The sequence below is a fragment of the Clarias gariepinus genome, chromosome 2, assembly GCF_024256425.1.
Source record: "Clarias gariepinus isolate MV-2021 ecotype Netherlands chromosome 2, CGAR_prim_01v2, whole genome shotgun sequence".
NCBI lineage: Eukaryota > Metazoa > Chordata > Actinopteri > Siluriformes > Clariidae > Clarias > Clarias gariepinus.
Window position 1 is genome coordinate 21,999,389 of NC_071101.1, and position 72,089 is coordinate 22,071,477.

The following is a 72,089-nucleotide window of genomic DNA, read 5'->3' on the forward strand; positions in this document are numbered from 1 at the left end:
CTAATATTAGACAGTAACTCCTAAAAGTCCTTTGAAAATCATATTTCCAATTTCACAAAAACAGCCTTTTTCCATATTAGAAATATTGCCAAACTTAGGAGCATCTTATCCGTATCTGATGCAGAAAAGCTAGTTCATGCATTCATGCCCTCCAGACTGGACTATTGTAATGCATTACTAGGTGGTTGTGCTGCATCCTCAATAAACAAGCTTTAGTAAGCCCAAAATGCAGCTGCCAGTGTTCTCACCAGATCCAGAAAATATAATCATATAACCCCAATATTTTCATCTCTGCACTGGCTACCTGTTCAGTTTAGAATTAATTACAAAATAGTATTACTTACATACAAGGCTTTAAATGGTTTAGCTCCCACACACCTAACCAGTCTTCTGATACGCTATAATCCACCACACTCCTTAAGATCACAAAACTCCGGACTTCTTGTAATTCCCAGAATTTCAAAATCTACAAAAGGGGGCAGGGCTTTTTCATATTTAGCTCCAAAACTTTGGAATAGCCTTCCAGACAGTGTTCGGGGCTCAGACACAGTTTCCCAGTTTAAAAGTAGACTCAAGAAGCATCTATTTAATCTGGCATACGCGTAACTCATCCCATAACTTCATACTCCAGTACATCTATCCTGAATGGCAACTACACTAATTCTCTCCATCTGTTCTGTACTTTTCTTTCCATCCCGAGGCATCCGGAGTTAGTACTAGCTTCAGTAGACAAAGGCCAACCCTGCGAGGATCCTGAGGCATCCAGAGAAGGACCAGCTCCAGCTGGATTCTGCTTTATGATAGTTGGAGCTACACATGCTGCTCCTGTGCTCCCAGTGATCCAGACCCCATTTGCCCTCTGCACCTACTGACTCATCCCTATGCTGAACTGGACTTCATGTTCATTTAAAGAATTTCTGTTATATTGTACTTTCTGCTGTATAACACACATGGTGTTATATCATCTCTATCTGTTATCACCCAAATGAGGATGAGTTCCCTGTTGAGCCTGGTTCCTCTCAAGGTTTCTTCCTATTGCCATCTCAGGGAGTTTTTCCTTGCCACTGTTGCCATCACCCTTGGCTTGCTCATCAGAGACATTTCATTCATTCATCTCATTATTATCTAGACACATTTTTCTCACACATACACCATTTATTATATATTTTTTTATTATTATTTTTTTTATGAATTTCTTTCATTTTTGTGAAGCTGCTTTGAGACAATGACCATTGTTAAAAGCGCTATATAAATAAAATTGAATTGAATTGACTTAACTTGCTGAGCTACAATACCACTGCCCCAGTCAGGCCAGGACTGGCCATAGCGAGCACCAGGAGGATTCCCGGTGGCCTGCTAACTGATCTTGCCTTTGTTTTTGTTTTGTCTTAATGCTATTTAAAGCATTAACACAATTTCTTTAAAAAATATTCCCATTTTGTTTTATTTAAGTTATTAAAGCTCTGCAAATACTGCATGATCTTGAGTTATTTTGATGTGTTGTGAACAAAACTGTTCATCTCACTAACACATGCACTTGTAAGTAAAACAACATAAGAAACTGTTAATTTTTTTTATTATTTTAAAAAAATATTTTTTCCAGAGCTGTATTAAAGGAAAAAATTATACTGTATGTGTTTTTTAAATTTATTTGGGTGTATAGAATGGCCTGGATTGGTGTGGGATTTCCCGGTCTGAAATTTTGTCCGAGTCCTACCCTTACCCCAGGATTAATAAAAGCTGGTTCCAACTTTGCAGAAGAATTGTGGCCAGAAAGAAAAGCATATGGAGATCACTTACTTGGTGAAGTCACATCATAAATAAAATCTACAGTAGTTTATTTATGCTTAATAATGACCTACTAAAAAAACTAACAGGAAAATCAGGATAATTAAAAAAACAAATTATGTCCTGGGGTTGCTTCAGTTGGTCAGGTCTAGCCTTAGCAATGTTATGTGGCAATAAAATAAAGTCAGTTGACTACCTGAATACTGAAAGACCAGATTATAACAATTAATTTTTTTCTTCCCTGATGACGTTCCAGGACGATAAGGCCAAGATTCAAATTAGGAAAGAGTGGTTCTGGGATCATGAGCAATCATTTTCACACAAAAAGTGTTCACCACATACTGTAGTATTAATCTTGACTGAATGTGTGGAAAAGGTATTATGAAGTGGTTTGACTCTTAATCAACATAAATGTAAGATCTTGGCCAAAATATCATGCAACTCTGGATAAAAAATTATATTTGTAATACTGATAAATGGGTTCTCGGAAAAACTGCAGACAAAAAGAGACAAATTTCCATTTATCAGTCTTTTCCATCCTAATTGTGTTGATTTCAGCTAAATGATTTCTATTGGAGCAAGTATTTCACATGTAGCTTTGACTTATTTTTAAAAAAGGGGGGTTAAGACGCAGCTCTGTGATTACAGTGTGTACGTGTATACGTTTGTGGCTTGAGAAAATTGTATAGCCTTTATACTTTAAATCCCCTGTGCAGTTACTCCCTGCAAATCACTGGGTCAACTTTAAGCTCTTAACCAATCAGGTGAATGAGAAGTTAGCTTCTGCCCAGTCGCTAATGATGCCCTATGAGTTAATGGAGCGTGAGAAGGAGCAACGTTTCAATGGTAGTGAAAAAGCTTTCTCTCACTTCGGCCTGGCATGTTTAAAGATTCTGTACAATTGACTATAAAGTAAAGAACTACCACAACAAGAGGTCATTTACACCAAGGCACAGGGCACACAGGCTCCCATGTGAAATCACCTCCAGTAGCAAATCTTTCGCACAAGTCTTTATTGTGGACGAATGGGAAAAAAGATTTGATCCAAATGCCCATGAGGACTTTGCCTCAGTATCAAACGGAGCATTGGACATGCTTAGACAAACAGTAAATCTTGAGAATCATACGTCACCGTGCATGTGTGCACTCTTCTGCTTGTAAATGGGGGAAGGGTGTGTGAAGAAAAGAAACAAAGGAATCCATCTTTCTCTCTCTCTCTCTCTCTCTCTCTCTCTCCCTTACTTACACACACACACACACCGTATTCACAGCATCAGCTCATGGTGGGAGCTTTCATCTCTGTGTGCATCTTTCTGGAAAGGGTGTTCAGTGCAGATAAATTTAATCCTGTACCACCTGAGTGTGTGTGTGTGTGTGTGTGTGTGTGTGTGTGTGTGTGTGTGTGTGTGTGTGTGTACACGTTTGTGTGGATAGCCATGTGGAATATGCTTTTTTATGATTTAATAGGTCAGTTGTCCAGAATTCTTTGACTGTTTTATGTGAGAAGGTGTATGTTGATGGTTTGCCTCTGCAAATTCTGCATAACCTCATACTAATAGATTTAAATAGTAAAAGGGCTGTATTTTGAAAAGGGAAACAGAATGTGTTCTATTTCACAAATATTTCATGTTTTTTTTTTCTTTTTTTAAGATCATTTGTTGTCATGGGTGCAACAATTCTTTAATAGATTATTTTCATTTTTATGGGTGTTTAAAGTGGTAAATAATGTACAGATATAATGTATGTTGGTACAGTACAGTGAGTAGTATTGCATTTGGATGCCAATTTTTATGAACCCCCACTTGTTACCAGCCACCAAACAGGTCTGCCTGGGCAAAAAAAAAAAAAGGCACACACTAATATTTCTTTGGATCACCTTTTGTTTTGATTATGGCATCCATTCATTGTGGCATCATTCAATAAGCTGATTCTGGCCAATGCTGTGAAAATGATGTCTCATGCTTCCTGAACCACTCTTTCACAATTTGAATCCGATGAATCCAGGCATTGTCATCTTTGAATATGCCTGTGCCATCAAGGAAGAAAAAAAAAAATTGGTGGAAAAAAAAAATCTGGTCATTTATTATATTCAGGTAGTAGACCTTATTTATTTTTTTTTAGCACAAAATGTTGCTGAACCCAAACCTGGCCAATTGAAACAACTCCAGATCATAATAATGCACCACAAGCTGGTATGGTAGACACTAGGCATGATTTCATTCATTTCAGATCCAACCATATACAGTAGTTTCAGCAATCTCCTTATTTGTTTTCTTTGCATGACGTTTGCCAATAATTGAATCCTCCTGAAACAGAGTTACATCTTTGCCATAACCACAGGATGTGTATTCTGATGTGGCTGATTAAATGAGAAGTTACTCACCGCATACGTTCTGGTTAAATAACTTGTTGCCAGCTAGACCATATTAATAATTGTAGTATTTATCCAAAATGGAAGACTCTTAAGTATTTGTTTATTTAAATCTAGGTGGTGACTCTTCATCTGTTCATCTACATAGGTTGTTAGCAATTAGTGACAATTGGGTAAATCATTTTTAGTACTGTAGTGACAGTAAGTGTGTTGCTCTTTTAGAGCTGTGTCACGTACAGCAGTGTAGTGTGGATTTTTCAAAGCACCTCAGACACATTGCATCACACACACACACTGTGTCTGGAAAAAAAAATGACATGTACACCTACTGTACAGAACAAGGTGGACCAGAACAGTATTATTTTTAATACTGCTTAGCTTAGCTGTAACACTGATAAGAGCACAGACATACCACCGCTTGTTATGTTTTTCTAAAACAAACTTTACACATTATGGCCATCTAGTGGTCGTGCTCCATTATTTATTTCTTTTTTGGTAATAATAAGTAGAGCTTCACCAGCTTAGCACTTTATTTAATATTGTACAAAGGAAAAAGACTCTTCATATGTCCTCTGACAAATGTGTAGATTTGTGTAATTAAAGACAAGCAGTCTTGGGTGTTGTTTAGAGATTTCTCACGATTGTGAAAATGAAATGCTTTTAATGACCTAAAACTTCTTCTCTATTTATAACACTTGACCGAATCATTTGGGTTTATTGTATTCTCCTTCCTTTATGGTTTATGTTGGTTCAAGTTTTGTTTGTCGTTAAAGTGGTTCCTTCAGGTACTCCGGTTTCCTCTCACAGTTCAAAGACATGCAGATAAGGCTAATTGACATTCCCAAATTGCCTGTAGTGTACTGTATGAATGTTAAATGGAGGTCCCACCACACTAGTAAAATACAATAGTAATCACCGTTAGCCTCCTCTACAGAGGTTCCTAGAGGGAAGTTTTGTTCGGACATGCATGCCACCCACAAACCATTGCATTTTAAATATTTTAAATGGTAAATTTTAATATAAATACTTTTCTTTTAATGTTTTGTTACAAGAAGAATGAAGGGTAAGCCAGTACTACCCAGTAATATTGCATATAGCTTTTGGGGTTTAGTCTGGTGCAACAAGATGTTTATTACATACCTCCATGTTGATTTTTGTTTAAAAAAAAAAAATTAAATAAAAAATGACAATAAAAATGTACATTTTTATTTATTTATTTATTAGACCACAAAGACACAACCCAATCCAATATTTCTTTACAGCATAACCACCATATTATTTTATTTAGGCAATAAGTTCACAATAATTCTATACAAAATATACATACTTTCTGTGTCATGTTTACAGTTGTTGAATAAAACATTATATGTACATAATCAATATTCAGAAAATCAAATGTCACTGGCATAAAATATATCAGGAGATTTGTTTCTCTGGTCAATCTTACAGCACCCAATTACCTGAGGACCTGCTTGTGGTTAAGCAAAAGGTCAGTGTTGTTAAAGTTTCTTTTTGATGATAGTGTAAGGTGAGTTTTATGGTCACTTTGGCTATTTATTTAAGCAAAAGATGAAGCGAGGTGAAACTGGTCCTAGCTCAGCCTAGATTAAATGCCCTTTCTAACTCCTGCTGTCTTCTCAGAGCAGCATAGTCCAGTGTTAGTTCAGCCTTAATATCAAGCTACATATGAAAGGATTATTAGGGCAGAATAGATGAGGCAGTGGTTGAAAGTGAAAGTAAATTACAAATGTTTTTATTACTTCATATTGCTCTCAAAAAAGTCAAGGAAGTTAGAGATGTGTGTGTAGACAGTATAAAGTTCCGGATTGCAGTCTAGTGAGTCATACCCAAAACTGACCAATCCCAGGAGCTTCCACTCCTGAGTGGGGTTTGGTAACAGTGAAGAGGCGAGGTCGTGTGAGGAAGTGGGTGGAGCAATCAGGACCCCTCCAGTCTCAGCTGGACAGATGTTAGAAGGACTGACACCAGGACCCAAGCGTCCACACAGCATGTTCTCGGAGACACTGATGGGAAGGCCATACTGAGCATATTGTTGCTCACAGTGCACCACGTCACCCAGCGTTACTGTGCCCACGCGAGCCCTCTCGCTCTCCCCAACACTGGCATCAGGAGTGAGGGACCAGCCCGTCACTATGGCACCTCTGGGAAGAGCCTCTATTTCTGCATCATGGGCTGTTGGAAGGCAGATGGGAAGGATATGTTCGCCGATACGAGCTTTATCCAGCAGTTTGAGGAAAGCCAGGTCAGAGTCTAGTACCAGAGGGTCATAATTAGGGTGAACAGTGATGGAAGATACCTAGAAGATTAAAGAAGAGTTAATTGATTGCTTGGAACAAAAATCTTAAACAACAGTACAACAGACCTTTTTTTAATCCTCATGAGTTTTTTGCTACATACCACTGATCTAGACTTTTTTTTACAGCAATATTTTTAATATTTATTTTACTATTAATTCCTTCGTTTTTCATTTTTATTTTCATCTTAATCATAAGCAATATGCACAAAATTGATTAAAAACAGACACTAAAGCCCCTTTACATGCTTGGCACAGTGCAAGCCAGAACTCTTGTAGCACTTTGTTTCAAGGTCAGTCACAGTACTGAGCACTCCTTTCCACCCCTTCCCCCAAAATTGCTGATGCCTTTCTCACCCTGAGGTGTTGCAAGCTTTTAGTCTGGCGCAGGTCACTGCGATAATGTTTTCCCAACACCACCCGTATTTTAGACACGTCCAGTGGGTAGACTTTTCCAAGATCAGTGACGCAGTGGGCAGCCACCACCACACTACGCTGGTTGAGCAGAGCTCCACTACAAACTAGCTGCCAGTTTTCTAAAGACATATCATCTTCCTCATACATCAGATCCATGTCCTTTCCCGGGCTAGTTGCTTTCCCCAGCTTTTCTCCTGAATCTTGGGCAGATCGTCGGTAGATAGCAACCAGCCATGGCCAATGAGTGGCTGCTGGATTCTGTGGGTCAAAGTTCGGCAGCTTGCCACATACTGGCACACAGAGAGTATAAATAAAAGAAACATTTGGTCAGAACAAAATAACAACTGAATAAATCTTAAGTGATTTGTAGTAACAATACAATAAAAGTTTTTTTAGATGAGCTAACATGCTCTTTGCCTAAAGGTCTCTGGCTGATTCTCTTTTCCTGTGTTTTCCCATAGGTGTGGGCTACACTGAAGGGATGGGTGTGTGTCATGTTTTTCTTCAGTATGACGTTCTTTCACAGGATTCTACATCCTGTAAGATGTCCTACTTCAAAAAATGTTTCCAATCCCAATTTATTTTGCTAAATTTATTCAACTTTTTCCCAACTCCTCATGTGAGCTTTTATTCAATAGCACATGCATTTAATTTAAATTTGGATATATCTATATAAGGAGTCGTGTGTGTGTGTATTATATTGTATCCGGCTCCCTCACCTGGTGAGCAGGAGACATGGCGGCCACTCCACTTGCCAGTCTTGAGGCATGTTCTACGTGTGCTTCCACTGTGATGGTAGTAGGGTGAGGTGCACCCATACTCAATGTGTGTGTAAAGATGGTGGAAACCCTCAGAGAGTGGAGGCAAAGACGGGGGTCCTTTAGTTGGACTGACTGGGGTGAAGAGTTTTGCCAAGCCAGAGGCAGAGTAAAACTTGTGCACAGGTGTTTGCCTGTAAAAAAAAAAAAAAAAAGTCAATGGGAATAGAAATTATTTTTTAACCAAAGTTCTCTGGCTGGTTCTCTTTTCCTGTATTTTCTCATAGGTGTGAGCTACACTGAAAGGATGGGCTAGGGTTAGGGTAAATAAGTTTAGGTAGAGGAGAGAGTGTTTCTGCTTTTTTGCATACATATCTAATAATATAGTTTTTTTCATAACTGATATGCATAACGAAATGGTCTCTATGAAAGAAATGTTAACATATTGAGCATCACTCAAAAAATTCATCAGGTAGGGTCACTAGCTGCATTTAGGTAAAAAATGACCTAAATGCTGGGTACAAATTAAAGACTGAGGGAATTCAACAATTCAACAAAATAAAGTCTCTTAATAAGGTATTAGGCCACCATGCAGACTAACAACTGTAACATATGGATTATATTATTTTCATATTTATCTAGCCATTCAGTGAGCACTCATATCCTTTGGATAGGATAGAGTCATCTTGGATAGTACCATTTCCATCGGACTTTATAATACTTTCTTAGGCTTCATAATAGGTTAAATGTAAACAGTCAGGGCGGCATGGTGACTTAGTGGTTAGCATTGACCTAAATACTCCTAATTACTTGCACCTCCATACTCCAGGTTTAATTTCCTCATCAGGTTTGTGTGCATGGAGTTTGCATGTTCTCCCAGTACTAACTATTTGGTGTGTTTCCTCTGGCTACTCTGGTTTCTTTCCACAAGACACACTGACTAAATGGCATTTCAAAATCTCCCATAGTGTGTGAATGTCTCGTGCCCTAAGTCGCTATGAATAGGCTCCAGACCCCTCGTGACAGGATAAACAATGAGTGAGTGAGTGAATGAATAATCAGAAGAACTTTTCATTAATTTTCAAAGATATAGAATAACGGAACACAGTTTTTTCATCAATTCATCATCCACATGTAAGGTCTTAAGAGTGAGAGAATGTCTGAGTATATCTACCTGAATGAGACATGTGGCGGCAGGACTTTTTGTCTCACCAGAACCGACACTTTGGGCTCCCGACAGGCTGCACATACAAACACATTATTATGTTATATTATCCTACCTAAGCCGACTGATATAGTGCACAAAAGTGCTTTGAATTTGCATCAGCAACAGACAAAGTTATCTCCTCAAATCTAAGTGGGCCAAGTTACTTTCTGGATTGAAGCCACTAATCCAGCTCATACCTCGCACACAGATGGGCTGAGAATCGCTCCAGGTGCCATTAGGCTGGCAGATCCTGCGAGCAGCGCCACTCAGAGCATATGAGTGGTTGCAGGAGAACTCCACTATCTCTGGATCTGTGCCAGGTAACCACTCGTAGAAACCATGGTATAGTCGAGGGGGTGGAGGACATTTCCTGCCCTCAGCCTCTGAAAGAAAAAAGGAAAAATGTGACATGAGTGGACACCTTATGTCATTTGGATGTTGTTTATAACTCTAAGTGCTTCAACATGAAACATTACCGATAATGCTGAGGTTTTCCACTGCTTTTTCAGCGTGTTGGTTCTCCATTTCGTCTCTTGTACTCATATCAGTCTTTTCTTTGACTGAACTTTCTGAGTCCGGTACTGTCTTTTTTCCCTGGGGCACACCTTGCTGTGACTCCCCAGCTGTAACACTCTCAGTGGTAGGATACTGTGTTGGGACAATGGCACTCTCTGTGCTGTTATCTGTATGGGCTTCTGGTTGAATCTTTGGTGTTTCTTTAGGGAGCAGTGTCTGCAGGTTTTCCTCTATATCATTGCTATCCACAGACTCAGTGGTGTTAGTTGTGCTTGAAAAGTCTATTTTATAGGGGATATTCACATCTTTCTCATCTTTTCTCAGGCTAACTATTGTGTACAGTGGTATTTCAGTCGCTGTTTCTTTGTTATCTTTTTCAGTAGCCTTGTGTATGCTGGTCTCTTTATTGGTGCTTTTGTCATCAATTAGTACAACATCTACAATGTTCGTGTCCAGTTCATTAGTTGTGTCTATTACAACTTTTTCTGCACTGTCCAAATCGCCATCTTTGTCCAAGTAGTGAACAATTTTTCCATTATCTGAGTCTTTTTTACGGACAGTGTTCATGATATCTTCAGACTCCTTACCAATGATTTTGTCCTTGCGTCCAACTGTAGGTTTTTCCTTTACAAAGTCTTTGCCTTTCTCCACCTCTTGGCTTTTATTAATGTCTGTGTCTAATCCAATCTTGTCTTTCCCACTTATCGGAATTTCAAGACTAACTGTTTTGTCTGGAGTCTTCTCTTTCTCTACTTCACTCTTATCTGTGAAGTCAGTTTGTTTGTCTTTTCCAATGTCTGAACCTTTTAATATGTCCTTTTCATTATCTGGAACTGGGATGATGCCCTCTGAAAGAGAGTTAATTTTATTTCAAAAAGGATAAACTTGAGAATAATTTGTCTCATTAACAAGATAGAAATCCAAACAAACAAACAAAGAGCCGTATTCAGCATTTAATCCCATGTAGTGTGGATTTAATACATGGCACACATTGGTATTCAGGCCTCAGATATAACAGACAGCTTTTCTATTCTAAAGCAAAGGCTTGTGTCAGTTAATGTCAAATGCAAGCCTATTTGTCTTTAGGATTGAGTAAGAAGCAGTATTATGTCCGAGCCATTACCTGATGTAGCATTAAAGGCCAATAATAAGTACAGTACAGTACATAAGTATGACCATAATAATCAATGTTTTATATCATCCCATTACGGGCCCTTTTTCCACACAGAGGACTTTGGTGGTGACAAAATTGTAACTGCAGCTATTGCTTATCACCGAAACTGCTTTTTAATTGATTAAATATGCTTATATAAAAAGAGCTGCAGGTGTCATTCATAAGTGCTTGGTCAGCTTATTTTTCTAGTACTGCAATTCTAAAAAAAAAAAAAAAACGCGGGTATAGCTCAACAAATCTAAATAATGAATCGAAATTTAGGATTTTCAGGATCTTGTATCTCTGCATTCATTTGTACCCACAATTACCAGTAGATGCAAATTAATTAAATGTGCTGTATCAAGGAGGAAACCATATTGTTTAAATAAACCAGATTGTGCAGTAATTAATCTAATTATTATAACTAGGACTATTAATGCAGCAATATTTGAGTCAGTTATGTAAGGTTTGCCATTGTGTTATTCTTATATCATTATATATACAGTATATGTATACAGTATATGTATACATATATATATTGGACTGAGGCCACAAGGTCTTAGGACATAATTGGTCAACTCCAAACACAGTTCTTAATGAACAATGAGATCATAAAATGAGCATCATGTGTTTGCTGCATGCTTTTAAAATACTGCCCTTACCTTAGAACAAGAGTTATAAGGTTAACTAAGCACTCAGATAATTAACCCATGTTATAAATGCACCACATGTTAGGGCAAATTTCCCCCCATTATGCTAAGCTGTGATGAAACTGTACCTTTGACACAGGTGGGTGCTGTTCCGCTCCATGTGTTGTTGCCCAGGCAGGTTCTTTGAGGATTTCCAAAAAGAGTGTATGGTCTATAACACAGATACTGTAATGCAATGAGCACATCGTTTGGACCATATACCAGGAAATGGTCTCCATGTGATGGCTTCGGAGGGATGCCACAGTTCTTTTCAGGTACTGAAGAGACAGAAAATATACAGTACAGTCTGATTCTTAAAAAGAATGAGTGCATGTGTATGAAAGAGATCAAGAAAAATAATATTTTTAATAAAAAGTTTCTCTATCTGTATAAAAAAAAAGTATACAAGTTACATGGCAATGGACAGATATATTTTCTGTTGCTTCTTGTGCAATGAAGCAACTGGATCCTACTTGTCTATGTATTGGACCATATACTTTAAATTGTAGAGAATTATATTTATTACCCATTAGACATTATTATTACGTTGTGCCTAACCAGCTGCTTACCACAGTATGGAATTGATCTGCTCCATGAGCCATCCAGCAAACAAGTGGCCATGTGAAAGCCTTTTAGGGTGAAACCTGGATCACAGACAAATACAGCCTGACCGCCAACCCTTACATCCAAACTTGACACTGCCCCATGGTCCGGTGCCATAGGCCTCTTACATTCCAACACTGTGGGATGACACATTTAGCTTCAGTCACTTTTACATATTACTTACATTTTTCCTTCCTAAAAAGCTTTCAAACAACAAGTTCTAATGCAACATGCTAGGAAAGTGTGTCTAAACGTGTGGGGAAAAAAAACAACAAAGTCATATTTAAAACCACATATCTTTTACAGTTGATGAAAAACTTTTAACCCTGATATGCTCCACTATGGTAGGAGTTTAACTAGAACTATTTCTCTAAAACCTCCTTGGCAAAACAGATTGATTCTGATTTACTTAAACAACAGGAGTCATGTGATGTAAATAAGAAGGAAAGTGTGATGGATTTAGGTATGAAGTTAAATAACAAGAAGATCCCAAAATATCAAGACTTAAGGTCACAGAAAATGTACAAAATGTCTATTTGGGTTTGTTTAAAACGTGTGTGAACCCCTGAATGAAAACATCCTGTTTTTCTGGAAACTGTAAGCAATGCTACTACTGCAGTTTTTGGTATGGTCATACTTTCACAATGTTCATATACCTTTCATTTTGGATGTAAAATTTTGTTTTTGGTATTTACCCTTTTCCAGTCCTGATAAAGCAATTACATAACAAATGACCATATGACTTTTTTGGCACACCATTACTCAGCATAACTCTTTCTGATTAATACATTTTAATGTGCAGTAGAGCAGCTTGGTTGTGTCTCTTGCCTAATCGGTCCATGCTTATGACCTGCACATGGCATGTGCTGCAAGAACAACACACACTGGATTTCCTGTTGTCTGTTCAGCTTTCAGCCTGTTCGGAATGTTCTCTGGTGAGTTTCTCCAAAGCTTAACAACATTCATTATAATGCACTCCCCCTGTCATTCTGTAATTAGCCAGTGTGTGTGTGTGTGTGAGAGAGAGAGAGAGAGAGAGATTTTAAATGCTTATAAATCACACCTTGCACACTGTAAGGGTAACAGCCCGAGGCTCCTATAAGCTTTTCACAGCTCACAAAAATTACAAAACCACAATTAGATTACTGAATATTTAAAGCATCATAGTTCAACTGAGTCAACTGAGCAAAGACATGATGGATACTAAATTTCATGGTAATGACAGAAAAAAAATTCTTGGAAACAAATAAGAAGTTGTGGAGAATGAGGACCACAACAGCTGTATCCTGGAGGGAAAAAAGCAGTCTTTATTATGTGGTCATTGTGTTTTTATTGAGAATGAGACTTAACGATGGAATTGACTTGGGTAATTCCTACAACAATGCTAGAACATCTAAACGAACATAGACTGCAGAGAGTACAATACTGGCTCCTCATCAAGGAAAAATATTGCCATGCTGTTGTGTATTAAACCACGACAATCCTAATGCATGTTCCAGATTAATTCTTTACAGTACATTCCAATCTTCACAGCATAAAAGGAGTCCTGCCTTAGTTTAGCTCACTCTCTCTATGATTTTCTGTTTCCTTCTTCTCATCCCTCGAATTGGGGAAAAATGCAATTGGATATCCAATTTGGAAAGTGTGTAGGCCAAGCCAGCCGGAGAATAACCCGCCCTGTTAAAATACTCAGCAAAGCTGTTCTTGTGGTGGAGTGATAAAATGAAAATCATCCCGACCACAGCACATAAAGTCCAAATCCAAACCCAAACCCAGCCACGACCCTAAGCATAAGCCTCAGGCCTTCCTTCACCTCCAAACAATGCAGGCACTGATTGTAAAGAATGTTTATGTTATATATTTGATTCTTTTTTTTTATTTATTACTTCCACAAACTATTTACTGACATAGCACAAGTAAAGACTGATTGTATCTACAGTCATGTACAAAAGTTAGTACCCCCTCTTAATTCTGTGTTTTATTATTTAGGAATTTTTCTCTATTCTTCATATGCAACATTACTTCTGTTCTTAGAAGATTTTGGGCATTTGCTTAAGCACAGCTCTCTTGAGGTCCTGCCATAGCATTTTAATTAAGTTAAGGTCTGGACTTTGACTAGGCCATTCCAAAACCTTGATTATTTTAGTTTTCAGCCATTTTGATGTAGATTTCCATGGTGTACTTTGGATCATTCTTTTGACCTAGCTTTAGCTGTCTGACAGATGGCCTCACATTTGCCTCTAGAATGCTCTGGTATACAGAGAAGTTCATAGTCAACTCAATGACCACATAGTGGCCAGTTCCTGTGGCTCCAACACAAGTCCAAGTCATCACCTGTCTACTGTCATGCTTAATAGTGGATATAAGTTTCTACTTAAAAGCTGTGTTTAGATTTTCTCAAACACAGTGTTGGGCATTAAGGCCAAACAACTCCACTTTGGTCACATCTGTCCATGGGTGAGTGTTCCATAAGTCTTGTCATTTGTTCAGATGCAGTCCTGCAAACCTCACTTGTGGTTCCATGATCTTTTTGAAAAGAAGAGATTTTCTCCTGGTAACCCTTTTAAACAAACCATACTTGTTTAATTTTATACAAATTGTGCTGTCAAGGACTTGTCACGACTGCACAACTGTCCACCACAGCAACACTGTCTCAAATTCAATGACGACTCTACAATAGTTGGGCTCATTTCTGGGCGGTGGATCTGTCTGTCTACAGAATCTGTCTACCGGTATGAGGTGGAGCTGCTAATAACCTGGTGTGGAGAAAATAATCTACTTCTTAAAAACTCTAAGACCAAGGAGATCGTAATCAATTTTAGAAGGTATTAAACAGTCATTCTACCGCTGAAGAGAAATTGGAGAAGCTTCCATACTTTTGCGTCTTGGGAGTACACATTAAAGAGGATCTGAACTGGGGCATAAACACCTCTGAGCTGCTGAAAAAGACCCAGCAGAGACAGCACTTGGTAAGAGTGCTCAGGACAATTCACACCCAGGACATCAACTCTTTGATCTACTGACATAGGGCATTTTCCAGACTGATGTGCAGCTACAATAGCTTCTCTAAGACCATTGCTTATGTCTTTTCCTCTTGGCATTGTGTTAACACATGTAAATGCTCCAGACCAGCAAACTGCCAAAAGCTCTGCTTTTATAGAGGTCTTCATAGCGCAGATCAATTAGTCTAGGTCTGATGATTAGCAGCACCTGGCAGGAGCTTACCCCTTTTAAATCCTGTTGGAGCAGTAAGGTGGTACTTACCCACCTGTTTTTTTTATATATATAAATAATGTCACAGTGAAAAAAGTTACATGTTGGTATTTGTCTGGGAATGTATTTACCTAATACTAACTATGTTTTTAGAGGGGGTGCTAGAATTAATACATAGCTGTACCATAGAAATGTACAGCCATACATACTGTAATGTCACAAGTGGAATTTACATTTAGGCATTTGGCAGACGCTCTTATCCAGAGCGACTTACATTTTTATCTCATTACACATTTGAGCAGTTGAGGGTTAAGGGCCTTGCTCAAGGGCCCAACAGTGGCAACTTGGTGGTTGTGGGGTTTGAACCTGGGACCTTCCGAACCGTAGTCCAATGCCTTAACCACTGAGCTACCCCTGGTCACCACAATTTATAACTGTTACATTCTTTTTGTGGATCATGAAGTCCTCCTCCTGTATAAGTGCAGGTAAAAAAAAAAAAACAGTGATTATTTAAAATGGTTTCTAATGGGAACCAGGGATATACAGTATGTAGTCACAGCGTGGTATGTAATTCTTCCTACACTTTTTATAGGCATGGAAAAAGTTGGCTCATATTAAAAGGGAGGGTTTATTCCACTTTTAGCTTTATAGCACCACATTTAGCCATGAAAATGAAACCATCAGACCCAAATTATAAGAAAAACTAAAAAGCAGAAACATTTTCATTGGTCAGTCAGTGTTCACAGTAGCTGTGGGTATTGTAATGACAAGGAAATGGAAACTTGTGGAAGCATTCAAACATGTGCGAGAGAAAAACTGATATGTCTGGAAACCTCATAGTGGCTTTTTATTGCCACTATGTTCACACATTGTATATTGACACAAATGCAATTTACATGTGAACTTTAATTTTCCACTGCATCACTACATATACTGTGTAAAACATCAAATAATATACTATACTGCCAGTTAAAGGTGGTTGACCGCATTACGTTTCCTTATGTTTTATTTATTGCAGTATAATCAGTATTATTAACACAGAGCAGACAAAATAATAGGACATAACAATAAAATTGTTTCTTTACATGAGAAAACCTATATCTTTATGGCCCTTATTACAGCTAATTACTTTCAGATCCAAATGAGTCTCTAAATGAATGTTTCATTAAAGGAACGTGCATTTGGATGATAAAGGCACTACAAAACCATATGGATAAAAGACTTATAGGCAGTGCTAAAACTTGTGGTGTGCCACAAGTACCTAATTAGAGTGCTAAAAATTGGCACTATAAAAATTATTAAACATTTCGAATAATAAACATTTCTTGTTTTACTTATACCTATTTAGACTGACATTTAAAATTTGGGAGATCAATTATAAACCAGTAAACTTTATTGTGTATATTTCCATGTAGATTATATGTCTGTATATTCAGTGGGTTGTGTCATACTGTAATAAGAGAACGTTTTTTAAAAATGGTTTAGGAAGACAAGCTAAACTCCATTACTCATTCATCAACATGGAAAATATTAAAGAATACCCATATGAAATGAGACAAATTTGTGTTTTTCTTTATAAATCAGGTAATATAAGTCCACCCTGAAAATGACAATTTACAGTTATGTAATAACTATAAGGTTTAAATGACCTAGAGCTGTACTAAGCCTTCCTTAAAGATAATGCAAGTTTTTTCCCCTTACATACAGTGAAAAAGAGGACCATTGTTGATGATTTGCAGAAGTTTGTATCATTTTGGGGTCAATAAGTGAATGCTGCCTTGATGCATACCATGCAAACCTATTTGGAAAGCATGCCAGAAGACAGCACAAACATAAGTGCTTGGGATTTGCTAGACACTACTGGAAGCAGATTCTGTGGTTTTGGCAATACTTTAGGAAGTTAGGGCATAAAAATAGGGATTCTACTTTTAAACATAGTAGAAGATCTGTAATATTATGGGCTGTCTTTGGCACAAAGCTCCAACAGACTTCCAGCAGGGCAATGCATCAAAATGTCTAAATTCACAGACAAATGCTCAAATAATCACAGAATAAAGCTTGTGCAAAATGTTGTAAACCCCACTAAAAATCTACAAGGTCCATCCCAGCTCTCGTCTATCATACCACAGTTACTACAGTAATTTGCTTAGCATCCACTTTACTTAAGATACGCACAAATATCTTTTTTTTTTAAACATTTTTTATAATAGATAATAAGGATAAAAGAAAAATAAGAAAATATAAAAGATATAGAAAGAATAGAGCTTTTCTTTAAGCCTTCCAGATTTGTGTGCAGTGCTTAATTACTCCCTTCCCTAATGACACCACTAGTCGTATCTTAAAGTAGATTGAACTGTAATGATAGCACACTAAAATTATTTTAAAAAGTAAAGATGCATAATTTTTTTTTTTTCGTATTTAGGGTGCTTAGATTAAATTTTAATTTTGTTTTTGTTTTAGCACTGCTCAAAAAGGTCTTAAACCGCCTATGGGCTATACTTTCCTTAGCTTCAGTCAAATACTGCAAAACATATAAGTGTGTGTGTGTGTGTGTGTGTGTGTGTGTGTGTGTGTGTGTGTGTGTGTGTGTGTGTGTGTGTGTGTAGGTGTGTGTGTGTGTGTGTGTGTGTGTGTGTGTGTGTGTGTGTGTGTGTGTGTGTGTGTTTATAAAAACCCCTTAAATTAAAGCTGAAGGTCTTGACCTATATCTTGAGTGTTTTGTCTTAAATTCAGTGTGGTGATGTACAGAGGCCAAATGGCAAAAAATATATAATTGTCTCAAAATTGATGGTCCTGATTGTACATTTACTTATTCATACATGTACATGTATGTGTGTGAGAGAGAGAGAGAGAGAGAGGATTTATATAGAGCTGATGGATTACTCACCATATTCACATCTCTTGCCTGTGTAACCGGCCAGACATGCACAGTGAAAGGAGTGAGAAGTGTCCAATATACACGTACCATCATGCAGACAGGGGGAGGAGGTGCATGCTGCATGGGTTTAAATCATAAAAGAAAGTTAAACAACATTGCTATTGTTTAGTTAATAATTATTATCAATACAAATATCTGAATGGTATAAACAAAAAAATGAAAAAAATGGAAAAAAATTTTTATTACTGTTGTAAATTGGGTTGTTATCTGATACACATACTGTATGTGTAGGTATTTAGATGCTAAACACTCTGTACGTTTTATCGTTGTTGTTTTTGTAAATAGCTCATATTAAGAACATTTCTATGCAACATGTGTACTTCTAGAGCATTTTCACACTGTCTTACCCGAGTTCTCCTGAAAGATGGCAAACAAACCATCAAAGTTCTTGTAGCCATCAGAAACAAAGAGTATGTGCAAGGAATTGCCAGTGCTATGGATCGGAGGGGGGCGTTCATTTCCACAGAATCGACCAATCACTTGAGAGTTTATACTGTCACCATCTCTGACTTCCACATAGTCATAGCGACAGCTATGGTCAAATTCCAGGCTTAGCATCATAAACCTGTCTCAGTGCAAGAGAGAGAAAAAGAGAGAGAGTCTGAGGTTGAGAGTCTGAGAGTGTTTAATAACAGGACATTTAACTGCATGCCATTTGGGTTCTCATAATTCCACTTCTGTAATTCATCCACAAAATGTCCCCTTTTTTAGCAACCTTTTAATTAAAATAAATTGATAATTTGCTGGGTCATTTCACTTGACTCAGAGAACCCAAGAAGTTCCTGCAAGTCATTATCCCATATTAGCTCATTTCAGTTCCATGGAAATTCCTACTAAAAGACATCAAGCATATAGCGCAATGTTAAGTGCAGAGCACTTACACTCCCTTTCTTACTTTTGTCACTCTCTTGTGTTTACTTACTGCGATATAAAGGCTTATTCTGAGTGTCCATGCTAGTTGTAGCTAATGTGTTAACTGCACCAAGAGCAATTGCTTGTATTTTTCCAGTCCAGTATTTTATGAGAGTTGAGAATGGTGGATTTTTATTTCCATTCTTTCATAAACACTCTCCCAAAGTCAGACATTCAGCATTCTTAAAGTCTTGCATTTATGTGGTTTTTTATTACTTCTACCTTGTTTACAGGAGACATTAAAGAGAGGAAAGAGCTATTAAATAATGATGCATGGCTGTGCTGAAATCCTTTAATTTCAGTAAAGTCAGGCAACAAGGCTGCAGTTGTTTCTGTGTGCTGCTAATGTGACAATTGGCCATACACAATACAAGAGTAGGACAGGACCAATCCTGGGAATAAACAATAAGAAATGATACAAGAGCTTTAATTCAGACATGAACCGTTTAACCTGTTGCGACACTGGAAATTCTCAGTCAGCGTATTGTGTGGTAATGAGCACAAATATACATTCTCTTGTATTTATACTAAATAACTAAGAGGGTCACACGCTCAAGAAAGTGTGGAATTGATATCACACTATGCTTAAGAAAAACGGCTCAGCTTTTTTACTTGATGCCAGCTGGAGATGGTGTGATGGGAAAACCACTCTTCTGTGATGTAGTTAAAAATATCAGATGCTGACAAGGTTCCCAGCCCTATATCGGTTTCACAGATGAATCATGCACGATATGACTAGGGACCTGCAGTAGCATTATGTCTAATAGTCTTTTGTGCTTTCACCATACTGTAGGATTTGCACAGTGGTCTGGCAAACCCATTAGGTCACTGTGTCTGAATTCTACCAAATAATTAAAATTCTTAAGGAATCATAATTATGCTTCATCAATTCTTATATATCATGACTGTGCTATCTTTTTAATAAGATCATTGATTAAGAAGTGTTGTTTAACCAACATGGTGACAAAGACTGTCAGTCTGCCTTAAATTTACTTAAACCTTGCTAGTTAAGCGTGATTTTCCCTGACAGTAAAAAAAAAAGCTTTAATCAAATTGTTGTGTCACAGAGAAATGAGAATAAGTCTAAATTGATTCAGTTTATATAGAATTCAGCTTATATATTCAGCTTGCAGACTCTCAAATGAGATGCACCTTTGTCTTAGCTGATTGTCGCTTTTTCTAGTCTTTTACTTTTGTAGATATGTGCAGAAGAGAAACATATTTACTTTCATGAAGCTTGTAGTTTTTAGAACTACATTTAATAGACAATATTTCTCAATGTGCCACACATTTAATATACTCTTTTGTACAAGAGTTAAATAGTAACACGTCTCTCAGATCAATCTACAAACAGTACACATCTAAGTGTGATTCAAATGCACTGACCTCCTGACAAATTACATCTGTTAAGTCTGTTTCCACTCAGTGCTACTAATTTTTTCATCCAATGTTTGGGAGAAGTAAACAAGTTGTTAGATGCTGAATGCTGTTTTAAATCTTTAATTGCTTTCTAGGCAAACAGTACTTCACACTGACCATACAGAAAAAGTCCCATACAAAGGGAGACATGTCCATTTGACCATGTTTTTGTTCTAATTGGGATTTTCAATGCATACAGCTCATTAAAGGATGTGGTCACACACTTTTAGTCAAGCACTCACTCTATGTATTTAGAGCATTTCAGACATGGATTAAAATAACATATGAATGTTATTTCACATACCATTCTGATGTTTTTCTATACATCAATCAGCCATAATTTTAACAAAGTTTTAGGGTCACCTTGTGTTACCAGGGCAGCTCTGGCCCCTCAGCTCTGGCCCCCACTTCTTGGCTCCTCAAGGCCTCTGTGGGTGTGCTGGTGTGTCTGACATCTGGACACTGGCAGAGGATCCATTGAGTGCTGTGTGTTATAGTTTGGGGCCTTCGTGGATTGGACATATTTGTAAAGTATATCCCATGGGTGCTCAATCCCAATCTGATCGGGATATACTGGACATGTTTATTGTTGTTCACCTGGCAGTGTTGTTAATATTAGGGATAATCAGTGTATAGTTCTCCTTTTTCTTGTCATACTTCAAAAAATGATTGAATTTTACATATAAAATCACATTAAAGTACAAATGTTGAAGTATAAATATAAAAACGTCTTATATTATAGCACATTAAACATGGAACTGGTAATGATCGGTCTTGGTAGCAGACAGCCTGAAATGACCCCATGCTCTAAACTGTCTACTTGGTTAAAGAAAAACACAGCTGGAATAATGAGACAACTATGACAGAACATATGGGCTTTAGCGGACACTTTTGCAGATGGAGTAGTACTTAAATGCCCAGACACATTTTGTTACTCATTAGTCATTATCATTGTAGAGATCCGACACAGCCAGTCGCGGTAAACGCTTGGAGTGCCCAGCCAGCAAGGCTTAGTCTGAGCATGCCAGTAGTCATAACTTTCCATTAGCCAGAATTTTCAGTCTGCCAGAATGAAGTAATGTAGATAAAAGAAAAGACCATTATTTCATTTACAGGCTGCATTTGCAACTGTTGTAAAAATCCATCACTGTTTGCTTTATGGCTGCATTGCTTCATAAAGAAAAGCAGTTGTAATTTGTCCACATAGAAAATAAAAATTAAGCACTTTTTAGGTTGACTTGTTAGGGGTGGTATGTGAAAGCCTTTTGGCAGGTACTGTACATGAGTAAAAATTATTGCATCCTCGAAATTCTTGGTTCATATGGGAGTATTATGGCATATAATACTGATACAGTATCAGGAGTACTGTACGTACTGATTGATTGCTGGGCACTGAAGAATAGAACTAGTTTTATTAGACCTGAGTTTAGTCAAACGGTAAAATTTGGGCTAAAAGATATGGGGCAAATTAATATTTCAATAAATCAGTCAAATCTCAAATAAAGCACTGCAATATTGATGATTGATTAATGTTTGTTAAAAAAAAACAATCAGAGTTTAGTGTAAGAATATCCAGCATCAGCTTTTTCTTTTGTCTTTTTGGTAAAATAATAAATAGTAGTTATTTTAACATAATTGTTTTCTTTTCAGTGGCTGATTATACGTATAGTGGTTTGTAGTAAACGTAAACAACTAAAATAATAGGAAACAATAGGAAAGCATTGGCTTCATTCTTTTATTTGTCTGTCTGTCTTTTTATGTGGTTGCATATAATGAATGCCCTCTCGTAAAAGACAAGTGGGGTCTGGTCCTCTGTGACAAACCACAGGCTGTTAAATTGACATGCGGCGCACACCAATAAGTTAATAAGAAATATGTAAAAGCTGATCCTTAGACACGGATTGATATTTTAAATCAGTCCAATCCATTTAAAAAGGGTTTAGAGACCTTGGGCATGCTCTCAAGATCTTTCATAGTTCTTGGATTTGCTGGAAAAAAATATGTTTTTAATTAATTGCAGATGCAGAATTATTTAAGCTCCTCTTAAACATCCACATGTACACAGAAATGTAATTAAAATGAATCAAGAAAAAATTAATGGTAAATGGCCAGAGTTTAATCTGGGAGGCAAAACTAATATGGATAAAATCCAATGCAGTACCCAGTAAATTATTGTGTAAGCTCACATTTTGGACAGGGGTCAGTACATTACCTGAAAAGAAATTATGTTTTGATGGCTATTTATGGTCATGCAACAAAAACTTTTCCAATGGCTTGGCGCGTGGTCAGGACTGTATGTGGGATGTGCAATAACTACTAGCCGAGTTCCTGTAAAGTGTTGTTTGTAAATGACTGCTTCTAGAGTTCCCACAGACAGATGTGTCTCTTTTGCAAGCTGACCAGCTGACTCGATTTTCAAGGTTTGAGCGTTCCACTCGCTGAAAGTTCATGGTAATGTTTTCCTTTGACTCAAATGCCTCTTGTGCATTAATTGAGTTAAATATAAAGATATACGGTATGGTTTGTTTAAAACTGCAGTTAAGGATGTGCATTTATATGACTTTAAAGAATGAACATGGTTTTGTAGAAGGGCTTTTTGTGGCGAAAGCTGAAAGATACCTACCTGAGTTCTACAGTGAAAGGCTGATTAACCTGCAGAATCCACTCACAGCGGGCATTCGTGGGGTAACTTTCCAAAACCAGATGACCTTGCCTCTTCCTGATCACACCACCGCATTCTACAATGTACATACAAATACTTCTCTATTAGTATGTTTATCTAGCCATTTATCTTTATTTGCTTTTTTTAATAATATATTTTATAGATATCAGTATTCAGTCTCTAAACCCAGTGGCAGGAAAAAGTACGTGAAATACTCGAAATTAACTGGTTTTCTGCATCAATTTGCCATAACGTGATCTGATCTACATCTAAGTCACACCAACAGACAAACACGATGTTCTTAAGTTGATAACACTCACCAATTACAATTTCTTATGTCTTTATTGAAACTTCTTTTGTAGCAATGACTTCAAGAAAGCTTTTTTGGAAGATCTGGATCAGACCTGTACAACGTTCAGGAGAATGATTTTTTGGCCATATCTCTTTACAGAATTGTCTCAGCTCATAAATATTTGTAGGGTGTCTGGCGTAAATGGCCCTCTTGAGGTCCTTCCACCGCATATTTAGTGGGATTAAGGTCAGGGCTCTAACTGGGCCACTCCAAAAGTCAGTGTTCTGCTGCATCAGCCACCTCCTATTAATAATTAAGAATTAATAATGGCAAGTGGTCCAGGCCCTTAGGCAGCGAAGCAAGCCCAAATTATGATGCTCCATCTACCATAGTTCACTGTTGAGATAATGTTTTGATGTTGGTAAGCTGTGCTCTCTTTCTGCCAATACATACGCAATATTCGGGAATAATTAAACCTTTGTTTCATCAGTCCTCAAAACATTTTTCCAGTACTATTGTAGATTGCCAATGTGCTGTTTGGCTAAATCCAGGTGTGGAGCAAATCCTGTAGACTCAGGAACAAAGATGTTTGTTCTAGTAATGTCTTTAAGTCTTTAGCAGTTACTCATGGTTCTTCTTTACCTTATTGAGGATTCTGCATTGTGCCTTTGAAGTCATCTTGGCTGGGCACCCACTTCTAGGAAGAGTAGCCATAGAAAATTCGTCTGTCGAACTGTCGACTGATGGATAAATACTAAATACTTTGAGGTTACTTTGTATTCCATCCCAACCTTATGCAGATCAACTACTCTTGATCCTATCTCTTGGGTCCTAAGGCAGAGTTCTCATCAGCAAATTCTACTTGTGAACAGCAATAAAATGTTTGAGTAAATTTTGTCAATCAACGTAGCCCCAAACCACATTTCCAAACTTGATTAATTAATCGGACTGCATGTGTGCAAACAACTGACTACAATAAGCTTTCATTGAAGTAATTAGTCTGTGGGTTGTCTAACTCTTTCCTCCAGCAATGTAGATAATGGGTTTGTTTGATAAGACATGAGAAGTTATAATTATGTTTTTTGTTGTTGTGGCTTAGATGAAGGTCAGATCGCATGGTATGGCAAATCAATTAAAAACAATTAATTCCAAGAGGTTTGCTTACTTTCCTCAACTGACACAAAATTTAACTGAAATTACCAAAGGCAGTTTAGAGATTAATGTGTTTAATGACTATGAAAGAGGGACATTTGTGAGAAGAGCTTACTCATACAGTCTCCACCAGACCACCCAGGACGGCACTCAGCACAGTATTGTCCCTTGATGAAGAAATCATCCCTTGGCCCCCATGTCCCGTTATTGCACCGCTTGCAGTTTTCAAAAATGCTGCAGCCTTTCACAAGAGAATAATAAACAGTCAGAATGAAATGTGATGATGTTTGACTATTTGTTGTTCAAGAAATTATTAAGATAATAATATAAAGATAAACTTTATAGCTAACTTGGCTTGGCTCAGCTTTCCTCCATGCTTAACTGTCTCCCCTAGTGTGTCTAGAGGCATATAACCTGCTAAATATATTACAGTTAAGCAAACTGAGAAGTAAGTTCCTGAAAGAGACATGCTCACAGAGATTTGGAGAAATTCTGTCAGTGGGGATGAAGTGTACAAATCAAGTGAAAAGCTCTAAAATATAAGTAGGATTTGAACGGGTAAAATATTCATCAGAAGCTTTGTGACTACATCACTGTACTGTCCTGTGAATAAAGTCCTCATTTTATAAGGCCATTATTTTTTAAAGATGTTTTTCTTAATGTTTTGGTAGTTAAATAGTTGCCTGGGTATGAATCTAACGATGAGCATCTGGTATTTGTGAACACACACACACACTCACTCACTCACTCACCCATTAAACTTAGAATATATTCGCTTTTTCTGTATACACCCTCACTTGGTTCAAGACCAAAAACAAGCAAGAACAGCACAAGACTGATAGAAAATCCCATGCTGTGTCATACGGGCTTTCACAAATGAGTCATCGCAATCATTTTTCCTTCACCTAATGACCCTTAATGTTTCCTTTGCCGACAGTTCTTCACAGTCATGACACTTTAGTCAATGCCAAACCAAATATATAAAGAAACAATATACACCTTGTTAGAGACAGAGCAATAAAACTGAAGACCACAGAGGTGTAATGTTTATGTACTGTGAGGATGGTCATGAGAACTTGGAACTGGAACCTGGGGTATAAGAGGTATTTTGATGTTAAATGGAAAGATAAAAAGTTATGTCATGTGTTTTAGGTGTGATTTATTGTCTCAGCTTAGAAATAAAACAGAACAGGCTGAACTGTTGTTGGAAAATAATCAATGGTGGGGTGGTGAAACGTGTGCCAATGTGAAGTGTAAGTCTGTTACCACCCTGGAGATATGATGTGGAAATTCTGGGAAACAATTTAAGTTTTGATCACTTATAACACTTATAATATGAATTGGTGGGTTCCAATGGTGTTTGTTTACTAATGTTTTTAATAAACCTCTGGGGGCTTCACAGAACAGCTGCATTTATACTGAGATTGAATCACACACAGATGGACTGTATTTACTAATAAGGTGAATTAGTTTGGGATATCAGAGTAAAGGAGGCTGAATAACAAATGCACAGGAGACTTTTTCAGATTTTTCTTCGTTAAACATTTTAAAAACCATTTATCATTTTCCTTTCACTTGAAACTTGTGTGCCACTTTGTGTTGGTCTATCATGTAAATCCAAATAAGATATTTTTTTATAAGATTTTTTTTTTTTCTGTTTGTGGTTGTCATGCTACAAAAAGTAGAAAAGTATAAATACTTTTGCAAGGCAGTGTAAATCACCATCGCTACATTCTGATCATCATATCAGCTTTTTTTTTTTTTAAGTTATAGACTTGTAATATATTAGAACACATTCATTAATATAAACCTCTGACTTGCCTTGTAGCCAGACCTACTTTCAGAGCTGCTGGTATAAAAATAATGAATTAATACTCTCTGACCAATTAAATTAGAAAATGTTACAGCCCTGTGATTTAAGTAGAAAATACACCACAACATGGCAAAAAAATAATCAACAGTGGGGTGCTGTGATGCTGCCCCATTGCGAAATCAAGTGGCTAATTCTACTACAACAGCATACCCTAAAGCTTTATTTTTCTTTCCACCACAGCAATTTGCAACAATTACACAGTTTTATTTATTTCTTTTCATCCATATATAGTAACATCTAAAGTGGAATGTTCACAAAACAAGTTGCTTTCTGTTATCTCTTACTTTTTACCAACCATAAACAGTCATTCCTTCATCAGCCTGGCTTTTTTCTCTCTTTCTCTTGAAGTTATTAGGGTGAAAAACACAGCTTGTCATGTTGAGAAACCATGAGTGAGAAACCGCAAACTGTAAAGCATTCCATTTTCCTTTGAGGCACAAAATGGAAGTTACAGATTTAAAGTTACAGCATGTGGAGAATCCATGTCCCCCCCAAGGTTAATTTTAAAGAAAGCTTTACCAGAGTAATCATTCATTATACTGTTTTGTTTTTGTTGTTGGTAACAACAATCAAAAATAGTTTCTTTTTGTCCTGTTATACAATTGCATATTTTACCAAATAGCACATAGTAACTGAATTGTTTATTTATCATCGCATTAGCCAGTCTCAGTTATGTATTGAGTCTTGTTCCTCATTATGTACAAATCAATATTGCTTTTACTTCAGAATTCTTACATTTTTACATTTATAGCAAGAATATTTATTCCAGTAAAGCTGCTTTGTGAAAATATCCATTTTAAAAGCACTATTTAAATAAAACTGAATTGAATTCCACTGACCAGCCATAACATCATGACCACCCATCTAATACAGTAGGTACAGTAGGTTCTTCTTTTTTTCACCAAAACAATGATGCACTGTGTGTTCTGGCATCTTTCTATGGGAACCACCATTAACCTTTTCACATCGATGAACCTTGGCTGCCCATGACCCTGTTGCCGGTTCACCAGTTTTAATTCCTTTACTACTTTTGGTCAGTTCTGACCACTGCATAACGTGAACATCCCACAAGGCCTGCAGTTTTGGAGTTGCTCTGACCCAGTCATCTAGCCATCACAATGTGGCCCTTGTTAAGGTCTCACAAATCCTTACATTTGCCCAAAATGGACGAAATATGATGGCTAGAGAACTGGGTCAGAGCAAGTCCAAAACTTCAGTTCTTGTGGGATGTTCAGTGGTCAGGACCTATCAAAAGTGGTCCAAGTCAGGAGAACCAGTGAACCAGTGACAGGTTCATAAGAGGCCAAGGCTTACTAATGCATGTGGGGAGCAAAGTCTAGCCCATGTAGTCTGATCCAATTTAAGAGCTACTTTACTAGTAATTGATGAAATTGTTAATGCTGGTTTTCATAGAAAGGTGTCTGCTCATGAAGGTCATTACTGTTTGGGTTGCAAAAAGAGGAGACCTACTCAATATTTAGTATAAAGTAGATACGCATTCTTCATATAACCTACAAGCATGAGGATATTAACATTTATGTTATGTGTCTTGACTATTGTCAGAGTTGCAGTTGGGTAAAATTGTTTTATATAACATAAACACCTTATTGGCCAGAATTGAAAACTTGGCAGTTATGGGGCAAAAAAAGTATTTCATCTGACCTATAAGACATTTTAATACGTAGTTTTTTTTTTACATACACAAATTTCACCCAAAGTCTCTCATATTGAATTTGTGTATGAACTTGGAAAGCAAACTTACCTGGGTGGATGATGCAGGGGTCGCATTCATGGCGAGCATTCCTGCAGCATGGAACAGCATATCCCACTTGTGTACCCTGAACAGGGCATTTACATCGGATTACATCATATTCACAGCATGCTCTACACATTACATTCCACTCCGGGCCAGGGCAAAAGTTATACAGGTATCTGTAGTCTGAAAGGCAAAATGGATTCATGTGTTAACATATTATCTATTTAGGACATTGAAGATGTGTGCGGCATAGTGGTGTAGTGCTTAGTCGCCTTGCACCTCCATGGTCCGGGTTCGATTCCCGGCCAGACTCGATTCCTGTCTCTGTGTGCATGGAGTGAGCATGTTCTGCAGGTACTTGGTGGGTCTCTTTTGGGTACTTCGGTTTCCTCCGACAGTCCAAAGCCCTCCGGATTAGTCTAGTTGGCATTCCCAAGTTGCGCGGAGTGTGTGTGTATGTGTGTGTGCTCTGCGATGAATGCCTTGTGCCCTAAGCCTCCTGGTATAGGCTCCAGGGCCCCCGCGACCCTGAATACAGGTTAAAGCGATAGACAATGAGTGAATGCTCATCTCCCCCCCCCCCACCCCCCGAAAAAAAAAGAAAAAGAAAAAAATCTTCTTAGTTGTGTTGGACTAATGGCACTTAGTTATTAACCTAGTTAACCCAGTGTAAGTATGTATTCAATTATGTAAACATTAAAGCACTTTTTGTAAGTCGCTCTGGATAAGACCGTCTGCCAAATGCCTAAATGTAAATGTAAATGTGAATGAGTGAGTGAGTGAAGATGTGCTGCTCTTAAAGGTATGGTACACTGGAATTTGCTTTTCCTGACAAAGATGTGAGACTGAAATGGAATAGTTCCTTAGCAAAGTCAGTTTTTCCTTGCTAGTAGACTTGTAAGACTGATTGTCAACATCTTTAACATGACCTCACTGTATATGAGTGTATGTGAGCTGTAAATGTTACTGGAATGATTTAGTGCAGTATTAAAACACAAAAAGAAACCCATTTGTCTCTTTCAGTTAATCAAGTCCAGTGATGTAGCCTATCCTCATATAGTTTCCTCACGCAAGCAACTATAGATGTGTTTATAGGAGTTCCCCACTAAAACAATCTGTGTGTGTGTGTGCGATTGTGTGTGTGTGCGTATGTGTGTGTGTGCTTGAATAACCAGACAATCATAGTTCCTGGGAAGTCAATTCCCTCTTTCCAGCTTTTTGGGCATACCAAACATTTTCCAAGAATACGAAATTCTTGGAATGGATTATGTTAAAGTATGTGCTATCTGATGAGAAAACGAAGTAAATAAACTCTACTAAATGTCTGTTGGGCTCTGCTGTATTTTTGTTTGCACAAGACCAATATTGGGTACATTATAGACTGAAGCACACAGCGTGCTTTATGTAACCTGGAGTTTAAATGCCCTCAGCTGAGAGGTGGAAACTCAGCCATGGAATGAGAAAAACAGAAGCTTTGATTTGCAGCACTGAGCAGTACTCCTAAGTTTATTGTTCACGTGCTCCACATCTCCTAGGGCAACGTCCTCGTGCCGCATTGTTGTTGTTGTATAAACTGCAAGTTCTCCTTCTGGCAAACATACAAATTATGATTCATCATGAATTATCCTTGTGCAATGCGGACATTCAGCTGAAGTAAATCTGTGTTGTCACGTTATTTAGATCCAAGCATTAGCATCAGATCCAAGCACTGCTAGGAGATCATCATGACTCAGATGTCAATAATCACAGTCTTTTGGAGAAACTGAGCACAATGTTATACCAAAACAAAGGCAAACATTTAAGGGTTTCCACAAAGTCTGAGGCGAACAATTGTATAAAATGTAATTGTATGTTGTAGCATTGGAACTGAAGAGTTCAAAATCCGTGCCCCTTTGTTTAAACTATAGCCCAGGAGACTGGAAACTGTTATAAGAGCAACGTGAGGACTATCTCTGTGCTAATGCCCTTGGTTGAAATGTTTACGGGTAAAAAGACAATAAAAGTGACTTCGACATTGATTTTGACTTTGCTTTTGGAATACGCACATATGGACAGGTGTACCATTAATGGGGAATCTGGGGAATTTGAAATCCTGATTATCACCTTGAACTTTTTTTGATGTAGACACCACTGCCATTAGGGGATACTGTAACCATAAAGTATTGTATTTGGTCTGCAACACTGCTTAGGTCTGTGGTACATGTAACATGAACATTAATACCAAAGTTCGGCAAAACGTTCTCCAGAGCATCACACTATCAAGTGGCATTGACAAATTTAAAATTAAAAAGGCAAGTTGATAAATTTTGCTAAGTGGTCTGCAAAGCAGGTATGTTCTAACTGCATGAAATTCATTTGTTGATGAATGTTTCTCCAGCATGTGAATGTCTGTGCCAGAATTCCAGACTGTAAACACAATGAAGCTCAGCTGTTCCGTTTGCTATGTGTGGTGACAGATTTGTGGGAACACAACAGGCCACAGTCATTTGAAGCCAAGGTTAATATGGCCCCTTGTTTGTAATCTCTTGCTCTTTGAAAACCAAAAGCATATATTATTGTACATGTATACCGCAAGTGCATGAAATTCTAAGAGAATATATTTTTAAAAATTAGCATTACTGCATATATTTGAATCCCATAAGGTAAATAGCATCACTCAGTTTTAGACCTCAAACCACAAGATCAAACTACAAAGTGAAGGGGCTGTTGTTTATTAGTTTAGGTACTGTGGGAGAATAAGGGTATCTAATTCAGCATGCTATCTAAAATCTGTCTGGAGGAAACTCCTTTAGGACCAGGTAGAAAAACTATGAGCATGTGGGCCATTATGTTCATGTTACCAAGATGCTAATTAATGCACACAGTGGTCGTTAGTACTTTACAGGATTTTATGCTCTCTGTGGTTTATATAATAACATTGAAATGTATTTAAGTTGGGTGTGACGATATTATGCCTTGTTGGAATGTTCTTTAATGTGGTTCATGTGGATGTGCATTCTATTGACTGAGCACAGTAATTCATTTAATATACAAAGCAGGCCATTAAAAGGCTCCTATTATTTTTTATATTCATTCATTGTTATAGTTTTTGTCTCTGCATCATTACAACATGTTAAGAAATACCTCATTAGACTTATGTATCCAGAAGAATATACTACTGTACACTACACTTGCCATTGTTTTAGAGACTTTTATGTGGTTTCCTTATTTGACTGATCTCACACTCATTAGGGATAATTATTTAAGCATCCCTATGTCAGGTAGATAACAAAGCATCATTAAAAGGTTTCTAATAGAAGTGTGGTTTTTTTTTTTTTTTACATGGATTTGGAATCTCAAGAGTCTCTATTACTATAGCCTTTAGCGGATAACAAAGAAGTGTAAGCAAAAAGCTACATGCACTATGAATATGAGTAAAACATATTACCCCCAAGCATTCTAGGGGAGTATACTGTTAACTGCAGACAAAATGCAGATGAGTAAAGATGAGTTTTGCGCATCTGCAACATATAAAACTGGCTAATTATAGGACCTTTTAAAATAAGGTTAAAATGTAGAAACCTTCTGGTTTTAACCTCACACATGAATCGTGACACCCATCATTATTTGGTAAGATAATGGTTAATATTTAAGTGAACACGCACACCTGCAAAATGCATCCAGATTATAGAGCTTAAATCTGCTGCATATTTTACAAGCAAAAAGAATCTCCTAAAGCATGATGTGTGTGTGTGTGTGTGTGTGTGTGTGTGTGTGTGTGTTAGTGTGTGTGTGTGTTGGGGTGTTTTACTTACTATAATCTAATTAGATATTTTTGGAAAGTAGCATTATTTGGCAAAAGACATCCAACAAAAACAACTTAATATATATGGAACATAAATACAACTCACTCACTCACACCACATTAACATTTAAGTAAATGGACTTGGCATAATGCATTTTTATTGACTGGTTTGGCTCTCTCTCATGTTTTCCTTGTTTTCATTCATCTCTGTTATTTTCTTTTTCTCTCTCTCTCTCTCTCTCTCTCTCTCTCTCTCTGTACAGTATCTTATGGCAAGACAATGTTCTGTTCATAGTGCACATTCCAAGTCTTCAGATTCCAGTGCATTCATGCAAATCTCTCTTTTACCTTTACTGGATTGTATAATTGCTAGCTACTTTTTCCTTTCCAGATGTGCACTGCTTAGCTCTGATCGGCATCTGTAGAAGGATCAGGAAACCAAAAGCATCTCTTAAAATAGCTTCCAAACTCAAGGTCATCTTCCATTTCACAGGCCAAAGGTCTTCAAAGACACTGGCCAAGCAGCAGCTTTCCCAAAGCGTTTTCTAAATTCAACAAAGAGTAACAGCAACTTCTCCCAGCACTCTAATACAAACATGTTATCCACTCCCCTGCCCGACTGATTTGAAGACAGGTTGCATGAATAACAAAGATTTCTGGTTTAAGACCTGGTTTGAAGCCGATGCATGACCTGATTCTAATCTCAGTATCGCTGTGTACAAAGTCCTCTTAAATCTCTTCCATGTTTTTCCAGGACTTGTTAGTCAGCTGTGACCCCATCTAAAGTATAATGCTTTTAACCTCACTTTAAGACCTGAACTACAGTGCGGAACATTTTTCAGTCTGTTTCTGATGACTGTGGGTTGCTGCAGAATTTTGAATTCGCTTACTCATCACAAAACCAAAAATAGTTTTGTGGTCATCTCTTATTTAAAACATATCAAAGCAGTAAAAAAAAAGTTTTTCAGTTCATCAAGAAAGTCACTATAGCAGAGAATTGTTTTGCTTGTTAGACAAATGCAACTAGTATTTGGCAACTGATTATATAGTATAGTAACAATGAACAGTTTCCATACTTGCATAAAACTTGCATAAAAGTGTAGTGACATGGTCAGAAGTAAACATGCTCATCAACAGTCTGGTGTAGCCACCAATGAAGTCACATAGTACTTCACTTGACCCTGACTCCAAATCTTTGTATAGCAAAACTTGTCTTGTCTTATCTCTATTGTTTTGCTGGCTTCTCTTTCTGCTCCAGTCGTTTCAGGACGGATCCCAAAACTAAGCAAACAACTACAGCTGATGAGTTTCATGTCTGCCAAAACACGAGCACACAGTCACAGATGGTGTTGAAAGCTGAATCTGCAGCTTATGGAGTGTGCGCAATTTGAGTTAACAAAGTGCACACTGTGCTGTGATTATGTCATGGATGATGAGTTCCCTCTGGCACCGATGCCTCCCTAATGTTGTAAGGAGTTGGCAGATTCAGACTACCTGAGTGGTTCAGCTGTGTACAGTTTAGAAGAAAGCAGGTATGAATACCAGTTATGCCACAGCCTTTTGAGAACAGGAAAACAAGTGAGAATATTTAGTCCTGATCGCACAGGCATGTACAGTATCTGTTTATGAGAGGGAAAAAAAAACTGAGCTGTAGATTGTAATGCAATGTGATTGCAATTTGTTTGGTTTAGTCGCATTTTATAATGTTTTCCCCCATATTACAGGACTACAAAAAGAAGCAAAACCTCAATGCCAAAGGGAGATGATTTAAATTTATTAGACAAAAGCAGAAAAAAAAGGAAGAACTATTGAGAGGAAGCAGCCAGTCTGTGAGACAGTGAACTGTATTTGTTGTGACGCGGAGCATGGAGAAAAAAAAAAAGCCGACTGTAGCACTGCACAACTCTCTCTGCTACAGCTGTACTAGCGATTAAGTGATGCCTGAGTGATTTCGCAGGCATGGAAAAGGAAAATCCTCTGGGTTTCTGCGGGCATTGCCTGAACCACAACACACACACATACACACACTGTTCGTGTTTAAACTTAGATATCTCTGGATAATTCAAACAGTAAAGGTTTCTGTTTCCAAAGGAAAAAACAGCTAAATGCAACAACGTCGAATGTGTCCACCAGGTCCTATATATATTACATGTGGGCTAAGACATAACTTTCTGATGAGCTAATTTTATGTACAAGTGTATGTTTTTTACACTAAGACATTTACCTCTCACTCATTCGATTCTACTGAAAATGAGTAAATACATTTGAATACAAAAATAATCAATAAATACAAAACAATGAAAGTTTAAAATGAAAGAAATATATCAAACATGACATAAACGCACAAAAACATTTAACAAATGCATGTTTTTAGTATTCATTTAAAAACCCATTACAGCAAAAGCACACATGATGTCCAATTGGAGCCACTTGTGAATATAATGGAGCAGACAATAGAAACGGACCTGCTATTGCTATCCATCTGCGTTCCAACTGATCCGAAGTGACTCTAATTAAATAACACCATTAACATCTTTACAATGTTATTAAGCACACAGTAAGTTATTTCCCCTAAAGAAACAGAGATGTGTGTTTAGGCTTCTGAATAAGCTTCTGCTCTGAAACTGACCTAACATAACCGATTTTCCAGCCTTAATCTGAACCACAAACTTCCTCTAAAATAAGCTTGAGATGATTCATGATCCTGAAGATGTGTCTCTGTTGATTTCATCCCTATCTTTGGGATTTTGAGTCTCAACAGTGATAGTTGGAAAAGCTTTTTTCCCTGGAACGATTCCAGTCATGGTGCTTAGCCTTGACCCTTTAATCATATATACAGTAGTTTGTCAACAAATAGAAAGAATGATTATACAAGCACTGTGACACATTGTTTCTCATTTACCCATGTACTGTATTATTAAAAGATATTGTGAGTCGAACACACATTATATTAACACATTTTTTTTTTGTTTGTTTTTTTTTTAAATCAGTATAAAGGGGATGCAGGAAAAAGTATGCAGGGGAAATACTTAGACTTACAAGACTGCTGTGGGTGGCCACAAGATATCCCTATACCTAATAACAACTGACAAAAGGCAACAGAAAGGTGATTTCCCTAAAACATGAACAGGGATTGAGGGGTTTGCCCAGAATTTTTGAAGAGTGACTTGAGTTGTCTTGTGACTCCTATTCTTTTTTTATTTCTATTAGGAACATCCTGAAACGGTCTGACATAAATATTTTCCACTTGCTCTCAAATGTGTCCTAACTGTTGAAGTGTGACTAAGAGGAATGACGTGAGCATGCTGAAGTTCAAAACAAAGAGAGCCACAAGAGCAACACAGTCCATACAAAAGTCCACGAGACTCAAGAGTCATACAGGAAATGCAAAAGAAAGAAAGTTTTAAAAGGAGAGAAAGGACTGCTGATGCTGTCTTTTGGAGAACAAAAGATCAGGATGTAATCTTGTTAAAACAAGACATACCGTATACATAGAGATAGTTAAAATGGACAAACACAAGTCTGTTTCTTACCATGTGGCCATGTCATCCCTGAAGAGATCAGGAGGAAGATGAGAAGGAGGATGAAGAGCAGGGAGGTGTGAAGGAGCATGCAGCTTTGCCGCTGGCTCTGTCTCTGCAGCCGTGCCGCTGAAGGCATGCTGCTGTCTTCTTGATCGCTGTTTACTTTCTGAGCTCAGCTGGTTTGACATCACCCCTCACTCTTTCATTCCCTCCCTCTTATACACACGTGCTCTTTTCTCTCTCTCTCTCGCGCTCTCTCTCTCTCTCTCTCTTCCAAACACCGGCACTCTCCCCTTTCTTTCTTTGGCACTCACATTCTCATTCTCCTCCTCCAGCTCTGTCTGTCTTTCTTTTGTTTGACTGTCTCCCACTTTTTATTTCATTTTCACTTTAATATTTTCGACTTTGTTTCTTATTTGTATTAGTCTTTCTACCTCTTTTTAATTTTGTATCTTTGTCTGGCTGCCTCTATCTCTGTCTCCTCCTCCTGGCTTCCTGTTATACTTTGGCCTACTGTATCTACTCTGAACCTGTGACTGACCTTTAAAAAACAGCAGTTTATCTGGGTAACGCCATTACTGCTGAATGAGTGTAGACATCAAACATAGACTTCGCTTAACAAGCGGAAGTAAACCTACAGTAACAGATTTTTGTAAAGTCATTGTGTCACATAAACAGTACATTTAAGTACAATAAAAAAAGATTTCTTCACTTATTCAGCTTGTTAGGAAGTATCAAAGGGGTAGTCAGAGGTAGCTCAATGGTTAAGGCATGGACTGGCTCACGAGCACCAAGTTGTCCCTGTTGGGCACTTGAGCAAGGCCCGTAACGCTTTTTATATGCTTTAAGAAGTTCCAATGAAGACACTACAGTACAACCCCATCTTAAAAATTTAAATAAAGGCTTAAACTAGTTCATAAAGTATAAGTTCACTGAATAAGAAAGAAGCTGTGAGGTTAGCTATAATCTCTTGCCTTTTTATGTGTTTGGTATTATATAAGAGCATGGAAGTGTGAATAGGAGGCAAAGTGTTTTATTGTATACAGTTACAACATAAGCAGCTTAAACACATTCCAAGGAATCATATATCAATGAGCTTGTCCAAAAATAACTTAGAATGAATGCTGGTCGCACACTCTCCGCATCCACTCACCTTTCGTTGGCTCCACTTTGTTTGCTCAGATGCAGATGTGTTTATTGTAAGTGAGAGGGGTCATTTAAGGCTGACTCTGACTTTTCTCATGGGCACTTCCACACTTCACAACACATCTGGGTCTTTTTGATGTTGTGGAGGTGTAAGCTAGGCTGTGAACTGGATTCTGACTTCTTTAAACAAATAAATGTTGAGATTTCCACACTTGCCACTTACTTTGTGCTGTAATGACTGATACACCAATGGAGATGAATATCCTTTACAATTAGTTTGCTTTTACACTTCTACACATCTGTATACAGTGGTGCAAAAAATAATTTAGTCAGCCACCAATTGTGCAAGTTTTCCCACTTAAAAAGATGAGAGAGGCCTGTAATTTACATCTTCACAACACTAGATATACTTTATTTATGAAAAACAAAATAAGAAAAAAAAATCCAGAAAATCACATTGTAGGATTTTGAAAGAAGTTATTTGCAAATTATAGAAAAAGATTATAGGAAAAAATATAGGAAAATAAGTTTTCACCTACAAACAAGATTTCTGACTTTTTCAGACCTGTAACTTTTTCCTTAAGATGCTCCTCTGTCCTCCACTTATTACCTGTATTAATGGCATCTGTTATCAGTATAAAAGACACCTGTTCACAACCTTAAACAGTCACACTCCAAACTCCACTATGGCCAAGACCCAAGAGCTGTCAAAGGACACCAGGATCTGCACCAGGCTGGGAAGACTGAATCTGCAATAGGTAAGCAGATTGGTGTGAAGAAATCAACTGTGGGAGCAATTATTAGAAAGTGGAAAACATACAAGACCACTGATAATCTCCCTCGATCTGGGGCTCCACGCAAGATCTCACCCAGTGGGGTCAAATCGATTACAAGAACTGTGAGCAAAAATCCCAGAACCACACAGGGGACATAGTGAATGACCTGCAGAGAGTTGGGACCAAAGTAACAAAGGCTACCATCAGTAACACACTGCGCCACCAGGGACTCAAATCCTGCAGTGCCAGACGTGTCCCCCTGCTTAAGCCAGTACATGTCCAGGCCCGTCTGAAGTTTGCTAGAGCGCTTTTGGATGATCTGGAAGAGGACTGGGAGAATGTCATATCGTCAGATGAAACCCAAATAGAACTTTGTGTTTGGAAGAAAAAGAATACTGAGTTGCATCCACAGAACACCACACCTACTGTGAAGCATGGGGGTGGAAACATGCTTTGGGGAAACATGCAAAACATACCTGCTCTAGAGGAGATCTGCATGGAGGAACGGGCCAAAATACCAGCCACAGTGTGCGAAAACCTTGTGAAGACTTACAGAAAACGTTTGACCTCTGTCATTGCCAACAAAGGGTATATAATAAAGTTTTTGTGACCAAATACTTATTTTCCACCATAATTTGCAAATAAATTATAAAAAAAATCCTACAATGTGATTTTCTGGATTTTTCTTCTTATTTTGTCTCCCATAGTTGAGGTATACCTAAGATGAAAATTACAAGCCTCTCTCATCTTTTTAAGTGGGAGAACTTGCATAATTGGTGGCTGACTAAATACTTTTTTTACCCCACTGTACTTGTAACTCCAATGATGAACAATTCACCAATCTGTTGTCACTCAGAAAAAGGATGGGTTCCATTTTGAGTTTGGTTCCTCTTAAGGTTTCTTTATCATGTTATCTCATTCCTGTTCATTAGGATTTAAAATTTACATCAGGATTCCCATAAAGCTGCTTTGTGGCAATGCCTACTAATAATAGCACTTTATAAAAAAAAAAAACAGTGTATAAAATTGAAATACATTTATATAGCACTTTCAGCAACAGACGTGCATACAATAATTGCCTTTCTGGGATATGTTTGCCTTTCTTTAAACACTGGCACTCACACACTTTTTAACTTTTCTATTCTGGCATAACCACTCTTAGTAGAAATTGCACAAGCTAACTATACACAAGACCATGGTACAACTATGGTACAAGACCATAAAAGCAGATCAGCATACCAGTTGTGTAAATCTTGAGCATGGTTATTAGACACCAGCATCGATGGGTCAGGTGTTATCTATAATGATTTTGAAATGAATCAATATCCTGTAATTAAGTATATATACTTAGTATAATATATAAGATAGCCCAAGTCTACCGGATTCATGAGCAGTTATGTCCCATCAGATACACCTCCAGATGTCATGTGTATAAGGAATTAGGTTGAGGATTTTTAGGAATCACATTTCCAGAAACAAATTTCCAGGAACCAAAATGATTTTCTATCTACTGGGAGTACTTTAAAATTCAACGTGGCTAGTCACACTACACTAAGGAATAGAATACAAGTGGAATGCATTTTTTATTAAACTAACAATGTCAAAAGATCACATTCCAGAGTCCTAATACAAGAAAGCAGTAGGTCGGCACTGGATATTTAAAAGGAAGCAAAACTGTAAATAATAAATGAAAAGGCAGATAGAGCAGAGAGAAGAGAAAATGCCCAGAGGTTCTCAGGTGCATGAGGTACATTTGCATAACACATGGACCCTGTCCCAATCCAAGGTCAGGGAGTTGTAAGTGCACCCTGCCATAACTCCACACAGCAAGAGTCTACTCTCAGAATTAATTATTTTGCTGATTATCATATGTAGGCATAGGAGCCAAACTTTATCAGGCTTTTTCTTTTTTTGTCATCGTACCATCACACCTTTTTCAGCAAAAAATATATTATTTTATTTCTCCTATTGCATTTCAGTGTGCAACATTGTGAATATCAGCATCATTCAGTATGACCCAAGATTTTATAATCAGTTCTGCCTGATAAGGATAAAATCTGACATACTGTAGTTAGACTCAGGACAATTCAATACTTGTCTTTGTTTTCATCATTTGCAGGTGTTGAGTTGTTCCTAGGGTTTCTTTGAATTTATCTTTTCTATATTTACAATGGTTTTCTTTGCCATCCTTCTGACTGGTAGTCTACTGTAGCTGAAGGCTTTCACACACAGGGTCCACTTTAAGGTTCATAGATTCAGGGTGGCAGCTGTTTTGTATGAGGCTTCCTTTGGTCACTGACTTTGTCCATCATTAGAAACAAAGACAGTTAATTAAATCCTGTGTTAACATGGAGACATTCTGCTGAACATAATTGCTCCAGCTGACAGGCCTGCAGCTGCCATTAGCCTAATGATGTGTAACATTTCAATCTTTTTAAAATATCAACAACTGACATTTTAATGATTACTTGTGTTAATATAGTCACTGCCTCTTTATTATTGTTTTTCTTTTATAATATTTATTTTATATAGGTCTAATATGTTTCCAAAGTGAAAGCAGATTTATGTCAGTTTTACAACACATCAACAATTTTACACATCAACTCAAGACATCATTCACAAACACATCCATAATCATAAGTGTCATTACTTTCCGGGGAAGATGGTTGTTGAAACCTCTCAATTCAGTACAACTGGCAAGCAATGTTCCCCCTCCACCCCTTCGTGAGACTTTGGGGACTTTAAGAGATTCCAAACCATCCTCTGTATGCAGCATTACTTGAAGATGCAGGTAATAGCAAGTACATGAAAAGTGTAAAAGATCAACCAACAATTTTAGGAACAACAACTTTAACTTGCTGGTTGGTCAAACGAAGCAAAAAAATATCTTCCCAACAGGCATAGATGTAGATGAAGTAGAGGTCATACCCAGCCACCCATTCACCCACACGCCCAATCACTGTACCCATACCGCCTGCACCAATGCCCCCATCAACTTCCCTTATCACACATTTTGTCCATAAAGGATTTACAGATTAATATTTACCAGCCTTTATATTCATACAGCCCTATCCCTACAAAATGAATAATGTTGTTGGTGGTCTTTTGGCTGCTCCCAGCAAGGGGTCGCCACAGCAGCCTATCCAGTCCACACATGCCGGATGCCCTTCCTGACGCAACCATCCCATTTTATCTGGGCTTGGGACCATTACTAAATCCAGTGGCTGGGGTTTGGGCACTGGCTGGGAATTTAACTCCGGCCTTCCACATGGCAGGCAATGGCGATATAGCAGGTGATAGGGACGTATGGCAATGTCCTTTAATGCATGTCAATATCCTTTAACAACTCCATGGAAAAGTGTCATACTGCTCCTATCCAACAGTTCTACAGTTCTCTTCGTGCATTCTGATTTTGTATCTTCATTCTCCGCTCCCGCGGCAAGTTGCGCGTTTTTCTGATGGTCCACTGTGGCTACCCCTCTATGGAAGCAGCCGAAAATCAACAACAACAGTTTGTTCAGGGTTAAGAGTCAAACATTGCGAAGCAACAAATACTTTCTGCATGCCATAATGATGTTGATTAAAAGGCTGTTTGCTCATTAATTTGTATACTCAAGTCAATGCAACATTTCTTGTCGTACATTCCCCCTAATTCATTTACTGACCCAACAACTATCAAGTTTCAAAACCGCTGACTGTAGACCAGATCGCTTGCATTAAAAAACAGAATTTGATGCCCCATAGTTCAGTGGCTTATTTACCATAAGTGTATCCAACATGGAGTGAGTCTGAGTGGGGTTGTATCAGGATTTCCCCACTCATGGAATGCCTATGCCTTGTCCAATCAGAAATAAATAAATTGTTTGGCTGGCCCCAAGTGTTGTAATTAAAAAAAAAAAAAGGAAAGAAATAAGAGGGAAAACATTGGCTGTTTTTGGCTAGCAGCCCTCCAGCACCTCCTCTTAAAAATAGTTCCAGCATCCCTGCCAACAGGAGGTATGCTATTTACTAGTACTGAAACAAATAATGAAACAAAAAAATTGTTGCTTTTATATAAAGGAAATTATTTTATGCTATTCAACTACACTATTTGCGAGATGTAGAGCATATGGTTTCGGTAACCTCCTGGGGGAGTTACTGGAGTGTGCTTGGATAATCTCCTGCATCCTCAAAGTTTTGAACCCAGAGTTATGCCCTTGCCCATAATTAAGACAGACCTTCGCTAAATCGTGCGAGAATTTTTCCAGTCACATTACTGCTCATGTTTGCTCTGCATAATTATTCTCTCAGTTCTATCTCCTCTTTGTTTGGTTATTGATTCTATCTTTACATCATATATTCTATTTGCTGATTGCCAGACCTGTGTGTTTAACACTATATCTGCATTGCTCTTACAAATTCTCCTTCAAGTGTTTCAGTAAACAGTGCACTTGCATTCAACTTGTATTTGTCTGACACTTAACATTTGAGATATTAACAATATACAGTGCTTTGAAAAATGTATATTTGAAATAAAATAAAATTCCATTTTAATGTACTGACCCAAATTTATAAATTACTAAACATTGTGTGTTGAAAGATTTTTCATTCTATTACCCCCTAAAAAATGCATGTGCTGTAACAATAGCAAACTTTTTTTTATTCCTGTAGAAAGCTGATAATGCAAATATGCTTGTTTATAATAGTGACTCATGCACACAGAACTGCTCAGAACACCTGCTTTTAGGAAGAGCATAGGTTGGCCTGCATCAACATTTTTTCATGCAACATTTCACATATTTTAAGAGTTATCCAGATATGATTTACAAAGTATCCCTTGAACGAAGAAGATAAAGTTCCATTGCATCAACACAAGGGATCGATGGTTTAGCTCAGAGTTAAAATTGTAGACATGATGGAAAGTCATTGGAATGTTTTTCTGGCTCAATATGACATAATGGAGTTCATCAGAAGTCCTAAGGTAAAGTGTTTAAAGAAGTTTAAGCTCCATGCACAGAAATACTAAGAACATAGTAATATTATGTTTCGTTGCCTGCATTACACAATGAGTCCATAATCAGCAGTAGTTAAACAGCAGTGGTTTAAATGATATAGGTCGATGCATAAAAAGCATCTTTTATTTAGTATACATGATGCAATTAACTGCTGTATTAAATGATAATGTCTTGGTATATGAAATATTGGATCAATATCTGTGTTGGAAGAAAGGTATTTTCAGTTCGGGAAAATAAATCAGGTAACTGAAAGAAATTATATTATAAACTTTGAGAAAATGGGCAAGGGAACCAAGTAGTGGGAAGAGTAATAATCAGTCTTATTCCTGGTTCCTGATTTTAAACCTAGCCAAGTCAAGCCTACAGTAGATGCATGTGAAGCCTTCTCCGTCAACATTACTTTGCTAATGCTCTTAAGGCTACTTTGCAATAGTGTGTTTAACAAGCATATACAGTATGTGTATAATGGTCAAACATCCACATGCTTTTGGTCATACTGTACATCGCATCACAATATGCAATAGCATAAAAAATATTGCATTTAAAAACATGTATATACTGTTTAGAAATTACATGAGATAATATGATATTTAGGCATGTAGAGATCAGTGCAACCACATCAGAAGAACAAATGGAATATTTTACCTCAATCCAACAGACTGAAATAATTTCACTAATTGCCTCATCAAATTACAGATTTCCTTAAATAAATACTACCAGAAGCTATTTTGTGCTAGCTCCTCTCTTTGTATATATATATATATATATATATATATATATATACAGTATAAACAGTAACAGTTAGGACACCTAACAGCTTTTTTAAAAGTAACAGAAATTTACTTTATATATATATAAACATTCAGAGCCAGAATTCAAAAATTACCTGAATTATGGATTTTTTGTTGTTGTTTTGTTCTGTTGTGTTTTATTTGATCAAAGACATTATAAAAAAGGTAAACCCTATTAACAAGAAAAAAGGTTGAGGTGGTTTCATAAGCTCTAGAAAATGCCAAGGTATTCTGGTGGAAAAATAATGGAAAGTGCAGAGAAGGATCAAAACAGAAGAAAAAAACTCAAAGCACAGGCAGGCTATAATATTTTCCCTTTGCCTCAAACATTACACTCTCTGAACATTTCACACAACCTTTACACATAAGGCATAGTGCTTTTACACTCTACACAAAAACATATAGTTTTAACATAATTTACTCTAAAATATAGTACAAGATATAGTTAAACAATATATCTAAGTTTCATATTCAAGCTGTCATAAAACATTCAGTGAAAGTGTGGTAAGAAATGGTGGGAATGATAGTTGTAACACTGGACAAACAATATTGTGATCAGTAAAATATCAAAACAAAGACTAAAATGCAATTTTATAGGGCATCCTATTTTAAGCCAATGGCCTGGAACACTAACACAATAATATAATTCGAACAGTGAGGAATTTTTTTTATTCTAAACATTACATGGATAGTTTTCTATAGCCAACAGCAGCAGCCTCATGGGAAATGAAATATTCAGAGATCCTCAACTGGGGGAACTCCAGATCCACCTTCTGCTAATCACTTTATGGTTGTATTCTTGGGACCACTTGAGATCCGGTAGCCATTGGTTTGACATGAAGGACTATATCTTTGACCTTGAAGGATTTCTCCTTCCTGAACCGTAACCTCTTGTGATTTCCAAGTTGCCTAACTGCTTAACCATTCAACATTTAGAAGTCAGAAAAATAAACCTTACAAAAAAGTACAGCTCAGTAATCCGAACCCAGGATTATCTGTATCTCTTCAAATCCTTGTGTAGTTTTCTCATCATATAGCATAACCCTTGAAGGAGCAGTTTTTTAAAGCTTTTTTTGTTGTGAGTGAAGGTATAAGAAATCAGTAAATACTACTTGGAATTCACAAATTGAGTTTAATGTGAATCGATTGTAATGTTATCACGTGTCTACCTTACAGTGTAAGCTACTGAGCTGGAGTTTTTTATAATGATTATAATCATAAGAGTAAAATAATGACATGCTTTAACCACACTAATGATTAAGTTCACATTTTTATTCAAAGTTATCATTCTACTGTGCCTTTGATAACAAGAATGTCTGTAAATAATAAAATTGTATAATAAAAAAACATTATACTGCCTTTTAAAATTATCAGAAAGATGTCTTCACTCTACTATGATTATTTTTTCATTCAAAAGCAATTTTAGCCATTATCATTATAAAGATAATTCTGTGGTTATGCATTTTAGCAATCAAATTCGTTCACATTAATTCACCAATCATTTATTCAAGTCTCATATCTTGGCTTACATAAAATCTTTTAGTGCAAATATGAACAAGATGTGCTTCAGACTTGACAGAGCAGGGGTACCCCAACTGTTTAAAAGTTGGACCAGAAATCAGAAAGTCATGGGTTCAAACTCTAGCAGCACCAAGCTACCACTGTTGGGCTCCTGAGCAAGGCCCTTAACTCTTCAGCTGTATAATGAAATAGATGTTTGTCACTCTAGATAAGGGTGTATTCCAAATACAAACAATGCAATGTGAGATAATGGTATATTTGCAAAGCTGTGCTGTACCACCTAATAGAGAAAATTTCTACATATCCATAGTCTTACAGTAACTTCCTAACTGAAAAACTGTATGTTTGCTGTTTTTGGACCTACTGAATTATCTTTAAGTGTTTTTACAGAAGTGTGCAAAGGCACAATTGGTCCAGATGGGGCTTTAGCTTCATGCCCATTCGCATTATTCTTCTGATGATAGAGCTAGAGAGGTGTTACTCTGTACTTACACAGGAACCTAGGCTGTGTCTCCACAGACACCCCCTGCCATTTACTTCTGCACATCCTTTATAATAGGTACAGCCTGCTTTGCCATCTGATTAACTGTAAAGAGGCTTAAGGCAGGAAAGGAACTGTAGCAGCTTGAGTCATGAAATATTAACATCTTTACCACTGAAAGGGGGTTACTGAATCTGTATTTAACCTTGAGGGCAGTCTGCTTCAGTATTTGTATTCAAATCCGTATACCATGATCCCTGACTTATTCTTAGATTCATAATAAGCAAATAAAACACCAGAAGAAGGGTGACACTTGTGTTTTCCATTCAATACATACAGGAGCAATGAGTCAAATGGACAAAATACAAGTAAAAAAATACGTGCGAGGAATTATAAGTTGTTCTCCTATCCTAAGCTCAGCATTGTGTCAGGCACCAGGTTTAGTGTACATGAAGTCTATATATGAATGTGTATTCGCTTAGCATTAACACTTGTGAGTATCAGGTACAGCAGAAGGTTGTGCCTCACAACCCATACTACAAGTTTTTTTAGAGTAGCTTGTAATAGATTTTTTCCACCAAATATTAAAAACTTTGATTGAATCCAGAAATCCATGAAAAAATCATGGAAGTAAAAAAACAACAATTTCCATTATAAAATTTCATTTATATTGAAATGGAAAACATGCATAGGATAAAAGAACACCAAACATATTCATCACTATGACGATACACAAAACACACAATAAAGTGAACGCTCAAGCCAGAGCACGTCATTCAAATCTGTCCTGTTTACCAAAACCTATCCAAAGCTTTTTTTTTTAATCTTGTGTGTGTGTGTGTGTGTGTGTGTGTGTGTGTGTGTGTGTGTGTGTGTGTGTGTGTGTGTGTGTGTGTGTGTGTGTGTGTGTGTGTGACACAAGTCCTATTATTGTATTTGGCCAGAGGCATGTGGAACAGAGTTACAGTTTGTTTTGGTTCTCCATGGCAGCTAAGTTTCCATATTTAATCTCTTTTGTTGTTCACAATATATAACCAAAAAACAGCCTTTATGGAAGCCGCTGTGTAATTATGTATATATAATAAAACATTTTTTTTTTTTTGCTTTGTGGCAAACAGACTTGACAGGGTTGTGCTGCAATGTTTATCTGGTTTAATGCAGCAGAGTCTAATGCAAACAGACAATTTATCATGGTCCAAATGCAACCTGCCATATGTGTTAACCAGGAGGCCCAGAACAACAAGTGACATACTTTATTGTATGTGATCAAAATTACCGAGTATATATGATCTGGGGAGAATCATCACTGTGGCATTGGGACTTAATTAGGTAAAAGAAATAGTTTTTATGACAAACACACTTACAAATGAAAGGCATATTACAGTGTAATGATGTGACTCTGTATCATTGTGCAGCCTTGTCCAGTCAAGTAAAGTGACTATTCTTCAATCACATACAGCTGGTACAGTACACACTGAAATGCAACAATGCTCCTCCAGGATCATAGTGTGACATAAACAGAACTAAATGAGAATGCCCAGACCAACAGGGCACTAAATAAACTGCTTGGGTGTAAACATGTGCAAACAATGCAATACAGTGTAATAGTAAACAAAACAACTGGCACAATTCTTGGGAATGGGAATTGTACCCACAATTATTCATGAACACCACTTGCACTTGGATCTCAGCTAGGAGATATTGCCACATCCCCCTTACAGTCATGACCTCGCTCAAAGCCATTTCCACTTGTTGAGGCCATTAATGGAGTTCCTGGAAGGCCAGTATTTGAGATCTGAAACAGGCAGTGCAATCATGGCTCTGGCGTATAAAAAAACACATACCATTATAGCCAGGCAGCCAAGTAAATGATGTTTATACAGCTCCTAAATTTATAAAATAGCACTTACCTGCCAATGACTAGTGTTAAGGCAGCATTGAAATTTGTGGAAGTTATTACTAGAACTGCTTCTCAGCAGCTTGTGTTATTCTTACATATGTCAGATCAAACCATATTGTATTCTTTATTGAAGGGCTTAATCAGCATTCATGGTACCTCAACTGTCTAATGTGAACAATCACATCGTCTCTTGTGCCAGCCCGTTGAGCCAACATGGATATATAGTGATGCCGGCAAAAGACCTCAAACAGAATGTGTGTGTGTGTGTGTGTGTGTGTGTGTGTGTGTGTGTGTGTGTGTGTGTGTGTAAGGGGAAGGTGTTGTGAATATGTTTGGTATTTTTATTGAGATACCCAGGAATTGCTGGTACTTATAGTGAATGATTATATTATTACGCATATATTACTTATGAAAACCGGCATTAAGCTTTTAATTAAATGGCTCTACATTAGACAGTAGCTCTTATATTGAATCGGACTGCACCGGTCAGTCTTTGTTCCCCATGTGCATCAATAATCCTTGGCTTATTGTTCCCGGTTCACAGGTTTTGCTTCCTTGGATTGCTTTTGGTATGTCCTGATCACTGCAGACCAGGAATATCCCACAAGAGCTGCAGTTTTGGAGTTGATCTCACTCGTCATCTAGCCGTCACAATAGGCTCCACAACTGCAGCTTTTGTGGTATGTTTCCAGTCTGCAGTGGTTAGAACCAACCAAAAGTGGTGCAAGGAATTGAAATCTGTGAATCAACAAAGGGTCATGGGCAGCCAATGCTCACTGATGCATGTGGGGAGCGAAGGTTGGTCCATGTACTCTGATCCAGTATAATAGCTACTTTAGCTCTAGTTGCTGTAAAAAGGGTAATGCTGTTCTCCATAGAAAGGTGTCACAACAGACAGTTTATTGCTGTTTTGGTGACAAAGGGGGGACCTGCACAGGATTAAGCAGGTGGTCATAATGTTATGGCTGATCGTGTATATTATAGGGTATAAACATAATGGACAAATAAGTCTGTGTTAGCTCAGCTTGGATTCAGGTTATTATGCCACTGACTGTGTATTAACATGAAGTTTATCTGAGTATAAAGATGGGGAATTGAGAGATGTGGACAGATTAAAGAACTAAAGCACTGCTGTATCGCTTTCTTTCAGTACAGATGAAGCAATGGTTATGGTGCGCTTACAGTTTGTAAATCCCAACCTCCAACTAAGAAAGAGCTACAAATTTTTACTTCTCAAGTACAGTACAAGTTAGCAGTTTACAAAGTGACATCAAATCAACATAGCTGTGTACAGCTGAAATAAAGCAGCACTTCTCATCTTTAAATGATTTATGATGATATATATACAACCATTCACTTTAGATTCAGCAACATACTCTTGTTAAATTTCAAATGCTGACTATATGGTTCACTGTCTGAGGAGGAAAAATATACAGTGCATCTCTCATCACAGTTAGCTGGTTAGCTTGTTACAAACAAAAGAAAAACATGGAGGCGCACATGTTTCTTCCACTTCACTTGTCAATATCGCTGAGGTCAAAAATGATTGGACGCAGCATCAAATCTCACTGGTATCAAACAGAATAGACCGACATCCCAGTAAATGAAAACTGTAAGCTTTCTTAATGACTTCTGAAATGTTTTCAAAATCTGCAAGTGAACTGATCATTTTTAACACATCAACTCAAGTCAGCTGGCCAAAGGTTGCTAGAACATTGCAGGATAAATAATCTTCAAAACAACATTCTACTTACACAATTTTTTTCCTGGAATTCTGCAAGAACTTGTTCCTTGTAATTGCTATATCAATCTTTCCAAGACTCTGGCTTACGTTCACACATAACCCCTTTCCAAATATGTACTGATGAATTCCCAAATAAAAGTTTGAAAGACACTTTTATGTGGGAATTCAGTGTGTGTGTGTGTGTGTGTGTGTGTGTGTGTGTGTGTTTGTGTGTGTATACACGTGGGTGCGTGCACGCTTGCCTGTCTCATTTTGTGCAGTTGTGAATATTTGTGTGGGTAGTGAGAATAAAAGCCCAATTTAAAAGACACGGACAAAAGAACGTCATCTTTAGAGCTTCCTTTTGGAGTTTGGAAATGGATATATTGTGCTTTTTTCACTAATTACCCATAAAACCTGATACATTATTATTATTATTATTGTTATTATTATTACAATTTTAAATAAAATATATTTTTAAATATTCTTAAGTCCTTGACAAAATGGTCTTCAGGACATTTTTGAGTAAAGGCCAAACTGCATCTACACTTAAAAAAGAAATCAGACTCAGAAATTAAGGTGGGTATTGCTGTATCAAAATACTGTCTGTATCAAAATAGTATACTGCATGTTTCCTTAATCTAAAGTTTGCCCTGATCTTAAAGGTGTTCAGTCAAATAGGTCACATTTCTGGTTACTTGCTGGTTTACTAGTTTTATGCTTCTTTGTCCAGAGTAAGTTTATTATAAGTAAGTGGTTTAATGCCCAGGCAAATGTTGTCTCATTTTTGCCCCAAAATACCACATAATGCATAACACGTGTAAATATGTTCCAGTCAATCTAATTACTACAAAGTTATAACTCCAGAAAGTGCATATTGTTGTGAACAGTAATGCTTCATGATGAGTCATGATATTTGATTAAAGGGCTTAAATCTATTACCCATCTACAGCTTGACGGTGAAAATAATTGGGTTGAGCAATTCATGACAAAACACTTATTTGGAGCAAACCACAAGGGGTGTTCAAGTCAAGACACTTCTGATTATACAGATTAACAGTACACAGTTACTCCCTATCCTATCCTTCTCTATATAATCCCTATCCACTACCCTGGGAACCAACAAACCCTATCCTTGTCTATATAATCCTATGTTACACCAATGCACTTATCTCAGCGTTTCACCAGTGCTTGGATTAACTTTTATTTTTTCAGTATACTGGAGCCATGCTCTGATTCCTGCCTCATGTCTGAAATGTTGATCCCCCGGGAACTCCTTTAATGGCCCAAACATGTGGAAATTGGTACAAGGTCAGGTGTGTATGAGGGATGTGGCAATAACTCCCAGCTAAGTACCTGTAATGTTTAAGAGGTGTCCGTGTATGATTGTGTGTACAGTTCAAACAAACAAATGAGTCTCTTACACGAGTTGGCAACAAGTTCTCTGTCAATTTGCAAGGATCAGTCGTTCCACCCTTCCAGAAAAAAAACATATATATATATATATATATATATATATATATATATATATATATATATATATGTATATATATAATTATATATAAAAATAAATAATAAATTTTGTGTGTGAATGAGAGGAACCCAATAGGAACGGTGAGGCTACAGGGAGCAGAGATGAAGAAGGTGCAGGACTTTAAGTACTGGGGGTCAACGGTCCAGAGCAATGGAGAGTGTAGAAAGGAGGTGAAGAGGCGGGTACAGGCAGGTTGGAATGAGTGAAGAAAAGTGTCAGGTGTGTTGTGCGATAAAAGAGTATCAGCGAGAGTAAAAGGAAAGGTGTACAGGACAGTGGTGAGACCAGCGATGCTCTACGGCTTAGAGACAGTGGCGCTGAAGAAAAGACAGGAGGCAGAGTTGGAGGTAGCAGAGCTGAAGATGTTGAGGTTCTCTTTGGGAGTGACAAGGATGGATAGGATCAAGAATGAGTTCATCAGAGGGACAACCCACGTTAGATGTCTTGGAGATAAAGTCAGAGAGGCCAGATTGAGGTGGTTTGGGCATGTTCAGAGGAGAGATGGTGAATATATCGGTAGAAGGATGCTGAGGTTGGAACTGCCAGGCAGGAGGTCTAGAGGAAGACCAAAGAGGAGATTTATGGATGCAGTGAGAGAGGACATGAAGTTAGTTGGTGTGAGAGAAGAGGATGCAGAGGATAGGGTTAGATGGAGGCAGATGATTCGCTGTGGCGAAGGTAATTATGTAACAACAACAACAACAACAACAACAGTTAGTTGTTATTTGTCGGTGTGCTTTGATTAATGCCGTTAAGTCCATTTTGTTCAAACTACATTAACATATGAGAATATTGTAAAAAAAAATATTTATATAAAGAAATAGATATATTTAAACAAGTTCAATATATTATGAAGTATATTGTTTAATATAAAATATTAAATAAATATATTTTAATAAATTTCTCAATATATGAAAAGCAGCCATTACTTATGTATTATTCCATATATTGTTATAAATTAATACAATATGTAATTCTATATATTGTAAATATATTTTAAAATATGAATATCTTTTTTCTGTTAACTATTAGTTAGTATCAGTAAGTGTAGCAACGAGGAGTGATAACATTAAAGAAATGTTTTTAATTTACCAGTAGATCGGAACATAAAATCATTTAATATATTGAAACTTAATATATAGAGAAAAATATTTTTTTTGTGTAAGCAAAGTTCACAGAAATGATTGTTGTGAGATCCGAGCTTACAGATGTATTTAAAATATTTGCACCAATCATATGTTTTACTGCAGACAGTCTCATCACTGTACAGTGCTTAAAGTCTTCTGTAAATGTAAATCGGTTCTATGCCTTTATACACAAGACATTTCATCACGGTTTGATTTAAGCACCCCTTTTGTTACATACATAATTAAAGACAGATAGGGTGCATTTATGATTGCTAATTTAACTGTTTCAGTTACACAATCCCCTGCAATGTTAATGCCATATTTTATTTAAAAAACAAACATGGTAAACAGGCAAGTTGTTCCAAATTTATGCAAATACTATGCTTACTGTTTTTTTTTTTTATATAATTGGTACGAACTCTGTACTTTGTGTGCCAAGTCTATCGATTCTTAGTTTCTTCTAAAATTGGATTTTGTGGATAGTAAAGGATGCGCTTTCATGATTATTACATCAGTCACCTTCTTAAGCGCTGGTGATGATGTGTAACAGATGTATAAAAAATAAACATCCAATTACTCTGTAATCACTTGACACACCTGGCTGCGCACACCTTCATACCATTCTGTATATTTTTCTATTAACCATAGTTGGAGTGGTTGCCTACAAAAATCCCAAATTACTTGACTAAAAACCTTTGTAAACAACAAACTGTAAATATATATAGGTACTGTAAATAAATACTGGTGTCTTGTCACCTTTGAAAGATGGTGGGTTCTAAATTTGTTTAGCATCCTGCAGTGTATCCGAAGCATACAGTAGATTTCTCATATGGCAGAGCAGAAACAAGGACCCTAATTGTCATATATGTGAGGCGTGATACAGAGTTACATGATGAGGTTTGGACGCGCATATCAGGTTGTATGAACGGAGTAACTTAATTTACATGCATTTATAAGCTACTGCTTAAAGAGGACTGCAAATAAATAGATAGATAAATAAATAAATAAGTAAAAACGTCAGTGGTAATAGCTCCCCCTTGTGGAGGCTGTTTAAATTGCTAAATACGAGTGAGGGATTTACAATCCTACCACTGATAATACATGATTTTACATAAGTTCATGATTTTACATGATAATACATAAGTTCACAATAATTTCCACCATCAGCATTATAATGCAAATGTATGCATTAATAATAAATAAAAATAAATAAATACAAAAATCCTTTTTTTAGCTGTGAAATGACCGAAGTACATAAATAAAGTGCAGTAAATAGTAACATGCTCTTAAATATAATTTTTCTTTATTATATTATTATTTAAGATAATATTTAAACAACTGCTTAAAGTAATAATTAGGACTCTGTAACAAATCTAAAGAATATATTTTTAACTTTTTTATTTTTTTGGCAAATTCTTCATACATAAGCAAACATTTATGGGCTCAATTCCCATTCTTTCACATTTTCTGATTGAGATTGACTTACTGCTCAAGTCAGGTGACAGGTTTTTGGAAATATATGGAAAAACATATTTCTATTAACTCTGATTAGGTCTGGATAGCTTTCCTTGCTTTTACATTATTATTATTATTATTATTATGTAATCATTTTTTTCTATTTTTTTCCTTATTTTAAGCAACATACCCCCTTACTGTAATTTTTTTTTTCTTTTCCTCTTCTTACTTCTATCTTCTTTACATTGTTAATGTTCTCCTGAAGGTGATTGTATATTTCATTTGTTAAGAAGAATAAAAAAAATAAAATAAAAAGACATGATAAAAAAATCAAAGTAATAATTAGGCTGTTTTATTTTTTACCACTAGAGGGAGTAATAACCTCGCTGATACATTTTAAAGCCTCTCCATTTCTGCTTGTTTTGTAGTAGGTGTGAGACAGCCTGGTGAACCAACCAATTATCTACAAATCAATTAGACTATTTCTATTCTGTTTACCTGTAACTGCTTGTAGGATAAATGTGGAAATATAATTGATTTGTTCTTTGTTTTTGTTTATCCTTTTTATGATGCACCTAAATATTATAGAGTTAAACACTGAAACGTGAACAGTGCAGCTAATTTGAATTTGTGTGCATGAGTCCTAGCAACCCTCTATAACTCATTAGATAGCATGAGTGTATCTCCACATCCCAGCCTTACTAAATAATTCAGTGGTGAAGGTGCCTTTTGTCCCTGTTGGAGGCAAATGCTCTTGCTTAAAACGTCTAATATGCATGTGAGTACGCCCAGTATAAATTCAAATTCATCCAAAAACAAATGGAAAAACAGGCCGATCAGAAAAGAAATATATCGTAAGAAGTGAGCAGATATTTTAAAGTATAGTAGGGGAACATATGGTGTGGGTCACACTTGTGTCCTTTGCTTGACGTTCAACAAGTAATAATCTGCATTGAATATGTTTGAAATTCAGGCAGAAGGCAGAATAATGCTTTTTAGAAGTATTAGAACTTCTATGCATACCTTATTGTGCTTTTGTTTCTCCTTAGACTTATGCCTATGCAAGCGCATACAAAGCGGATTTTACATAAAGAACATCTGAATCTCCTCAGGCGTGGAAGCGGAACACCTATTTTTAAATTTAATGGCATACAGACAGACAGACAGACAGACAGACAGCCAGACAGACAGACAGATAGATAGATAGATAGATAGATAGATAGATAGATAGATAGATAGATAGATAGATATACACACAACATGATATATTATCCATATTCTGGGTTATATTTAACCCTAAATGAACACCATGGCTCACAATTACCATTAAATACCAAGTAGTCATCTTTTACTGGCACACGTTATCATGCTTAATTATTTTTCATCTAAATTCTAGCTTGTTCTAGCTGGAAAAGAGCAGTACAATGGCTACTTCAGAGCTCCCTGAAGAGTCTTAGCCCATCTATGCTGCATTGAGAGCCAGAGACTATTCCACATGTGAGCTTTTATTGTTCCATATAATAGCTCTGGGCATTGCCTTGCACATCGTTTGAGTTTTCATGGTGTGTGAATTGGATTACTGATGCAGTGTTTTAGAACACCGATTGAAATTTTTCATTTTTACTCCCTCAACTAGGTGAGTACAGGTTTTATGTGGGGGATATAGGAGGAAGGAGCAGTTGGCTGAAGCGGTGGAGCTGGACTTTTCAATTTCTGCCTTTGTTATAGCCATGTTAATCAGTTAACTGACTTTGAAGAGTCCTGCTGGATGACAATGCCTATGTGACGTGATAGGACTGAGTTTGGCCTAGCTTAGTAGCCTCAGAGCTCCACTTTCATCTTCCCCATTCACTAGTTAAATCTTCAGAGGAAACACATAGAGCACAATCAGTAATCCTAATGGGCTGTCTGACCCAAATACCTCCTTTCTCTGGGTCAGACGTGTTGCTTCATTTTATCACAAGGAATAAATTGAAATGAGCCCTGACTTTTGTACCAATCTGGCAAGCACATTTAAGCTCCTTGTTAGGCGATTTGAAGATGTCCCTTAATAAAATACTTGAGCCAACCCGAAGTCAGTAAGCCACTTAGAGAAGGAGAATTGGCCTCTTAATGGAGGATTATATGCTGCTGCTGCTGTACGGCTAGTGATCTGAAAGATTGGAGGCTTGTTGTCCTAATGAGGTTATACGGCAGTATATTTACGCTCTTGTCTCACCATCAGAATTGATTAGTAAGTACATTTGCATAATGCTGATATTCAGCACTACTGAAAGTGACATTGAGTGCTGCGCATGAAGATAAGTGCGAAGAAACTTTCACCTGTAATGTTTTTTTTCCAGTCTGCACTACTCTTGTGCAGATGGAAGGTGGGTGAAGAGAACCTATAGACCAAGCATGAGTGGTATTAATAATTGCAAACAACCAGGGGCTGCCTTATCAGAGAATACCAAATGCCTCTGAAAAACAGGCAGAGGCAGGCTAATAAAGGTGCATCAATTATTGAAAATGGCAGGGTTTTCAGTGCAGAGGACCCCATAGGAACTTTAGTACAAAAGTACAGTGTAGTGAAAGACCAGAGTGCAGGGGCTGCAGCTTTAGCCTTCGGGCTCCTGAGGCTTATGCAGTGTGTTTGTGTGTCTGCTGTATTCAATAGCTCACATAAAGAATGAATCTGCTTTTATTAAATGAAGCATTAAGGTATCTCTGCTCACTACTCCAGGATCACCACTTCAATCTTGTCCTCAGTGGGATTCCTCTTAAATCCATGCTCGTGTTTTGAGAAGTCCAGGTCTGTCCCAAGGTGTGAATGTGTGTTTTTTATCCATCCATCTATACCGCGCTTTATTCCGACCTTTTATCCATTGTTCCGGGGAAAGGCTCAAGATTCAAACATTTTGATATATTTTTCTCATCATAATTGTTGATTGCCTTGTAATCTTTGGTTGCCTTGTGTAATCATTCTGGATTTAATAAGATAGAAATTATTACACGTAGGTATTTATGGTGCTAACGTTTAGATAATGTAAAATAATGTAAAAGCAAACAGACACACATTCAATCAAGACTAGGCAACAGGGCAAGTAGAAAATGTATGTCCCTCAGTTTGACTTTGAGTTATTTTCGGCAGAAATGAAATGATTGTGGCTTTCAGCACTAACGGGTTAGGTCTGATCATCCATTATTCAAGCAGCGCACAAGGGGAAGTGAATGCTAACATTAGTAGTACAGTACTGAGTGAGTGTGTACAAGTGTGTGTGTGTGTGTGTGTGTGTGTGTGTGTGTGTGTGTGTGTGTGTGTGTGTGTGTGTGTACAAGTGTGTGTGTGTGTGTGTGTGTGTGTGTGTGTGTGTGTGTGTCAGTCTGTACATGTGCACATAATTTACAGCCACTGAAGTATTAGGCTTGGGTTTCTGTTGATTGGTTTCTTGATACGGCCCAGACACCAGCGAGAATGTGAGCAGACCAGCTGTGGATTTTGCAGCCACGAGAGATATCACCACAGGTGTGTAGTGACAGACACAAGGCAGAGGTCAAGCCACAACATTATTCATATGGAAGGATCATAATACATGGTCCCAGACAGAATATCTAAACTGTATCCATTGCTCTGTTTTTTTATGGTAAAAAGAGAATTTGCATGATTAAGGTTAACAAATGGCACTTACTTATCTCTTTATTCCAGCAAAATCATTCTCACTTGTTAGAATTTCTTTAAATAAAATACTAATTTGGATGTGCGACTATGATTATTTGGGAAATTATTTAGATTGTTACCTTTGGATCAGTTCTATTACCACCGAATTTGTTCACAAATGCATATGAAGGGTCAGATGCTTCGATGCCATTATTTACATGTATTTCATTAGATACTGTAGGAGACAGACGTGTATATTATTTTCAAAGCTTAATTACATGACAATGAGTACTTTTATTACCTCGACTTTATGAAGTCTATTGTGTTTGTGCTATTGGCAAAATGCAATAACAGTATTGTGCTGTTTTCTGTAAAACCCTAAAGAATTTCTCTTAAGTCTGTGAGTTTACTCCAAATGATATGTTAAAATGCAATGCAATGGAGCGCTTTATAGTCTAGTGAAGATAACATTAGTTATAAATATAATTATGGCTCTATTAACCCCAGAGAGCATGAAAATGCATGCAAAGACCAAAGTCATTAAGATACAAGTTGCAGAGTGTTTGCAATAAATAAAGGTGTCATACAATCCTCTGTCTATGAAATCTTTTTGCTGAGCTTTTCCCATGAGAGCATTATGTACTTCCTGGAGCATGTCTCTATATAATATCTATTAAGAAGAGACACATCTCATAAGGTCGCATATCAAGTAGATGCTCAACCCCTTAAGAGTTCATGGTAATGACATCCACAGTATAAATATCTTCACAAAGCAATGAAAAGTTTGATTATGTTATCTAAGGCTAAAATCCCAAATTCAACCACTAATGCCTGCACTCATAGCACAAAGGTAGTTTTCAGAGATTCCCATTTCCATTTGCATCATGGTCATAGGATGGGCCTTAAGGGACTCCAGCTTAGGTAGGAGATGCCGTGCTAGGCTTTTACGGAAAACTTGTGAATGAAAGAGCTAGATGGAGATACCCTCCAAGTTGCTGTGGTGTGCTAAGATAACAGGCATATTCCTAGACTGCTGAGTCCTGAGTTTCTTTGGGATAGCAAATCTTATTAGGGATGAAATCTCCAGGGCATTCTGACCAGCTGAAAACAGAGTTCTTTTTAGCCATCAAGAGGCAGGAATTGTTGTAGCCTTATTGCTTATTTCAGGGCAATATAGGAAAAATCAGCAGTAGAGGAGATAAAGCTTATGGTAGTTGATGAGACCAGTCAAGTGCTAGTGAAGACTGTCCCAGAACAAATGTGATGTCTTTCATAAGACTGCAAGTGGTTTGGCTGTCAATTTTCTGAGTAAATTCTATGAGAGCTGCTTAGCCAGCTATGATTAATGTATCTGACCCACACAATGTTTTTATTTGACATGGCAGTGTCTCAGAACTGGCAAATTAGCATAACAGATCAGATGGATCGATTGTCAATTCCGCAGAGCAGTGGTAACGCCGTCTTTAAAATGCAGGACTACTGATCAGAAGGACAACTAATCAAGGTCAAGGCCAAGCTGGTTCCTTGATTAAGTCCCCAAACCTTCAACTGCTCTGTTGTATAAAATGAGATGATTAAGTTGTTTTGGATAAGGATGTCAGCCCTTTCATGTATATCTAGTTGGTTAATGTGTTCTAATTGTACCTCAGTAGGCCACATGCCCCTGTATCCCACTTGGCTGCACATTGCTCCCCAAGCTGTTAAGTAAGAATTTCTTCAGTGAAGCACAACTCCCAAGTAGACCCCTTTGGTTAGATAAGCCTGCATCTCCTGTAATCAAGATCATGTGCCCCCCTCATTCCAACTGCTCTGTTTACAGCATTAGAGGTTCAGCTGTAGACTGATTACCCACTTTTAAACAGGGGAATTACCACTGCAGCTGCTATTACCAATCCTAGCATTGCCAACAGGAGCAAATAGCAGCCTGGCTGAATCTGATTGACAAGCATAAGAATGGTTGCCACATTTTGGGATGACAGGGTGGTTAGCGTTCTCAAAGGCAACTCTTTTATGTCACTGAATTACATGGACTCTTTTAGTGTTAAAGAGCTGCTTTTTGAGTTCAGTCTGAGAACAAGCATCACAGTATGTGCAAGGAGGTTGAACATGTCGGAACAATGTGAATCTGTTCTGGCCACCAGTGTAGATGGGAAATAGGGGGCTTTAGCAGCCTGTTTAGCCTGTTTAGCCATCTCAAATCTCGAATAGAACAAGGAAAAAGGTGGAATAATCTAGATGACTACTGTATATGAATAAGGTGGAATACTTTGGATGACATTAAAGGGAGAATAACCCAACTTTAACCACAATGTTCCAAAATAAGCAGAATCCAACTAATTAACACCTAGCATCCACAGCACATCACACTGTATAGTGAAGTAACACCAGCCAGCCACAATAGCTAATGAGCGTAGAGGAGGAAAGCCAAAACAAAGTCTGAGAATCCAAACCGCGCTCACAATGCATAAAAAAAACCTCACTGTGGCAGAAAGGATGAGAAAAGAGAATATCACCAATTTAGAGGCAAGCTTATCAGGTGGTATCCAGGGAAACCTTACTGCCACTAGTGGTCAAACATTTTAAAAGAGAAAAGCAGTCCAAGTCCCTTGAAGAGCTATTTATATTTATATTTCTTTTACTGTAGCATTGAAAGTGGTTTCTCAAACACTAAATATATACTATACTATACTATACTATTCTATACTATACTATACTATACTATACTATACTATCTATATACTACCTATACTATATTATCACATCTGTCAACTATCCTATACTAATTATTCACTGCACTCATTGCACTGTATGTTTACTTAGTTATGCCATGAAAGCACATTATTCACATCTACGTAACCAAACTCTCAACACTACATAAACTAATAAAATACATTAACAATGGAAAATTACTTTTGTTTGAACACAAACCATTAAAATAATCGATAATGCAGCTGTTTTTGTTTTCATGCAATTTTATGCATGTTCTAGAGCACTAGTAAACAGATTAAGTTAAGATTAAGTAGACAGACAAACATTTGTCTAAAACGCATTTAGATCAGGACGAGACATAGAGAGGTGGAGAGTGGCGCGGGCAGCCATTCTTACAAGCCTCTTGGGGAAAACAGTGGGACATGTTTGTGCTGAAAACGAGTGAAGAATGTGGCGTGGACTCCCGTCCAGATGACACATGGCAGGAAATAGATATGCTTGATATGTGAGGATGGTCGTATTTGTGTTAGGACGTACCATAGACTGTGCTGTTATGGCTCTTTGGCCACTACGGTTCGCTTTCAAACTTGCTCTCTTTAAAACTGATTTAATGCCCGGATAATTTACAGCGTTTAACATGAAAGCATATCTCATCTTCTTTGATCATTACTTTTGTACCTGCCAGATAGAATAAGAAAGTGCTTGTACTCACTTATATTCTTTTTGAAAAGTACGATCTATGATTTATTATGTATGTGAGCACTCCAGAGTCAGACTGTTCTGTTGTCCACTTTTAAGATTTTTCCCTTTATGTGGCACGAGGGTCAAGTGAATGAGGTCTGGAATATTAATACTTCATGGCCATCTGCAGTTTGAATGCCTGACTACAGACATTTCTGCCTATGAGTCCATCAAATGCCTTTCCAATTATTTCTGGTAATTGGGAATTTATCCTGCCACTGTAAACCCATCCCTCTAAAGGCAATTTAAATGTATGTGCTTTCTGTTTATGAATAGAATAACCGGCCCATGCTATAATGGATTAATTTGATTTGCAGAGATGTACGTATTATATGTCAAAACTATGCGTACCCACTTTTTTCATTTATTAGCAGACACTGGTGGACTATAGAGGAAAAATGTGTAATTGAAATAGTATACATTAATATTATGTATATTATCTTTAATATATTTTATCTTATTATCTTATTTTGTAATTTAGTATAAGGTTAATAATAATAATAATAATAATAATAATAATAATAATAATAATAATCATCATCATCATCATCTTAACATGCCCCAGATACTATACTATACTATATATACTCAGCAAAAAAAAGAAACGTCCTCTGACTTTCAACTGTTTTTACTTTCAGTAAACTTAATGTGTAAATATTTGTATGAACACTAAAAGAGTCAACACCATAAGACATAAACTAAAAATGTTTCCCAATGTGTCCCTGAATGAAGGGAGGCTCAAAATCAAAAGTACCAGTCAGTATCTGGTGTGGCCACCAGCTGCTTGAAGTACTGCAGTGCATCTCCTCCTCATGGACTGCCTATTGCGGACAGTCTGAGCACTGATGGAGGGATTGTGTGTTCCTGGTGTGACTCGGGCAGTTGTTGTGGCCATCCTGTACCTGTCACGCAGGTGTGATATTCGGATGTACCGATCCTGTGCAGGTGTTGTTACACGTGGTCTTCCACTGCGAGGATGATCAGCTGTCCTTCCTGTCTCCCTGTAGCGCTGTCTTAGGCGTCTCACAGTGCGGACATGGCAATTTATTGCCCTAGCCACATCAGCAGTCCTCATGCCTCCCTGCAGCATGCCTAATGCACGTTCACGCAGATGAGCAGGGACCCTGGGCATCTTTCTTTGGGTGTTTTTCACAGTCGGTAGACAAGTCTCTTTAGTGTCCTGAGTTTTTAGAACTGTGACCTTAAATGCCTACTTTCTGTAAGCTGTTAAGGTCTTAACGACCATTCCACAGGTGCATGTTAATTAATTGATTATGGTTAATTAAACATGCATGGAAAACATTGTTTAAACCCTTTACAATGAAGATCTGTAAAGTTATTTGGATTTTTACAACATTATTGTTGAAATACACAGTCCTGAAAAAGGGCCGTTTCTTTTTTTGCTGAGTATATATGGCAAAAATGGGACATTATTTAAGGTTTCATTATCTTATATAGGAATGATTCACATTTCAAGCTGAAAATCATATGAGGCGAGCTCTAACAGTTTTAACAGTGTTTAAATGAGCGGAATGAAATTCTAGGCCCTGCTGACAAAGGTGATGACAGAACTCTTCTCACTCACTGCACTCAGTATTTAAAATGTATTATTAAATAATAATTACTAATTATACACTGTAAATGCTACCAAAGGTCAGTTTAACTCATCAAAGGTTTAGACAGGCGTTGTGTTTCTCTTTGCACTTACTCCAAGATACACTACTACACTTTCAGCATTACTTCACATTATGGTAAAGGATCTGTTGAGAAAAATGCACGCCATGCTACAGCAGAACACTTTGTTCAGTTGTAAGTTTCCCATGATAATATTATCGAACAAGGCTTTCCACTAGGTTTGAACGACTTTGTCTCAGACTGCCTTAAATGTGAATGTACAAGGGTGAGTAAAAAACTATCCGCACTCTGGCTATAGAATTTACAAGACATTTTTTTTTTTTTTTTAGAAAAGACAGATACATAATTTTTTTACATAATCTTCTTCCTTTTCAACATAATTCGTCAACGAGGTTTCATTTTCCCTCATTAAAAACTGCTTTAGGCTGAGCTGAAAGCCATGCACCACTGTCTCCACTTCTTCTTCTCATCAAAAGTGAATCTTGTTCCTTGTAAAGCTGCTTTTAGCGGACCAAACTGGTCAAATTCTGATGGGGCAAGATCAAAACCAAGATCTATAGGGAGGATACCTTAACACCTCAAAACTACGTTTTTGCAGACTGTCAACATTGTGGGAAGAAGTGTGCAGACGTGCATTGTTATGCAAGATCGCACATGAATAGCAGTCCTTTGTGTCCAATCTGAAGTTTAGGCTTCATCTCTTCAATAAGCTGTTGATTGTGAAACCTTTTTTCATTGATAATGTTCCAATATTAGCCACTGAGAATCCCAGAAAACTGTATGCATCAATTGATGGTTGACTGTTTCAACTTTTCCTTGGTTGGTGATTGAAGATGTTTCCATTCTATACTCATTAGCCATTTTTCTCTCAGACTCATAGTAAGGAATCTATGTCTCATTACTGGTAATGTTTCTCTTTAAGAAATCAGTCCAATTGTTGCAGACATCCACACACTTTCTCCATAATGTGCACAAAGTACACCCTCAGACCACAAAAAAACTAATCACTGCATGCTGCTCTTCTGGTATATCTGGTATTTCGGTCCTGTCTGAATTCCTCATGTCTTGAAGTATTACATTGTATATCTTGTTGAAATTGACACGTTAGCAAAGAATCTATTATTTCCTGTGAGAGAGAAGTTTTAAGCTATTCCTTTGCTCATTTTTTTCTATCATCTCCCACTAAAGTATGTCTCAAGTTAAAAGCACAATACAATAAAACACAGATTGTCAACATGTCAGGGGAAGACGTTTTTTCAACAGAGGTATAGTCTACATGCAGTATGTATTATGGACATCTGACCTGATGAGCAAGAGAAATGTGCAAAGCAACACACGCTTAAATAAGTAACTGCAAAGTTTAGATCAAACTGATTGGATTAAAATTAGGTGTATATATAGTGTGGATATGATTTAAGTGATGTTTTACCACTAACTAGCTGCTGTCTGCAAAGGCATAATGTTACATACAGTATAAACATTAATGTTACAATAAAACATCTCTAAATATTCAAGTCTTTTCTTTTAACCTTACCATTTTTCTGTCCCTTTAACATAATTGATTTCCTTTATATTACGCTGATTGGTCAATGAAACCAACACAAATGCACTATCCTATGCATCAAATTCACTTATAGCTTGAATATCGGTGACTCATATACTCTCTCTAAAACAAGACCAGACCATACACTATGGAAGCTGTAATGTATCAGTGTAATTGATAGAGTGGTTGCTCTTTGTGTATGCTGTTATAACTTAAAACTAATGATCACTGACATTGCAGAGTAAAGCATGAGAGGTTCCGATTAATGCTTTGTAATGCTGCTGTGTCTTAGTCATATTAAAGATTGTATTTCATTAAATTAGTAGAAAACACATGCAGCATTCTACATTATCGCTGTAGACAGTTATCTGTTATCAGCTGTCTGCTCACAGAAAGTAAGAAAGCTTTTGTAACTTCTAGCAATTATAATTAGCAATTTGTAAGTAATATAAATACATTATGCAGTCACTGTAGTAGGCTAATATATCTAAAAAAGAAAGAAAAAATATTCTCAGAAGATTGTGATGATGCCTAATGCCTGAGCTACAATAGTTTACATTGCACCTTTTCCAGACATATTTATGTCATCCTGAGCACCATAACTCACAAGTTTAATTTTAAAATCAGAGCTTTACAAACACTGGCAAAATGGCAGACTCATCAATACATAAATAGTAATAAGAAGAGACAGTGCCTGTTCTATTGCACAGTCCCTTTATATAAGTCAAGAGTGATAAAAGCATACAGAGCAGTTATCAGAACTTGGACCCCCTTGTCCTAAATGATAGGGTCTTCTCTTCCAAGTCTGCATTTTGATGATGTCATTGAAGTACAGTCCTATGGTGCCAACAAGTCAAGACTTTACTTTTTGGTTGTGTTCAGCAGAGTGTTTTCAACATAATGACTTTGCTAAAAGATCTCCTGACTTTTTCTACCCTGGCTTCATTAAAAAAAAAAAAAAAGTGCCTGCTGATAAATCTTGCCAATTTTTGAACAGATGGTAGTCTACCCTGTATTCAGTACAGCTCTCCACTTCACATAAAAGCTGCCAGTTATATGAGTAGAAAGCAATTCAGTCGCTCATCAACAGTGTACAAAATCTGATTGATTTGTGCTTCTATTAAGACAAATGTTGCCATTGACCAAATCATTGATCCCCCATGGTTTCCAGCAACTGTCACTGATCATCACTGTCCCCAGTGATCATTCACTGACGCGCATTATTGGTCCCACCCATGCACTTCTTCACTATTTATTTTTAACTCTCATCTTAGCTATATTTTAAAGCAATAAATACAAGTCATCGCACCTGTAAGGGTTTGTTGTTGTTCATAGTTATTTTCATTAAAGCACATTTTAGCTTGCCATCAGATGTTCCCCCTCTTGTTATTGTGAAAATCGTGGGATCAAAACACTTGGCTCACGTTACCGGTGACCGTGGCTGGAGGTGAGAGCGCATTCAGCAAAATATAAAACTGCATAGACTCTATATTAACTACTATACTATCCTACAATGAGCCAGGAAAAGTTCAATAAACTCATACACTCACAGTCTTTGCTGCAGTTGAATTTGGACTTAAACAATAGACATCACAAGTCATAAAATACAGCTGAAAAGTTACAGTAAAATAACCCATGCATTTGGGTAAACCACAGTTCATATTATTATTATTATTATTATTATTATTATTATTATTATTATCAGCATTTCTGCTGAAAGTCATACTCTATGACTTAGTTAAATATACAATATGATGAACAATTTGATTAATTAACCCCCGAATTGTTTAGATGATAGATGATGTGTACAGTACATTCATTTATCGACCCATGGTTTGATCCAATAATTTAACGCTTTGCACTAAGGTTCTACTAGACCACAGGAGGACCACTTTCCACTGGACACCAATGGCTTCTCCAGGGATATATTCAAGAGAAGCAAAATTCTGGGCGTTCATCTGGAGGAGAACCTCACCTGGTCCCTAAACACCAGCTCCATAGTAAAGAACGCCCAGCAGCATCTCCACTTGCTGAGAAAGATGAGAAAAGCCCACCTCCTACTCTTCTTGCCACATACACCAGAGGGACTAAAGAGAAAATCCTGAGCAGCTATATCACTGCTTGGTTTGTGAATTGCACCATCTCAATCACAAGACGCTGCAGTATGTAATGATGACAGCTGAGATCATCACAGTATCTCTTTCCTCCATCACAAGCATTTACACAACATGCTGCATCTGCATTGTGCATGACCACACACCCCTGACATACATGCTTAACTTATTTGCTTTTTGCAAAAATGTGTCGAAGCATTCAGGTCCACACAGGCTAACTGTGTAATAGTTCTTCCCACAAGCTCTGACTCAAGCAATCAGACTCATCAACATCAAGGGACTGGACTGAGACACACACATGCATGAAGGCGATAGGGGGTCAAACACTGTATTAGTATGGTGTTCCTAATAATCCTTATTTATTTATATTTTATAATAAATTTAAATAAACATTTATTTATGTGTATGTATATATATATATATATATATATATATATATATATATATATATATATATATATATATATATATATATATATATACACAGCGAGTGTCTTACTGTTATTCTCTTTTTTTTTTTTACACTTTAATCTCTTCTGAACTATGTAGGCTACCGGTAGGCACTGCACTACTTTTATCTGTGCCCACTGTCTGGCACACTGTCTTTCACATTTATGTATCCTTATGTATCCTTGATGTTTTTTTTTTTTTAGTCATGCATAATCTTGTATAATATGTAGTTCTGTGTTGTTTTATCTAGCACCATGGTCCTGAAAGAACATTGTTTTGTTTCACTGTGTAGTGTATAACTGTGTATGACTTTTGACTTTGACTTAAACTTATTTGAAAGTATTTCCTCTTCCTGTGTTTAGAAATAACTGACATTACCTTTTTGCCTTATAGTCGTATTGATTATGTATGCAAAACAGAGCAAGTCCTGGATGCCTTAGTGGAGGTTAATACTTCATTTATGTGTCACCGGGCTAATGGCCAAGTACAAGAAAATGTTCTGGGGTGTATTATAGAGCTAAGTGTGGTGTTGCTGGAGTGTGAGAGGATAAGGGGCCCAATTTGAGAAATGTTTTCCCATATCTATAATTTCTAATAGCTGCCTTAGTAGAACCTTCCTTTATTTACTTTAATAAATTATAATTATATATATATATAATTATGTTCCCCTCTGAGTTCCTTTATTTTACATTATGTCTTCAGTGATTTATATAAGTTTTATAAGTTATATGGTATGCTCATACCCAATCTGCTGTTTTTGGGGTCTGTTTAGGGTTTTGGGTCTCAGTCCGCTGCCGGGTCAAAGGGCGCGGTAGGGACGCATAGAGGGCGCTCGTGAGCAAATTCTTGAAGCTTAAAAGTAGAAATAGGACACAGTGCCGCCTCGAGGACTTCGCCGGCTCGTGCCCAACGCAACAGCGCCATTTGGGACAGGGCGAAATTGTAAAATGTGGCACTGTGTTATTGAAAGAAATGTGAATAAGATACAGTTTGAGTCATATACATGAAGTGCGTACCTGTATTGTCAGGAGTGCGTTTCACATTTTATTGACGATATATGAAATGAGAAATGGTTTGGATATAAATGTGTATTTAAATAGTGAAATAAACTTCCATGTATTCGGGTCGGATTCCTATACTATGACACTACCAGGTGTGTCTGATTAGTGCGCTTCCTTAGCTGGTGTACTCCTCTGACATACTGATGACTGGAGTAATTAGAGTGCACACAGCTCTCCGGTCCCCGCTATGAGTCGCACCCGGAGTTCTGCTGCCGGTGCCAGCCATCCCCGCGCTTTGATTGGCTGACAAGCGCGTTCCCTTGCTCACGTGACCAAGCCTCTTTCTTCGAGCGGAGCAGCCTGGAGTCAGGCTCAGTCACTAGCAGGGAGGAGGAGACCGAGAGAGAGAGCGCGCGCTGAACATCTGCGACCCAGATACACAGAAACACACTCACATCAGCGTCTGATACGGACCGGATGAAGGCACTGTTCAGTGTCACGTGCTGTGTTCTTGGGAGATACACGCACGGAACTGTAGGAGCCCGACAGGAATGCCGCGTGAACGGAATGGAGGCAGTGGAGTGACTGAGTGAGTGGTTGTGAGGCGGGTGGACCCGTTAGAGATGAGGGCGGCGTGGGCAAACTTGGCGGCGCTGCTGCTGCTTTGCACTTGTGCAGGGCTTCTGCACTTCTGGAGCGGGTTGGAAAAGCGGCTGGAGAGGAACAAGCGTAACGTCTATCCCGCCTTTCCAGACCCATCTCCGGACCTTTCTGGAACTTTTCGGGCTTTACTCGCCGTCCCGACCGGTTCCAGATTACACCCAGTTCATAACAATAGCGACGCTGTTGAAGATAACGGACGCCGGTTTGACTCCTCAGAGCGTGAGAGAAACCAAACCGATCGATTCCTAGAGGACGGGATCTTCTGGAGTCAGTATCTCGAGGACGATATGGCGATGGGTTTCCTGGAGGAAGACGCGCGCGCGTGGAGGCTGCGAGTCCGCCGCGGCCGTGTGGTGTCCCTGGAGCCGGGCTGCGGCAGGACGTCCAACCAGCTGGCCACTTTCTCGGACGGATCCCGTGCGTGTGTGCGTTACGGCATCAACCCCGAGCAGGTGCAAGGGGAAACGCTGTCTTATTACCTAGCGGCTCTGCTGGGGATCACTAACGTTCCGCCGCTCGCGCTTTTGCGCCTCGACGGCGAGCAGTGGACGCACGTGAGGCGGCGCATGGAGGCGCTACAGTGGACACCGAGCGCCGTGGTGTCCCTCAGCGAGTGGGTGGCCGAGTTGAGCCCGGCAGACGTGCCTGCTCCTTTTCACCGCTCCGGCCTCGGGGTGCGACCCCTCCAGTCCGAACTCCAAAGCAAAACCAAAGCGGAGCTGCTCGAGCTGGTGCAGTGGAGCGACCTGGTTGTGTTCGACTACATCACGGCCAACTTCGACCGGCTCGTGAGCAACCTGTTCAGCCTGCAGTGGGACGCCAAAGCCATGGAGAGAGACGCGAGCAACCTGCTCAGGACTCCTCGCGGCAGCTTGGTCTTCATCGACAACGAGGCTGGACTAGTGCACGGCTACCGCGTGCTGGATATGTGGGAGAAGTATCACAGCGCGGCGCTCGGCTCTGTGTGTGTGTTCAGGAGGAAAACAGCGCGGCGCGTGGCGGAGCTGCATCGGCGGAGGGACACGCGCGCGCGCCTGCTGCAGCTCTACCGGGACAGCGAGCCTTTAGCGCCTGAGCTCGGCTTCCTGTCCGACGAGCACGCCAGGATACTGCAGGACAGGATAGACAGAATTCATGAGCATATTTTGCACTGTAAAGATAAGCACGAAAAACTGTAACGTTTTTGTCTTTCTGTTTGTTTATTTTTTCTCCCTCGCGTGGATCATGCTATCACATTAGTATGGATAAGGATTGCTAGTTACCAAGGTGACCATTCCACCACGCGACCCGTGAACTGTGTTCAGTGTGACTTCTGAATATCTGGACTAGCTACCTCTTGTAGGGACAAACCTTTAAATGTGGCTAACTAGGCTACTCTTCTTTTTGTATATGCGAATACTTTTCATTTTTAAAAGTCTTAATTTAACAGGAAACACAATGCATATTGCTTGTGATAGAACGATTCTTGATGAAAGTTTGTCATGAACACACTGGAGACAGACCCAAGTGCTGATGTATGCTGCTTCTGTCATTTCTTTTTGTCTTTTATTAATAGGGATGCACTAATCCCAGTATTTACATTTAGAATAGACACATTTGTTTAGAAAGGTCCCCAATGATGGTCCTACCCTGAAGAGTTCTGCAAGGTTTTGTTGCCAAGTTATGTGAAACATGTTAAATGTGATGGCAGTGCATTTTATGACATGTTGTGTCCTATGTTTATTGCAAGGTCTGTCTGTCTTAGGCCAGTGAAATATGCTGTAAAATACATCAGTGGCTTAGATGATAAAATGCATCAAATATGATCTAGCCAGATTTGATCCAGCATTTTAAACAGTATCAGGCCAAAAGGCAATACTCTGTACTGGATGGATAAATCACTATTTATTGGACTATTGTACTTGATAAACAGGTTACATTCAGAATAACATGTTTCTAAAATTACCTGTAATTTAGTCACACTACTTCAGTTTTTTTCCATCAATCACTTTGCAGAGTGTGGTGAAATGGTTATATTCAAACTGCTGAAAGGTCAGTGATTTATATAAAAGGACATCTTTGATAATCCTCCATAGCTTCACAATTTCATCATGGCCTTAATGAAGTGGTGGGATGTGCATTGAATTCAAAATGTGTTGTGGGATTTTACTTTGTGAACTCTGACTTCTATTTAACTAATTTAAATCACGATATGTGATAACATTCCAGTTCTTTTTTATATTAAAAATGTGTCATTTTTACATGCCATTAAATCTAGTGAAACCAAAGTGTTTCACTATGTTAAACACTACAGCATTTGTGTGAAGTCTTCTCTCCCTACGCAGAAGAGATGTTTTAAAAGTTGTTTTTCTCAGTTTTACAGTATACACTGGCCCTATTGTGACAATGCAATGCCATATTCTCAATAACTCGATTCATTTCATAATTCATATAAGGCTCCTTTCTTCATAGCACACATTAGAGGCAGGGCATACACAGTGCAGTGCAATTTCAGTGCTCCATACACAATGCTCTTTTATTTGAGGGATGCTTGTATGTACTGCATTATGGAGACTGACTTCTTACTTTTTAGTCTGAAGGTTAAGATCAGCATTGTAAATGTGCAGAGATCAGTTAACTTGCCTGATATCTGCACCTGATAAGTGCATGTGGTGCTGATAGCTGGTTCAACTGTCTAATGTTCAAAAGGAGCACGTCATATCAAAATGTGAAGGAGCTCTTGCACTTTGGGACATTTATGTTTTAATGCCTACTCATCAGTGCATAGATTTTGTACAGCATCCGGACTCTAAGATATTTGTACTTTTTAGTTTACCTAGAGCTGGAGGGAAATCTGTCTATCCTGGGTTATGAGTAGAGAAAAAGTATGGAGATGCTCCTCATAACCCAGGCAAGGGATAAATGATCAAAGCTGCGGTAATGCTTTCCAGTCCACACTCAACATCTGTTTCAGGTTACGATGAGCACACTTGCATCTTTGTTGATTTCCTTTGGTCTTTTTTTCTTTTTTTTTTTCTAAAGAATTTGTCTGATTTTTCAAAAAGTAAAAATTAACCATGCAAGGAGAAACTTTAGATTCAATAGAATATGGAACCTGGCTTTTGTGACTTCCTTGCATTATTGTATATATGCTTTTCTCCTGTGATTTTTTTTTTCTTTGATTTTGATGTTTTTGTCAAAAGTTTATAAAACAATTGTTGAATTTCCATTTCTATACTCAAAGAGAAACTTATATAACTATATACAGTAAGATTATTTCTTCCTGCCAATCACTACCCATCACCCAGGATGAACACAGCATATTCAGCCTGAAAACGTAAGTTGTAGCAGTAGATTCCATACTTCCACACAGTCCACAACAGATACAGTACAGTACAGAGGTTCTCTTATAATATCTGGCCTTACATTGCATAAATGTTTTAGCACACTGGAAAATATCCAGTGCAACAGAAAGATAATATTGTGCCTAAAAATCATTATACAACCGTAGCATTAGATAGCCTTAGCATTAAATAATACTGGTGTTAACTACATGGAGTGCACTTAATAACCTGGGAACTGAAGGTCAGCTAGCGGACTTTCAAGAAATGTATTTAAAAATTCATAATATATATTAAAATGTATTGCAAATTTGAACTAAAAGTGTTGGCTTTGTTGAGCTGTAAATATAACTTTTGCAAGCAGAAAAGTCAAAACTTTGATGCACCTTATGTCAAAATGTCTCTTCACCCAGATAAAACATTTCAATTTTTAAGTCATGGTTGCTCTGTACATAGGGAGTGTTCTATTTTATTTTAAGACAATATGTACAGAGCAATTACTGCATGTGTTTTGAGTATACGGATGTGGAGCATCAGGGTTAGCACTCTGCTGGGCTTTTTTATTTTTGTAGCCAGGGATTTTTTTCCCCCATAATGCGGTGTGAGTAGTTACATTTTATAAGAGTCTGCAGACACCAGGGATTACAGAATCCATGTAAAGCTGAGTCTTTCTTATACACACACACACATGCACTTTACCCAGCATCTGGTCCGTGTTGTTTCAACTTGGAAAGAAAAGTTGCCTCCCTCTTTCTTTAGTGAGCCTTTAAAAATAAACCTTCAAGTATGCCTTAATAGCTCTGGGGGCTGAAATCAAAGACACCACTGGTTTGTTCGCACATGTGTCCCTGATTCACGTCTGGGCTTTGTTACAGCACGGCTCCCACCACGAAACCTCACAAACAAAACCAGTGTCCCTCAGACAGCCACTTCCCTCACCCCCCTGCTGTGCGACCTAGTCTGTTTACCACACACTCCCCCACTGGTCACTATAGAGGCCAGGGCAGCCCATCTGGACTTTGTTTTAATGTCATGGCCTTGTGGCCTCTCTGCTCGTTCTTCCTGTCAGCAACGGATCTGCTTAAAGACAGCCTCAAGGCAAATCTGGCCTTTAGGCTGTGGCTAGGACCTGCTTTATTAGGCTGCACTTGTGACTATAAAAAGGACATTCTCAGGAAATGTTCTCTGCAGCAAAGCAGAAAATCCGGATGTAGACAGTTTGGTGCGTTTAATTCATGTTAAAATTGGTGGACCAACTGAGATCCCAGTGACCAATGCTATTGGATCCCAATGCTGCTCCAACAGTACACTCGGACAGTGCAGTACTACTCTAGCACACACAGACTGAGGAAGTCCCTTATTTATTAGCTGTATATTGGAACAGGGAAAATAAATTCCATAGCACTGGTACTCTAAATGTACTTGCTCGTTATTCTGGATGGCGCCCAGTCTGGAGGTAGACACAGTGACTTCTCTGTTTTTCTCAT

The 72,089-nt window shown here is 37.8% G+C and overlaps 2 protein-coding genes across 2 annotated transcripts; one reads left to right on the top strand and one right to left on the bottom strand.

Annotated features, from left to right (window-relative positions):
• Positions 1–5,367: 5,367 nt before the first annotated feature.
• pamr1b (peptidase domain containing associated with muscle regeneration 1b) lies at positions 5,368–35,552 on the bottom strand. Its single transcript, XM_053477932.1, has 14 exons — positions 35,351–35,552; positions 28,040–28,216; positions 24,520–24,645; positions 22,922–23,036; positions 18,315–18,532; positions 17,917–18,024; positions 11,783–11,953; positions 11,303–11,491; positions 9,332–10,219; positions 9,053–9,238; positions 8,823–8,889; positions 7,610–7,842; positions 6,831–7,180; positions 5,368–6,476 (listed from the first exon to the last, which is right to left on the bottom strand). Exons 1-14 carry the CDS (start codon positions 35,475–35,477, stop codon positions 5,916–5,918), a joined length of 3,516 nt encoding a protein of 1,171 aa, XP_053333907.1. The 5' UTR covers positions 35,478–35,552; the 3' UTR covers positions 5,368–5,915.
• Positions 35,553–67,013: 31,461 nt separating this feature from the next.
• fjx1 (four-jointed box kinase 1) lies at positions 67,014–69,569 on the top strand. The gene has a single exon (XM_053485590.1). The coding sequence runs from the start codon at positions 67,243–67,245 to the stop codon at positions 68,458–68,460; it is 1,218 nt and encodes a 405-aa protein (XP_053341565.1). The 5' UTR covers positions 67,014–67,242; the 3' UTR covers positions 68,461–69,569.
• The last annotated feature ends 2,520 nt before the right edge of the window (positions 69,570–72,089 follow it).

Bases quoted from the DNA above. Each gene is read 5' to 3' on its own strand.
- fjx1 (XM_053485590.1), top strand. From the start codon at position 67,243: ATGAGGGCGGCGTGGGCAAACTTGGCGGCGCTGCTGCTGCTTTGCACT.
- pamr1b (XM_053477932.1), bottom strand. From the start codon at position 35,477: ATGCCTTCAGCGGCACGGCTGCAGAGACAGAGCCAGCGGCAAAGCTGC. The intron at 11,492-11,782 runs GTAAGCAGCTGG...CTGTCTCTTCAG, and splicing joins CAGATCAATTCCATACTGTG to TACCTGAAAAGAACTGTGGC. The intron at 8,890-9,052 runs GTATGAGCTGGA...TTGTATGTGCAG, and splicing joins TCAGCCCATCTGTGTGCGAG to CCTGTCGGGAGCCCAAAGTG.